The sequence below is a fragment of the Meriones unguiculatus genome, chromosome 7 (assembly GCF_030254825.1).
Source record: "Meriones unguiculatus strain TT.TT164.6M chromosome 7, Bangor_MerUng_6.1, whole genome shotgun sequence".
NCBI lineage: Eukaryota > Metazoa > Chordata > Mammalia > Rodentia > Muridae > Meriones > Meriones unguiculatus.
In genome coordinates this window covers 118,515,787-118,587,875 of record NC_083355.1, presented here as the reverse complement: position 1 = coordinate 118,587,875, position 72,089 = coordinate 118,515,787, and the positions used below count along the sequence as shown (strand labels likewise).

Genomic DNA, 72,089 nt, shown 5'->3' with positions numbered 1-72,089 from the left:
CTTATTCAGAGATCAGCAGTGAACAAAGACCTCACCATGGATTTCCGGCTGATTTTTGGTTTGCTTGTTGCTCTTTTAAAAGGTAATGCATCAAGAAGAAGAGATAGTGAGTCCATCAGTGGACACGGGTGAAATCGATAGTGAGCCTGCATGGCAGTTTCCTGACAGGATTCTCTCTGTTTACAGGTGTCCAGTGCGAGGCCCAGCTTGTGGAGTCTGGGGGAAGCGTGGTGCAGCCTGGGGGCTCCCTGAAACTTTCCTGTGTAGCCTCTGGATTCACTTTTACTAGCTACTGGATGCATTGGGTCCGCCAGGCTCCAGGGAAGGGCTTGGAGTGGGTTGCTCGAATTAATGAAAATGGTGATACAACACACTATGCACTGTCCCTGAAGGACCGATTCACCATCTCCAGAGACAACGCCAAGAACACTGTTTACCTGCAGATGAGCAAACTGAGATCTGAGGACACGGCCACTTATTACTGTGCAAGAGGCACAATGAGGGGACCTCGGTGTGGACCCAGACACAAACCTCATTGTGAGGCCGCTCACGACCGCCAGGGGGCGCACAACACACAGAGACCACAGGTTCAGCTCAGGAGATGATGCAGAGAAGATTAAGCACTCAGGGGCTGGGCTGCCTTTTTTCTTACATTTCTCCAGGACTTCTCTCTGCATGTATGTTCTGGTGGGATCTGAGGGCGGCAGAACATTACATTTTGTTCTTGTGTTTTTAAAATAAATATGATGTACAGTCTCTCTTGAAAGCACATGTCACAGCCCCTGAAGGCACATTATAAGGAAGTTCCTGAGTGTTCATGAGACTTTTTGTTTTTCTCATTTTAGGCAGAGCTTTGGTCATGTTTCTTGATCGCAAAACCATACATGTGTAGGGCCGAGATCATTAGAGATCATCAGACCTTAAACAGCCAGCAGGTCTCAAGCCTCCCCTCTCTGAGGCCTGTGTGTATCATATCCAGATGTCGCCTGGCAGTGCTTTTAGATGACTCAGGGTACTATGACATCACCTTCTTCTCTGTTCGCCATGAAAGTGTGAGTGTACTGTTGCCTTCAAGAAAATGTCAGGGGAAGTGAGGTTAAGAGAGAGCTAGTCACAAAGGAAATCACACACACACACACACACACACACACACACAAACACGCGTGCACACATACTCATAAACACACACAGAAAGACAGGGGCAGAGAAAGACAGAGACAAGTAGACAAACAGACAGAAAAGGGGGAGGGGATTTGCCATAGTTATCTAAATCCATCAGGGGTCACATTGGGTCTATGTGGTGACATCTCATCAGTGACAGAGCATTTTCTTCATCTGTATGAATGTGGATTCCTGTTTTTTCATGACAACATCTATTTTTTTTTATTTGTTTCTTCTTTATGTGCCTCTATTTATGTGGCTATTTCTTTGAGAGTTTTGTTCATTTCCTCTTTATGTGCCTCTAATACCTTGATGGGCATATCTTTAAAATAATTTTCTTGTGTTTCCAGTGAATAAACATATATATCTATTGGGGGGAGGGGCTGCTGGTGAAGCCATGATGTCCTGATTTTTGTTGAATGTGCTCTTAGGCCTGCTTCTAGCCATCTGATGATCAATAGCCTTTGCTGTATGTTCTTGGAGCCTGTGCTGCAGACTGGGTAGTCTGTCTCTGGAGTCTGGAGTATTATTCAGGAAGACGAGAGAGGTTCACCTGTTTGGTGTTTCAGATGCAGCCAAGGAGGAAGGTCACAGGCACAAGTGCTCAAGTGCAGGAGCGTGTGGAGGTTGCCTGCGTGGAAGTGTGTAGTAAAGGGAGAAGCAAGAGCAAGTGCAGAACTTCGTGCAGGCTCCTCTTTCGCAGGTGCAGTGCACATGCCCAGGTGCTCTGAATGGCTCAGAGGCCCACAGGCTTGTCCAGGTATTGTGCTCCAAGGGCTCAGATCTCTCTGGGCGGAGCCATCTTGGTTCCAGCAATTGTTTGGCTGGACTCCCCTGGTAGACCCACAGAGCAGGAGCTTCAATGTTGAGAATGTTTTCCCAGGGATCCCTGTGTTGCCCACAGTGGGAGTGTGGGAGAGTGGGAACCGATGTCTGGCTGCTTTTGCAGAGACACCCCAATCTATGGCTCTTTGTGCACTCTTTTTAGAAGCACTCTCTCACAGATGTGTCTGGAACGTGCAGAGTGCCCTTGAGCACTCACTGGCAGGTGTGTGTGGAAAGTGCTGAGGGCCCATGAGCTGACTTACAGGCAGGTGTGGGAAGTGCAGAAGGCCCACAATCACTCACATGTAGGCAGGTGTGCAAAGCGCAGAGGGCCTGCAAACTCACTCTTAGGCTTATGTGGTAGGCTCAGAGAGCCCACAGTTTACTGCTTTCTGACCTGGGTCCACTGTTTGGATTGTAAAGTCAGGAGGCATCTAACACCTGTGGTTATGGACTCCCCACAGCTGCTGAGCTGCAGGGACAAGCTGAGCAAGAAAGGTGCAGCTGGGAGTGCAGCTGGTCAATAGTTGGCCACTGTCAGACCTCCCAGAGAGGTCCATAGGGAACCTGGATCCAATTTGTCCTGGCTCATGGGTTTTTCCCTCTAGCTCAGGAAGCCTCAAAGTCAAGCCTCTGGCTTCAGTTGGCCATCCACTCACCAGTTTTGGAGTTTGAGATCTTCTGCCCTTCAGAAATGGTGTCTACTGGTCTCTGCCATGTTGGAGCACCTATGGGTATCAATATTCAAAACTTTTTTCGTCTGCATTTTCTTGTATAGGATTTATTTGCAATTCTTTATTCTTTTTGTTTATACATAAATGGAATTTTATTTGGAAAAATACACATTTGACCTGTCATATTTTACATTCAAATAATTTAATAAAGTCTTTTTTTCATGATGACTCTCAGCACTTCCAGAAAACTTAACTATGGTAAACTTGCATTAAATAAATCATCTAGCATCATTTTCCATTTTTCTCCCTTCTCCTCATTGCCAAACAACATTTGGTTAAGTTTAGATTGATGTAATGCATGGTTTTGATAACTTATTCAATAATTCTTTATTATCAGTTTCACTGATTCATTTTTTTTTTGTTTGCAAAGTGAAATTACATAGTTGGATTCTATCTTAACTCTTCTCACACCTTCCAAGTTTGTGTGTAGATAACAGAAGTGTGTAAAATAAGTTTTTCCTCATTTTATTTATTTTTACACAGTACAAAATATAGAACCTGGTTATTGCTATTGTTTTCTCTTTTCTACAGTAGTTATATGTTCAATGTTGTGTTGTGTGTGTGTTTATAAATACATGCCTGTGCAAGGTGTCTCAGTGATAGAACAACATTTCAGTAGTTGGTTCTCTCCTTCCCCTTTGCTGACACAGGGTTTCTGCTGTTTCTGCTGCTGTGCTGTACACACCAGACTTCCCATGAGTTTGAGGGCAAACTTCCTGTCACCCTCTTCCCTCTCTGGGTAGGCATGCTGGGTTTCCATACACATTCTATGACCTGATGCATTTTATTTGGGTTTCAGGACTGAACTTAGGATGCCAGGATTGTGTATCAAGTGCCTTTATTTCTGATCTGTTCCAGGGACCTGGCAGTCGTTAAAGTTTAAGACAATTACAAACACAAAGCCATTAAACCACCTCTATTCTCCATGTTTCTCTGTAGGTTGAGGTTCTGATCAGACTAGCATGCAATGGTTACTTCACTCCACCATGTGCTGAGGAATACAGGTTATAGTTCTAAATCCCTCAATGTCAGAGACTCTGGGAAGTGGTTGTTCAATGATAATGAGCTTTAGCAGACATGCTGTGGATATGCAGTATGCTTCTGTCATCTGTGAATCTGTTTGATTTTCCCGTCATTTATGTGAAAATTCTCCTGTGTTCTCTCTACCCAAGGTCCTACAGAATTGAGATTCTCCTCAATTCGAATGGGACATAGATTACCTTTGTTTAGATTTGTGTGCAACTCTCTCTTTCTCTGTCTCTCTGTCTTCCTCTGTGCAGATGAGAGAGAGAGAGAGAGAAAGAAAGAAAGAGAGAGAGAGACAGATAACAGCTTATGTATGGTCCTCTTAGATTTCTGGGTTTGATTTTATGTGCTTGCCATCAAATTGATTTGTTTTAAAATATTTACACCAGAAATGTTCATATAATCTTGGTTTCTTAATTGATATGTTGGGTTTTGAATGCAGCATCCTTGACCTCCAGTGTTACCTCTCTGCCCTCATAGCTCTTCTCTCCCATTTCTATTTTTGTCTGTTTGTTTGCTGTGGAATTAACTGCTACACCTGTTGTTTGCTGCTTGTCATAACTAATGGCCAGGGCTTACAGAGAGCAAGCTCCCCTGCGTGGGGTAATCTCCCTGGCTCCTTCCTTTGATTCTCTCTCTCAGCAGCTTTGCTTCTCCCAGGTTCAGTCTCTACATGCTCCATAGTTTCTGAAGTGATCCTGAGCACCTGAATCACAATCCCACTGTGCCTCCTAGGCTTCTGTGCTCTAAGTATGATCTGTAGTTTGAGCTGCTTTGTTCCTATTGCTAATGAGTGAGAACAACGTTATTCTGCGTTATTAGCGATACTCAGCTGCTTTATCTTCAGTGCTGGAAACTGAAGCCATTTTAAATTTGAATCAGCAACTTAATAGAAAAACCTATCTGTTCAATTGTTCTGTCACCATATCAGTCACCATTACAGCAGAGAAGGCTGGACACAGAGCAACCTCGTGGAATTCGTGATGAACTGAGTTGAGTGAAGAGTCATCAGCACTCCATCCTGTATGCTCTTCCATGAAAAGGAAGAGCAAACTTAAGGACTCCTGGTAAGACCAGGACAAGTAGTTGCCTAAGTTGTGATGTGAAAGAAGCTGAGCAAGAAAGAAAAGCCAAGGCGAGGTGTGTTGAGAGTGAGAGGATCCTTCCAAAAGGGCTGGAGGGGCAACATGGAGGACATTAGCGGTCAAATGCTGAGCTGTACGCTGAAGCTCATCATATCAGTCTCTCCCTGTTTCTTGTAAGAAATTGGTAAATATGCAGGAATCAGGAGCTGAAACAGACAAAAACACAGCAATTTAATGCCCTTGGGTACACATGTCTGGACAAGGCCTAAACAGGTTCCTGGCTGAACACTGGAATTCAGTCATGTCACATGATCTCAATAAAGAAAGGTGGTTTCCACTCTCAGGGGAGAGCTGTACTTGGGCTGGAGCTGACTCTGGTAATGCTCTGTCCACCAAAGTTAAGCCCAGAGAGTGAAAGAAGAAAGCTCCAGAGCCTGTAACACAACAGTGGCAACTGCCCTCTATAATTCAGGAGTTGGGGAATAAGGTGGAAATTAACAGCAAAATGCATGTTTTGATTGCAAGTATAAAAAGAAGTAAATGAGTCTCAGTTTGAACCAAGGAAAAATAGCTTACTATAGCACAAACATTTGCAGCCATTTTCTTTATTGGCCGACTCCCACAGCACATTGATGAACAACCAGTAAGTGTCTTCTCCTGCCTACATCGACAGAACTTGTTATATGTCAGGAAGACATGCAAATAAGGTCTCTCTCTCCTCATGAAAACCATCCAGCACTGACCCTGAAGCTCAGGCCAAGGAGATCAGCCCGGATTCCCAGGTCTCTTTATTCGGTGGTCAGCACTGAACATAGACCACATAATGGATTTAGGTCTGATTTTGGTTTTCCTTGCTGCTCTTTTAAAAGGTAATTCATCGGGAAGAAGAGATACTGAGTCCATCAGTGGACACAGGTGAGATCGATAGTGAGCTTGTATGGCAGTTTACTGACAGGATTCTCTCTGTTTGCAGGTGTCCAGTGCGAGGCCCTGCTTGTGGAGTCTGGGGGAGGCGTGGTGCAGCCTGGGGGCTCCCTGAAACTTTCCTATGTATCCTCTGGATTCACTTTTACTAGCTACTGGATGCATTGGGTCCGCCAGGCTCCAGGGAAGGGCTTGGAGTGGGTTGCTCGAATTAATGAAAATGGTGATACAACACACTATGCACCGTCCCTGAAGGACCGATTCACCATCTCCAGAGACAACGCCAAGAACACTCTGTACCTGCAGATGAGCAAAGTGAGATCTGAGGACACGGCCACTTATTACTGTGCAAGAGACACAATGAGGGGACCTCGGTGTGGACCCAGACACAAACCTCACTGTGAGGCCGCTCACGACCGCCAGGGGGCGCACAGCACACAGAGAACAGAGGATCAGCTCAGGAGATGAAGCAGAGAGGATTAAGCATTCTCAGGGGCTGGGCTGCAGTTTTTCTTACAGTTCTCTGGGAGGTCTCTCTACATGTATGTTCTGATGGGATCCGATGTCCTCAAAACAGTACAGTCTCACTTGAAAGCACATGTCACCGTACCTGAAGGCACAGTATAAGCAAGTTCCTGGATGTTCCAGACATTCAGACTCACTCTCTCTTTCTCCACATTTTACGCAGACTTTGATCATATTTCTTGATCATAAAACCACATCTGTTTAAGAAAAAAACAAAACAAAAAACAAAACAAAACAAGAGTACGGTGGGGCCGAGATCATCAGACCTTAAACGCCAGCAGGTCTCAAGCCTCCCCTCTCTGAGGCCTGTGTGTATCAGATCCAGATGTCGCCTGGCAGTGCTTTTAGATGACTCAGGTACTATGACATCACCTTCTTCTCTGTTCACCGTGAAAATGTGAGTACACTGATGCCTTCAAGAAAATGTCAGGAGAAGTGAGATTAAGAGAGATCTAGTCACAAAGGAAATCACACACACACACACACACACACACACACACACACGAGAGACAGAGGGATAGAGAGAGAAACAGAGATAGAGAGACTGAGACACAGAGACTGAAGAATTTGCCATTGTTCTCTAAATCCACATGGGTCACACTGGGTCTATGTTATGTCATCTCATCACTAAGAGAGCCAACCCATTTCTCTAAGAGACAGAAAAAGAGCCTCAGGCTCTGGTGAGTTTCCTTCACTGTGTGAGGAACTAAGAACATCTTAGTTACTTTTCTGCTGCTGGGATAAGACACCATGACCATGGCCTGTTTTAAAAGGGACATTTAATTCAGCTTGCAGCTTCAGAGCCTCACCGTGGGTGATGACTAAGCAACAACTTGGTGTCTGGAGCAGCAGCTGAGGGCTCACAGCCTGGTGCACAAGCAGAAAGCAGACAGACACACTGAGATGACCTGCGCCTTTCACAACCTCAGAGCTTTCTCCTATAACATATTTTCCCCATAACCTCTACATATCCTTTCTTTGTCCTCACCCTTCCCATTTGTGCATTTATTTCCAGTAGACAATTTCATTTCCATTTCTTTACAAATTGCATACATGGTTGTTTCTAAGTAGGCAATATGTAAGGACTACAAATGAGAAATTCATGCAAAATCTGTGTTTCTGGGGTCTTAATTTATTTAATGAAATTATCACCAGTTACATCCATTTTCCTAATAGTGGAGTGAGATGAAAAATTTATGCTTCTATCATGTTTTCTTTATTCAATTGTTCAAGTTACAGAAGTGTTGGTTGTTACTGTAATTTAGTGCTTGTAGAATAAGAGGCAAAAATGACCATTTGTGTGCACATATTTCTGCAGTATATGCACTTGTAGTCAGTAGCTTAAGTTTTTAGTATCATCCTGCTGGTAAAATAGGTAAGAAGGTTGTAAATCCTTATAACTTAGGGGTTTTCAAATTTTTCAGTAACCGTTATCCTCATCACAACCACAACCTAAAAATCAATTTTTCACCAAGAGGAACAAAAGTCTCAGGCTGGGATTCTATTTAAAACTGAGCGATTAGGACTGAATGTTACATCCACAGGGTATGCACATGTGTCAAGATGGTTATTTCCTCAGACAGGATTAGAACATGGACCTCAGAATCCTGCTGTCTGACCCAGGAGTCCTCATGTCCTTCTTCTCCAGCTCAACCAGGTTCTTATGTAAGAAAGACCTGCCTTGTGAATATGCAAATCATGGGAGTCTTTGGCAGTAAATAGTGGGATAGCTACGCCAAACAGCAACATATGTTCGCTGTGCTCCCCACAGTCACTGAGTACACAGGACCTCACCATGGGATGGAGCTGGGTCATCCTCTTCCTGGTGGCAGCAGCTACAGGTAAGGGGCTCCCAGTTCCAGACTTGAGGAGGGCCATACACTCTGACAATGCCATCCACTCTGCCTTTCTCTCCACAGGTGTCCACTCCCAGGTCCAGCTGCAGCAGTCTGGGGCTGAGCTGGTGAGGCCTGGGGCCTGAGTGAAGCTGTCCTGCAAGGCTTCTGGCTACACCTTCACCAGCTATTATATAATCTGGGTGAAACAGAGCCCTGGACAGGGGCTGGAGTGGATTGGATGGATTGGTTGTGGAGGTGGTGGTACTAGCTTTAACCAGAAGTTCCAGGGCAAGGCCACACTGACTTTAGACACATCCTCCAGCATAGTCTACATGGAGCTCCGCAGCCTGACAGCTGAAGACTCTGCGGTCTATTACTGTGCAAGAGATTATCACAGTGTTGCAACAGCATCCTGAGTGTGTCAGAAACCTAGAGGAGCAGGAAGCTTCTCTGAAAGTGAGATGACAGAACAGATTATCCTGAACGGTGGCTTAGAAATAGTCATCTATAGCAGAAACTTGATTTTTGGTAAAGGAGTCAAAACCACATAATGGAAAAAGGATAGCATCTCCAAGAATGGTGCTGGTCTACCTGGATGTCTACATTTAAAAAATGCAAATAGATTCATACTTATGACCCTGAACGAAAGTAAAGTCAAAGGTCCCAACAAAACACCAGACACACTAAATATATTCAAAGAAAAATTGGGAAAGAAACTTGATCTCATTGGCAAAGGAGACAACTTCCTGAACAGAACACAAAACGCTCAGGCCCTAAGACCAATAATTAAAAATGGGGCCTCATGAAACTGAGATGCTTCTGTAAAGCAAAGAACCCTATCCATAGAACAAAATGACAGCATACAGACTTGGAGAAATCTTCACCAACCCTACATTTGACAGGGAGCTAACATCCAAATATTCAAAAATTACTCATGAAATTTAGTACCAACAAACCCAATAATCCAATTTTAAAAATGAGGTAGAGCTAAACAGAGAATAATCAACAGAAGAATACTGAATTGCTGAGAAACACTTAAAGAAATGCTCATCCCCCTCAGTCAACAGATAAATGCAAATTAAAATAACTGAGATTCCATCTTATATCCATCAGAATGGCTAAGATAAAAAAAACAAAAAACAAAAAAACAAAAAAAACCTAGAGTAAATATCTTGGCGAGATTATGGAGAAAGGGAAACACTCTTCCGTTGCTGGTGAGGGTACAAACTTGAACACTTTTGAAATGCATCTAGTACTGCTTCAGAAAATTGGGAACAGCATTACTTGAATGCCCAATTACACCACTACTGAGCATATACTCAAAAGATGCTCCACTACACAACAAAGACATTTGCTCAACTATGTTCATAGTGGCTTTATTCCTACTAGCCAGAAACTGGAAACAACCCAGATAACCCTGAACTTAAGAATCACTACACATAAAGATGCTAAGCAAGAAGGAGGACCCTGGGTAAGATGATCAGTCCTCATTTAGAAAGGCAAATGGGAGAGACAGTAGAAAAGAGGAAAAAAAAAAAAACAGGGAGGGAAAAGGACAGGAACCCAGAATAGAGGGCCTCTGAAATATTCTACCCAGCAGGGTATTGAAGCATATGCTGAGACTCATAGCCAAACTTTGGGCAGGTTGTAGGGAATCTTGTGAAAGACTGTTCATAGGTTCTGAGATTATCCATTTTTCTCTGTTCTCTTATTTTCTTCCTTCCCAGTCTCATTGCCCTGACCTACACTCTACTGCCTTACCAGAACATTGACCTACACTGATGCAGCATCATCCCTCCCAGTCTATTGGAGGTAACGTTTTCTATAGAGAATTTGGTTTGTGTAAATGCTGCAGTGCCTGGTAATCTGCACGGTTTGATGGCAGTGAGAAGTCTCTTTACCTCAGGACATTTATTTCGCATGTTCCTCTAGTAGACATCCCCTCCCCATGACCAATACGAATGTTCTGTGCTTAAAATGGATGCAGTCTTATGGGGAATGTGTTATGGCAGGCTTGAATCCTCTAGGAGAATTCTACATTAAAGACAATGCACACCTATGTTGACTACACATATCATTATTGACTATGCAATATCATTGACTTTTAAGAACACCTTCCTGTCTCCTCCAACTTGTAAGCAGAGAATGACCAGAATGCAATGGACCATCCACTTCAGGCCACTTGTTTAATGAGACACTACAATGTACTAGGAATGCATCTGCCTAGTGGCTGGAAGACCTTGCTTCAAGGCCTTTTCTGATACCTGCTACATCACTACAGAGCACATGATACTAAGTACCTACTTCAACAGGTAAAGGTGGAAAGACATTTCTTTTTTAAGTTACACTTTATTCACTTTGAATCCCCCCCTTGTTCCCTCCCTCCTCCCATTCCAATCCCTCCCTTCCTCCACCCTCTGCATGTATGCCCCTCCCAAGTCCACTGATAGGGGAGTACTTCTTTTCCTTCCTTCTGATCCTAGTCAATTAGGTCTCATCAGGAGTGGCTGCATTGTCTTCTTCTGTGGTCTGGTAATAGTGCTTCCCCCTCAGAGGGAGGTAATTAAAGAGCAGGCCAATCAGATCACGTCAGAGACAGTCCCTCTTCCTATCACAATGGAACCCACTTGGATACTGAACTGCCATGGGCTACATCTGTGCAGGGGTCTTAGGTTATCTCCATGCATAGTCCTTGGTTGGAATAGCAGTCTCAGGAAAGACCCCTGTGCTCAGAATTTTTGGTTCTGTTGCTGTCCTTGTGGAGTTCCTGTCCTCTCCAGATCTTAATGTTTCCCATTTCTTTCCTAAGATTCCCTGCACAATGCCCAAAGGTTGCCCATAAGTCTCAGCATCTACATTGATAGTCTGCAAGGCAGAGCTTTTCAGAGGTCCTCTGTGTCAGGCTCCTGACTTGTTCCCTCTTTTCTCCATCTTCTGATGTCCAGCCTCTTTGCCTTTCTGGATGGGAATTGAGCATTTTAGCAAGAGTATTCCCTCTTAATTAGTTTCTTTAGGTGTACAGATTTTAGTAGGTTTATCCTATATTATATGTCTATATGAGTGAATATATACCTTGTGCATCTTTCTGCTCCTGGGATAGCTCACTCAGAATGATCCTTTCCAGATCCCACCATTTACCTGCAAATTTCATGATTTCCTTAGTTAATATTGCTGAGTAATATTCCATTGTGTCGATATACCACAATTTGTGCATCCATTCCTCCACTGAGGGGCATCTGGGCTGTTTCCAGCTTTTGGCTATTACAAATAATGCTGCTACAAACATGGTTGAGCAAATGTCTTTATTGTGTACTTGAGATTATTTTGAATATATGCCTAGGAGTGGTATAGCTGGATCTTGAGGAAGCACTATACCTAGTTGTCTGAAAAAGCTCCAGATTGCTTTCCAGAGTGGTTGTACAAGTTTACATTCCCACCAGCAGTAGAGGAGGGTTCCTCTTTCTCCACAACCTCTCCAGCATGTGTTATCACTTGAGTTTTTCATTTTGGCCATTCTGATGGGTGTAAGGTGAAATCTTAGGGTTGTTTTGATTTGCATTTCCCTGATGGTTAATGAGGTTGAGCATTTCTTTAAGTATTTCTCTGCCATTTGATATTCCTCTGCAGAGAATTTTCTGTTTAGCTCTATACCCCATTTTTAATTGGATTACTGGATTTTTTTGCTGTTTAACTTTTTTAGTTCTTTATAAATACTGAATATTAGCCCTCTGTCAGATATAGGATTGGTGAAGATCTTTCCCCAATATGTAGGCTGTCATTTTGTTTTGAGGACAGTGTTCTTTACTTTGCAGAAGCTTTTCAGTTTCATGAGGTCCCATTTATTGATTATTGCTCTTAGAGCCTGTGCTGCTGGTGTTCTGTTCAGGAAGTTGTCTCCTGTGCCATTGAATTCAAGGGTATTCCCCACTTTCTCTTCTAACCGATTTAGTGTGTCTGGTTTTATGTTGAGGTCTTTGATCCACCTGGACTTCAGTTTTGTGCAGGGTGATAAGTATGGATCTATTTGCATTTTTCTACATGCAGACTTCCAGTTAGACCAGCACCATTTGTTGAAGATGCTGTCTTTTTCCATCGAATCGTTTTGGCATCTTTGTCAAAAATCAGGCATCCATAAGTGTGTGGATTTATGTCAGGGTCTTCTATTTGATTCCATTGATGCACCAGTCTGTTTCTATGCCAGTACCATGCAGTTTTTAGTATTGTTGCTCTATAGTACAGCTTGAGATCAGGGATGAAGATACCTCCTGAAGATCTTTTACTGTAGAGAATTGTTTTAGCAATTCTTTGTTTCTTGTTGTTCCATATGAAGTGAGAATTTTTCTTTCAAAGTCTGTAATGAATAGTGTTGGTAATTTGATGGGAATTGCATTGAATCTGTAGATTGCTTTTTGAAGATGGCCATTTTTACTATATTCATCCTGCCAAGCCATGAACATGGGAGATCTTTCCATCTTCTTGTATCTTCTTCTAATTCTTTCTTCAGAGACTGGATTTTTTTTTTCATACAAGTCTTTGACTTGCTTGGTTAGGTTCACACCAAGATACTTTATGTCCTTTGTGGCTATTGTGAAGGGTATTGTTTTCCTAATTTCTTTCTTGGCCCTTTTGTCCTTTGTATACAGGAAGGCTACTGATTTTTTTTAGTTAATTTTGTATCCAGCCACTTTGCTGAAGGTGTTAATCAGCTGTAGGAGTTCCCTGGTAGAGTTTTTGGGGTCACTCAGGTATACTATCATATCATCTGCAAACAGTGATACTTTGACTTCTTCCTTTTCAATTTGTATCCCCTTGATCTCCTTCAATTGTCTTATTGCTCTAGCTAGGACTTCAAGAACAATGCTGAAAAGATATATAGAGAGTGGACAGCCTTGCCTTGTCCCCAATTTCAGTGGGAATGATTTAGGTTTCTTTCTATTGAGTTTGCTGTTGGCTATAAGCTTGCTGTATATCGCCTTTACTATGTTCAGGTATGTGCCTTGTATCCCTGATCTCTCCAATACTTTAACATGAATGGATGTTGGATTTTGTCAAATGCCTTTTCAGCATCTAAGGAGATGATCGTGTGGTTTTTCTCCTTCAGCTTGTTTATGTGGTGGATCACATTGATGGATTTCCATATATTAAACCACCCCTACATGCTTGGGATGAAGCCTACTTGGTTGTAGTGGATGATGTCTTTGATGTGTTCTTGGATTTGGTTTGCAAGTATTTTGCTGAGTATTTTTGCATTAATGTTCATGATGGAGATTAGCCTGAAATTCTCTTTTTTTGTTGGGTCCTTGTGAGGTTTAGGTACCAAGGTGACTCTGGCTTCATAGAATGAGTTTGGTTGTGGAGAGCTGAGAGAATGCAATCGCCATTACGAGATGGCACTGACATCAGGCCCCTGGCCCTAATGAACAAATAATAGACCGCATGTGCAAGTTGCGAAAGCGCGCCAAGCCACTGCCCAGCCCGGGGCGTCAATGCCCAGCCCGGGGAGTCATATGGGGCAATGGGCAAGCAGCCAACCAGTGGAGTACACGCCGCCATAGGGTGTATTTAAGCGGCATCATTCTGGGGCTTGGGGTCTTCCTCCTTTCATCGCTGGACTATAATAAAGCCTGCTGCAGAAGGATCCTGTTGTCCGTGTGTGTTCTTGCTGGTGAGACGATTACGCGGGTCGCAACATCTGGTGCCGAAACCCCGGGACGCCGGGCAGCCTTTTGTTGCCGGCCCTGAGGAGACCCCCCGCTTGCGGGGAGGATTCAGAACTGCAGCGCTAAGGTAAGTTCTGAGAGGTATGCTTGGTCTAAAAGAGATATGGTGCCATTTAATTGTCCCAGTTGCTCTTGCGTTTGTTTTGGTGGCCTTAGCGATTTTTCTTTTGGTTTCATTTTGTTTCCATAAAGGTTTGTGCTAAAGTGCTTTGTCTCCATGGGACATCATTAGACGGACATAGATAGTGTCCCTTTTTTGGTGTGCCATTGGGTATTGTTAGCCGGAGGTAGATAAGCCGCAGTGACCCTCCCTGTGTCAGTTTCTCTCGTAGATAAGGGAGCAACATGGGAGCTTCACATTCGGTGATCACGGCACTTCAGTCACTTTTAAAACAGCATGAACTAAAGCTTTCAAAAAGAACGTTGGAAGGATTTATTACGGATATTGATCGCATCGCTCCCTGGTTTGTATGTTCAGGGTCGCTGACGCTTGCTTCCTGGGATAAGCTAGAAGGTGATCTACGGAAAGAGGAAGAAAATGGAAAGCTAAAAGTTGGAACTAGATCATTGTGGATTTTAGTAAAATCTTGCTTAGAAGATGAGAAATGCAGCTCATCTGTAGCAGCTGGCCAGGGGGAGTTAGAGGAACTACAAGACAGCATGTCAGAGACAGAATGGGATAAATGGTTAGGGGCCCTTAAAGAAAAAGACGTCTCTAAGAAAAAAGGCCCTTCTGCGGATGTTAAAGCCACAGGAGCGATAGACAAGGGAAAGGACGCCCTGGGAGAGAAAGGTGAAAAGGGAAGGAGAAATTAAAAAAAAAAAAAAAAAGCCTCTTTATCCGATAAAAGAATTGGAGGCTTTGGGGCTTGATAGTTCTGAATCTGAGCAGCTAAATTCCTCTGAGGAGTCAGACTTAGAGGAGGAAGCGGCTCGCTCTGAGGAAGAGAGGCTCCACCCTAATGAGCAGCCATTACCACCAAATCGAGAGAAACAGAGGGGAGGAGCTAAAACTCACGGGGCTTTTTCATTAACCCCTAGTGCCCCTCTGCCTTATGTTGAGAGGCACGGTTTAGATTCCTTCTTTTCGAAAAGGGATAAAAGGAAGCTTTTGCAGGCCTTCCCTGTATTTGAGGCCTCGGAAGGGGACCGTGTTCATGCACCGGTAGAATATCCCCTTGTTAAAGAACTTGCTGAATCGGTTAACAAATACGGGGTAGATACTAATTTTACAATCCTGCAGCTTGAAAGACTTGCTAGCGTGGCCATGACGCCAAATGATTGGCAAAATACCATAAAAGCTGCTCTTCCTAGTATGGGACAGTACTTAGAATGGAAAGCCTTGTGGCATGATGCTTTCCAAACTCAGGCAAGGGCCAATGCCCATGCAGAAGGCAATCAGCGGCAATGGACCTTTGATTTGCTAAGAGATTTGCTAACAAAGGCCAGTTTGTTCATAATCAGACAAATTATGATTTATACATATGGGTCAAAAACAGGAGTGGGAGCTTATGTGGTTAATAATAAAGTTGTTTCTAAGCAATATCATGAGACCTCGCCTCAAATTGTGAAATGTTTAGTAGTGCTAAAAGTTTTGAAAAAATTTCCAGGTCCCTTAAATATTGTTTCTGATTCTAGTTATGTGGTAAATGCAACCAAAATCTTAGAGGCTGCTGGATTAATTAAAGCGTCTAGCAAGCTTGCAAAAATTTTTCAAAGGATTCAGTTTGCCTTAATTACCAGAAGATCCCCTGTTTTTATTACACATATTAGGGCTCATTCCGGTCTACCGGGGCCCATGTCCCGTGGAAACGACCTGGCAGATCGAGCCACAAAGATGATTGCATTTGCCCTCCTTTCAAATTTAGAATTGGCTAAGGAGTTTCATAAAAGATTTCATGTTACAGCTGAGACATTGCGTCATTGATTTGACATAACTAAAAAGGAAGCTAGAGATATTGTTACCCAATGTCAAAATTGCTGTCAGTTTTTACCTGTGCCTCATGTTGGGATTAATCCCAGAGGAATCCGTCCACTACTAGTGTGGCAGATGGATGTTACTCACATTTCATCTTTTGGCAAACTACAATATTTACATGTTTCCATTGCTCTGGAGTTATGTTTGCTTCTCCCCTGACTGGAGAAAAGGCAGCCCATGTTATTCAACATTGCTTGGAGGCATGGAGTGCCTGGGGAAAGCCCAAAATTCTAAAAACTGATAATGGGCCAGCCTATACTTCTCAAAAATTTGGACAGTTTTGTCATCAAATGGGAGTGACCCACCTAACGGGTCTCCCATATAACCCCCAGGGACAGGGCATTATTGAACGTGTTCATTGCACTCTAAAGTCCTATTTAATAAAACAAAAAGGGGGAGTCGAGGAGGCTCTGCCCTCACTGCCACGAGTGACTGTTTCCTTGGCACTCTTTACTCTCAATTTTTTAAATTTGGACAGTCAGGGCCACTCGGCGGCTGCTCACCACTGCTTAGAGCCTGATAGGCATAAGGAAATGGTCAAATGGAAGGATGTCTTGACTGGTCAGTGGAAAGGCCCGGATCCTATTTTAATAAGATCCAGGGGAGCTGTCTGTGTTTTCCCACAGGAGGAAAACAATCCATTCTGGGTACCGGAGCGCCTCACTCGAAAGCTCGCGGCAGCTAAAGATGATCCTCCAACGAATATACCTGCAACTAATTCCAGTTCTTGCTTGGATCCTTCTAAATTGGGTTCCTAGTATTGTGGGGGTACAACGTTGGGCCATTTTGTCTGCATTCCCGAAGCCTATGCCGGCCCGACACTCCTCCCTGGTTTTTCCAAAATTTTTTACTACCCATAAAGATCTAGGATTGCCGTATATTCCTTTAGATCAGATGGTGGTGCCCCTGGGAGAAGATTACAGCTATCCAAAAATTGGGTCTCTTTGCTTTCAATTTAAAGGGTCCAGAGTTGACACTTCAGATGGGGATTGTATTACCCTTCGAAAAAGGGCCCTTGGATCCTTTGATCATAAGGTTCGCGGGTGGGGAAAGCAAGAGAATAAAAATCCTGGTAATGATGAAAACATTACCAATTTCCGTTATCCCTTTTGGTAACAGGTAACTTGAATTAATGGCTCCTTTTTAAAACCAGATTGGTCTAATACTAATAGACCGCGTCAACCTAGGGTGGCTCCCTCTTGTTTGTGGGAAGATGATAATGTGATGCCACCTTGGTCTGACTGTCAGTCACCTATTACTCGTTGGGCTGAAAAAAATAAAACCTTTACCTTCTCTCCCAATATGCTGATGGATCCTACCGAGGGCTGGGTTATGAAGCAAGGATTGTTTATACAGGACAGGAGAATGGATCCTTTCCATAAGTGGGTGCTTTGTGGAGTAAATGGAAGCTGTACTGATCTTAATCCGCTTGGATTCCTAAAGGGAGCAGTGATGGAAAAATCTATTGTCAATGGGGTCATCAATGGCACCTTTATTGGGGCACCTGGAGAGAGCAAGACTTACATAAATGAATCAGAAGAGATTATAGAATTTAATTCCACCATCATTAATCAAACAGTGATCCCATCTAGTCCTGTGTGTGTCTATCCTCCATTTTTGTTTGTCCTGTCTAATTCCTCCTTTAAGGAGTGCACCAATGAGACATGCTAGATGTCGCAATGTTGGGATGCCAGACATTATGCTCGTGCCTTGGTTGTTAGAGTCCCGCAGTGGATCCCAATCCCCGTGGAGACTCCATCCACCCTTTCCCTGTTTAGACAGAAGAGAGATTTTGGCATCACCGCAGCCGTTGTTACTGCCATCGCTGTCAGCACAGCTGCTGCCACTGCAGCCGGCTTGGCAATGGCAAATTCAGTCCAAACAAGCACAACAATAAATCAATTGTCAACAGGTGTGGCTGAAGCCATGAACCTTCATGTATCTGCTAGCGCACAATTAAAAGGTGGATTGATGATTCTTAACCAGTGTCTGGATCTTGTGGAAGAAAAAAATAGATATTTTATTTCAATTGGCTCAATTAGGATGTGAAAAAAAAATAGGAGCACTCTGTATTACCAGTATACAATATGAAAATCTTACCCAAGCCGCTAATTTTTTCAGGAAATTGTCCCTATATCTTGCAGGAAACTGGTCAGAAGGATTTGAAGAAACGCTTAAAGAGCTAAGGGCGGCGGTGGTGACCATTAATTCTACTTGAGTGGATTTATCGCTCAAAGATGGCTTATTATCCTGGGTTTCTCCCGCCTTTTCTTATTCTAAGGACTGGGTGGGCGTTGGAATGTTTGGTGCAGCATTATGTTGTGGCTTAGTGTTCTTACTTTGGTTGGTCTGCAAGCTCAAAGCCCAACAACAACGTGACAAGGTCGTGATCGCGCAAGCACTTGTGGCCTTGGAGCAAGGATCATCTCCCAAAATTTGGTTATCCATGTTAAAAAATTAAAACAGACTGTGACACTCAGTCGATGCACCTCAGGGGTTTTACCCATTGCACTGAGTCGATGAGTGATCCAGGTCACAATGTTGCCTTTGCCTAAGCGGCTATGGTGCCTAAATAGGAGAATGACAGCCCTTGCACTCCCTGGAATTTTATTCCATTGCAGGGGAATGAGTGTCACCTCCTTTTTAAATCTTCTCCCCTAGCCCCTGCACCCCGAGGACTTGTCTCCATTGCACCTGGTGGGGTAAGGGAGTAATCTAAAGCTCTTGATCACTTACTCCCCAAAGAAGGAGTTCGCTTGATCGAGCTTAGGGCTTTCTTGTGCCGCGCTTACAAGGCTTTGAGGCAGTTTTCATTTATTAAAACAAAAAGGGGGAAATGTGGAGAGCCGAGAGAATGCAATCGCCATTACGAGATGGCACCGACATCTGGCCCCGGCCCTAATGAACAAATAATAGACCGCATGTGCAAGTTGCGAAAGCGCGCCAAGCCACTGCCCAGCCCAGGGCGTCACTGCCCAGCCCGGGGAGTCATACGGGGCAATGGGCAAGCAGCCAACCAGCGGAGTACACGCCGCCATAGGGTGTATTTAAGCGGCATCATTCTGGGGCTTGGGGTCTTCCTCCTTTCATTGCTTGACTGTAATAAAGCCTGCTGCAAAAGGATCCTGTTGTCCGTGTGCATTCTTGCTGGGGAGACGATTATGCAAGTCGCAACATTTAGTAGTGTTCCTTCTGTTTCTATCTTGTGGAATAGTTTGAAGAGTATTGGTGTTAGCTCTTCTTTGAAGGTCTGGTAGAATTCAGAGCTGAAACCATCTGGCCTTGAGCTTTTTGCATGGTAGACTCTTGGTGACAGCTTCTATTTCCTTGGGGGATATAGGACTATTTAATTGGTTTACCTGGTGTTGATTCAGCTTTGGCATGTAGAATTGGTCAAGAAAATTGTCCATTTCATTTAGATTTTCAAGTTTTGTGGCATATAGACTTTGGAAGTAAGACCTAATTATTGTTTGGATTTCTTCAGTGTCTGTGGTTATGTCCCCATTTTCATTTCTGATTTTGTTGATTCGGATAGTTCCTCTCTGCCTTTTAGTTAGTTTGGCTAAGGGTTTATCTATCTCGTTGATTTTCTCAAAGAACCAGCTCTTGGTTTTATTGATTCTTTGAATTGTTTTATTTGTTTCTAATTGATTGATTTCAGCCCTGAGTTTGATTATTTCCAGCTGTCTATTCCTCTTTGGTGTGTCTGCTTCTTTTTTTTCTAGGTCTTTTAAGTGAGCCATTAAGTTGCTTGCATGAGATGTTTCAAATTTCTTTTTGAAGGCACTTAGTGCTATGTACTTTCCTCTTAGCACTACCTTCATTGTGTCCCATAAGTTTGGGTATGTTGTGCCTTCATTTTCATTGAATTCTAGGAAGTCTTTAATTTCTTTCTTTCTTTCTTGTCTGAACCAGCTGTCATTTAGAAGCAAGTTCTTCAGTTTCCATGTGTGTGGACGCCTTTTGCTATTTTTGTCATTGAGGTCCTGTTTTAGACTGTGGTGATCAGACAGGATATAAGGAATTATTACAATCTTCTTTTATCTGTTTAGGCTTACTTTGTGACCAACTATATGGTCTATTTTGGAAAAGATTCCTTGAGGTGCTGAGAAGAAGGTAAATTCTTTTGAGTTTGGGTGAAGGGTTCTGTAGATGTCTGTGGGGTCAATTTGATTCATGACCTCGGTCAGAGTTATTGTTTCTTTGTTTAATTTCTGTTTTGTTGACCTTTCTTTTGTTGAGAGTGGGGTGTTGAAGTCTCCCACTATTAATGTGTGGAGGTCTATGTGTGGTTTAAGTTTTATTAAAGTTTCTTTTACAAATGTGGGTGCCCTTGTAGTTGGGGCATAGATGTTCAGGATTGTGATATCTTCCTGGTGGATTTTTCCCTTGATGAGTATGAAGTGTCCTTCTCTATCTCTTTTGATTGATTTTGGTTGAAAATCTACTTTATTAGATATTAGAATGGCTACTCCTGCTTGCTTCTTGAGTCCATTTGCTTGGAAAACTGTCTCACAGCCCTTTACTCTCAGGTAATGTCTATCTTTGTTATTTAAGTGTGTTTCTTGTATGCAACAAGAATGTTGGGTCTTGTTTATGCATCCATTCTGTTAGTCTGTGCCTTTTTATTGGAGAATTCAGTCCATTGATGTTGATGGAGATTAATGACCAGTGGCTGTTAGATCCTTTGATATTGATGTTGGCCATGTTAGTGTGTTTGTGTGTTTGGCTCCTTTTTGTTTTGCTGTAGTGAGGTTATCTATTTCCTGTGATTTCTTGAAAGTACTTAGTTTTCTTGGGTTGTATTTTTCCTTCTAGTATCTTCTGTAACGCTGGATTTGTGTGTAGGTATTGTTGAAATTTTTTGTCGTTGAATATCTTGTTTTCTCTGTCTATGAAGACTGAGAGTTTTGCTGGATACAGTAGCCTAGGCTGACATCTATGTTCTCTTAGGGTCTGCATGATATCTGTCCAGGCTCTTCTGGCTTTCATTGTTTGTGTTGAGAATTCAGGTGTGATTCTGATGGGTTTGCCATTATATGTTGCTTGACCTTTTTCCCTTGCAGCTTTTAGTATTTTTTCTTTCTTCTGTATACTTACTGTTCTGATTATTATGTGATGCGAGGTTTTTCTTTCTGGTTTAATTTATTAGGTGTTCTGTAGGCCTCTTGTATTCTTATAGGCCTCCCCTTTAAGATGGGAAATTTTCTTCAATGATTTTGTTGAAAATATTTTCTGGTCCTTGGAGGAGGAAATCTTCTTTTTCCTCTATTCCTATTATTCTTAGGTTTTGTCTTTTTATGTTGTCTTGGATTTCTAGGATGGTTTGTGTCAGGAATTTTTTAGATTTATTATTTTCTTTGATGGATACATTGATTTCTTCCATTGTATCTTCCACTCCTGAGATTCTTTCTTCCATCTCTTGTAGTCTGTTGGTTATGCTTACCTCTGTAGTTCCTGTTTTCTTTCCTAGGTTCTCCCTCTCCGTGATTTCCTCCATTTGTGTTTTCTTTAATTCTTTCAATTCTAGCTTTAGATCTTGAAGCATTTTGTTGATTTTCTTCACCTATCTGACGGAGGCTGGGCAAGATGGCAGCACTTCAACGACTCTTGTTCTGACCAGCAGCACAGCAGGATCGGCACAGTGACCAGCAGTCAGAACTTACAGCCATAAAACATAAGTGATTGTGTTTCTCAGGTGAGAGAATACCCCACGGTGGGGGATTCAATCAGCTTTAACTCTCCTGGCTAAACCTCAGAAGAGATCCTGGTTCAGCCAGGTGCTTGGTAGCCAGCCCAGAGCCACAAGCCAGTGTGCTCTCGTCACTGTCCCAGTCTGAACTGTGGGCCCCACAACATCAGAGACTGCAATTTCCAGTCGAGAGATAACCCCACGGTGCAGGAAATGATTGGGACTGACCTTAGGTCACTCAGACATCCCCAGGCTCCCAGGAGCCAGCCCGGATCCAGAGCTGGGAACCCAGGCCCCAGCACAGAGATCTGCCTGTGCGCCTGATTCCTTGTCCCAGATAGAACTGTAGGCCCCAGGACACCAGAGACTGAGTTTCTCTGTCGGGTACAAACCCACAGGGAGGGGAACGGCTCGTCTGATCTCAGAGCACTCAGCTGATACCACCACCCCGAAAAGGTCTCCAGAAAAGTTAGCCAGTTTCAGCAGACACCCAGGCACTCAATCGCCAGAAAGGCAGAGCCACATAAGTCTGTGACTGCAGGTTCTACTTGCTATCACAGACAGAAAAGCTTCCCCAAAGCAAAGACTGGGTGTCCCTGTCAGGAAGAAACCCCACAGCAGGGGGATCATCAGGTCTAACACTCAGGAAATCCAGTACCAAAAGACTTTGGGATTCACGCAGGCTCTAGACTCTTGCCTTCTGCTGCAGGCAGGAGTGCTGTGCTCACCCTCCATTATTGAGTATCGACAGGACACTGGGGCACACAGCTGCATCCTCAGACCTACGAAAGCCAGAGAGCCATTACAGCAGCCCTCAGATACTGCACCAAGGATCAATCAGTTATCCCTAGCTAGACTAACAAAACCAGGGAATCCCTGGTTCTTCAAGAGGGCTGCACCCAAAAACTACACCTTAAGAGCAACAGCTGCTGCTCACTAAATTCAGAGCAAGAAACCCAGCAGCAAGGCAGCCATCACCAGGACCTCTCCTGATGAGAGGAGAGCCTTCCTGAATACCACAGTTACCATACAGGTCCATACACCTGAAGTGAACTGTAACAATTCCTGAGAAGCACCACTATTAAGCTGACCATACCCAAAATCAGAGGAGAACTTCAGAACCCCGCCAAGTGGATTCTCCCTGCCCCAGGACTCAGAAGGCACCAGAAATTAACAGACAACACCTGAGACAGAGAGATGGGTAGACACCAGCAAAAAAGCACAAACAACAAAAGGCAAAACAATATAGCATCCCCAGAACCCAGTTATCCAGGGGCAAGTAGCCCTGGACACCCTAACATAAGTGAAATTCCAATAGATGACCTTACATCTATGCTTATGAAGAGGCTAATGGAGGAAGTAAAAAAATGTGTAAAGAATTAGGGGAAGATATAATAAAACATAATATGGTCATCCGTAAAGAAATACAGGAAGATGCAGCCAAACAGTTTGTGTCACTGAAAGAAAGAAAAGAAACAGAGGAACGTTCAAACAAACATCTGAAGGAATTGAAGAAAAAACAGGAAAATACAGAGAGACATTTCTTATGCTCCAAGGCTCACTGCTCTTCTGAAGTCCTCTGTAATGCAGAGGATATCAACACCACTGTGGATAGTCTTTTGCAAATATATTCAACACAGTCAGGATAAAATGGAAGGAAGGGTTCTCTTACCAGTGACTTAGTGGGGGTCGGGGGAGGGCACATCAACACAAAGACTAAGACAGGTATGAATGCTGTGTTGTAGTTTTGAGCAGACTCAGCCCATGCAAGTTTCATAGGGCTGACATCAGGTGGGACAGGCTGTGTTTCTCAAAGAGAGCCAAAGCTTCAGTTCTCCACCAAATTTCACCTTACATCTACCATGATGTATCCCAATAACACAAGATTTCTAGGACAATCTTCCAGCCATATATGGGCCTGCTGAGAGACTTTATTACTGTCAATAAACATTTCATAGCAAGTCCTACATGGGAGTGATACTAATAAAATAGAGACCATGTTCCATCAATGTAAACACAGAGGAACAATTCTGGCATTCTGTATTATCATTTTCAAATTGAATCAACTTAATATAATCAATAGCATTGTTAAATATTTGTTGCCATGTTGCAGCAACAGGGAATCCTTAAAATAAATTAAATGTGGAGAACCCAAGAAACAGGTGAAGAGAGAGGCCAGCAAAGGTGTCTTCAGACTCTACACAGCAGTTTTCCCCTCAGTTAACCACATACAAGCCTCAGCATAGCATCTCTCATGTCAGCTGGAGTCTTTGCCTTGAAGGACACAAGATATGACAGAGATCACTGCAGTTGATCCCAAAATCTATGTTACTATCCTGGAAGCTACAGAAACAGAAACTCCACAGTTCAAAGGCATTCCCAGTCCACTGAAGACAGTTTAATCTCACAGTAGAATGAATTCCCCCCTGGAAAACTAAGGCTTGACACTATTTTCTCATGGAGACAAAATTCCAAGGCTCATCTTTCAGAGACTTACCCACAATCAGTAGAAGTGTAGTTTTCTTGTGGGGTTTGTAAAAGACATCCATTTCCATTGCATGACATTAAACTTCAATGATTCTCTGGTTAGTTTTTGTCTAGAGGAGCAGTGTATCAGAGAGAAGAGGGTATTGAATTCACCTCTTTTTAAACACCTTTTTATGATTATGCTGTTGTCTTGATGTTGTATATTCATTTCTCTTTGAGTTTTGTGAACATAAATATAACCCTTCTTTGAAGTATTTTACATGTGAAATCATCCATGACATTATCACTGGATTTAACTGCTATGGAATTATTAACACAGGAATGGAGAGGATATATTTTCTTGGCTTTTTATGCTACCTTTGTTTGTGCACTAAGATTTCTATTCTTTTTTGTATCTCCAGATCAGGTTTCTTTACTTTAGTTAAGCTCTGTAGGATGTGCAGTCATGAGGCTCATAGTGTCAGCAGGCACAGTGCATGTAAGAGTCTGAGGGTGGGTGGACAGTTGTCTTATACTAAGGTGCACGTAGAGTTGGAGACACGGGGATGGAAGATTTTGGAGAAGCCAAGTCTGGCAGCAGTTGGAGGCAAGAACTTGAGGAGTTGAGTTGGGGTGGTGCTACAGGGTAAGCAAGAAAATGTCTGCCCTGCAGTTCAGAAAAACAGAACCGTGGAGATTACTGCATACAGAGTTGGAAGGAGAAAAGACAACAGGATATGAAAAGGAGACAGGTCACAGGGGGAGAGCAGGCTGTGGAACTTGAAGGAACTGGACTACCTGGTGTTGCAGGAAAGGCAAGAGTCTAAAGGGCCACGTTGGTCATTTTCTGAGACAGATCTTGTTCTTGGTTTAAAGGAAGGCAGGTCGTTGAGTATCTGTGGGACAGAAGGACACAGAATGGATAGAAACAGGTTTACCTGGGGTCTTACAGAAGTCACAGAAGAGCTGGGAGTGCATGTGGAATGGGAAGCGATGGCTTGTATGGTGTGTGTGTGGGCATGGAGGGCAGCCCTGGATGAAGTAGATGGTAAACACAGGTCTTCAGCGTGTTTTTATTATAGACCATAGAATAATCTCAGTAATATTTATTTAACGAAAATCTTTTATTGTTTTTAGAAGTAAAATTTTAAGCTTTTTGGAAGGTTGAGCTAAGCCCTCATCTACATTTGGTTGATTCGTTTTAGTGTATGTACTCATGATTCATTGAACCTTGTACAATGTGTATTTTAGTAATGAATCTTGTCTTTGTTTCCTATGAATGGATATGATAATTTCTGCTAAGAGAGCAGAGGAGTTTACACACACAAACAACAATAAAGTAGGGCTGGAAGATAATATTACTATTTAAAACTAAAATTCATAAAAAATAGTGGTTCTTTGTTTTTACTTTTTTTTGTCCTTTTTACTTTTGAGACACTAGAACTATTGTTGGGTAGCTATGAATAAAATAAACTACAGAATGTTACACCCAAACAAAAAGAATTTACCTTCTTCTCAGCACCTCATGGAACCTTAATAGACCATAGACTTGATCAGAAAGCGAGCCTCAACAGATACAAGAAGATCAAAATAATCCCTTGTATCCTGTCTGATCACCATGGAATAAAGCTGGACCTCAACACAACAGAAATAGCAAAAGGCTTACACACACATGTGGAAACTGAACATCTTGCTACTAAATGACAGCTGGGTCAGGGAAGAAATAAAGAAAGAAATTAAAGTATTCCTAGAATCCAATGAAAATGAAGGCACAACATACCCAAAGTTATGGGACACAATGAAAGCAATGCTAAGAGGAAAGTTCATAACACTAAGTGCCTTCAAGAAGAAATTTGAAACATCCCATAAAAGCAACTTAATGAATCACCAGAAGCCCTGGGGTGGGGGGAAGCAGCAGACACACTAAAAAGAAGTAGACGACTGGAAATAATCAAACTCAGGGCTGAAATCAATAAATTAGAAACAAATAAAACTATTCAAAGAATCGATGAAACCAAGAGTTGGTTCTTTGAGAAAAACAACAAGATAGAAAAACATTTAGCCAAACTAAGTAAAAGGGAGAGAGACACTTTCCGAATCAACAAATTCAGAAATGAAAAGGGAGACCTAACCACAGATACTGAGGAAATCCAAACAACCATTAGGTCTTGTTTCAAAAGCCTATATTCCACAAAATTTGAAAAACTAAATGAAATGGACAATTTTCTTGATAGATTCCATTTACCAAAATTAAATCAAAATCAGGTAAATAGATTGAATAGTCCTATATCTCATAAGAAAATAGTGGCAGTCTTCAAAATTTTCCCTTCCAAAAAAGCCCAGGGCTAGATGGCATCAGCACAGAATTCTAGCAGACCTTCAGAGAAGAGCTGACTCCAATTCTCTTCAAACTATTCCACAAAATAGTAACAGAAGCAAAATTACCAAACTCATTCTAGGAAGCCACAGTCACCTTGGTACTTACACCACACAATGGCCCAACAAAAAAGGAGAATTTCAGACCTATCTCTCTTATGAACATTGATGCAAAAATACTCAACAAAATACTTGCAAACCAAATTCAAGAACACGTAAAAGAAATCATCCAACATGACCAAGTAGGCTTCATCCCAGGCATACAAGGCTGGTTCAATATTCAGAAATCCATCAATGTAATTCACCATAAAAGAAATTGAAGGAGAAAAAAAAAAAAAACATGTTCCTTTCCTTACATGCTGAAAAAACATTTGACAAAATCCAACAACCATTCATGTTTAAAGTCTTGTAGAGATCACAGATACAAGGCACATACCTAATCATAGTAAAGGCAATATACAGCAAGCCTATAACCAACATCAAAGTAAATGGAGAGAAACAGAAATCAATCCCACTGAAATCAAGGACAAGGCAAGGCTTCTCACTCTCTCCATATCTCTTTAACATAGACCTTGAATCCTAGCTAGAGCAATAAGATAACTAAAGGAGATTCCAAACAAAGAAGTCAAAGTATCACTATTCACAGATAATGTTATAGTATGCATGAGTGACTCCAAAAATTCAATAGAGAATTCTTTCAGCAAAGTGATTGGATACAAAATTAAGAACAACAACAACAAAAAATCAGAAGCCCTCTTGTATATCAAAGACAAAAGGGCTGAGAAAGAAATTAGGGAATCAACACCCTTCACAATAGCCATTAATAACATAAAGTACCTTGGTGTGACCCTAACCAAGTAAGTCAAAGACTTGTATGAAAAAAAAAAATTCCAGTCTCTGAAGAAAGAATCAGAAGAAGATATCAGAATTCGGAAAGATCTCTCATGCACATGGCTCCACGGGATTAACTAGTAAAAATGGACATAGTACCAAAAGCAATCTACAGATTCAATGCAATTCCCATCAAATTACCAACACAATTCTTTACAGACCTTGAAAGAAAAGTCCTCACCTTCATATGGAATAACAAGAAACCCAGAATTGCTAAAACAATCCTCTATAATAAAAGACCTTCAGGAGGTATCTCCATCCCTGATCTCAAGCTGTACTACAGAGCAACAATACTAAAAATGTTGCATGTTACTGGAATAGAAACTGACTGGTACATCAATGGAATGTAATAGAAGACCCTAAAATAAATCCAAAAACTTATGGAGAATAATTTTTAACAAAGATAATAAAACCATTCAATGTAAAAAACAAACAAACAAAACAAAACAAACAAACAAACAACAACAACAACAAAAACAAACGATAGCATCTTCACCAAAAGTTCTAGCTGAATATGTACATGTAGAAACATACAAATAGATCCATACTTATCACCCTGCACAAACTAATGTCAAAGTGGATTAAAGAACTCAAAATAAAATCAGACACACTAAACCACTTAGAAGAAAAAGTGGGGAAAAGCCTTGAACTCATTGGCACAGGAGACAACTTCCTGAACAGAACACCAACAGCACAGGCTCTAAGAGCAAAAATCAATAAATGGGACCTCATGAAATTGAATAGTTTCTGTAAAGCAAAAGACACTGTTCTCATACCAAAAAAGAGTGCCTACAGATTGGGAAAGGATACTCACAAATCCTATATCTGACAGAGGGCTAATATCCAGAATATATAAAGTACTCAAGAAGTTAAACAAAAACAAATCAAGCAATCCAATTTAAAAAATGGGGTATAGATCTAAACAGAGAATTATCAATAGAGGAATATCGAATGGCCGAGAAAACCTTAAAGAAAAGTTCAACATCCTTAGTCATCAGGGAAATGCAAATCAAAACGACCCTGAGAGTTCACCTTACACCTATCAGAATGGGTAAGATGAATAACTCAAGTGACAACACATGCTGAGGATGTGGAGAAAGGAGAACCCTTCTCTACTCCTGTTGGAAATTCAACTTGTACTACCACTCGGGTAATCAATCTGGCACTTTCTCAGACAATCAGGGATGTTGCTTCTTCAAGATCCAGCTATACCACTTCTAGGTATATATTCAAAATATTGTCAAGTATACAACAAAGACATTTGTTCAACCATCTTTGTAGCAGCTTTATTTGTAATAGCCAGAAGCTGGAAACAGCTCAGATATCCCTCAGTTGAGGAAAGACACAGAATTTTAGTACATCTAAGCAATGGAATATTACTCAGAAAAATAAACAAACAAACAAAAATCCCAAACAACAACAAAAGGAAATAATGAAATTTACAGGCAAATGGTGGGAACTAGAAAAGATTATTCTAAGTGTGGTATCACAGAAGCAGAAAAACACACAGGATATGCACTCATAAGTGGATATTAGACACATAATATAAGATAAACATACTATAATCTGTACACCTGATGAAGCTAATCACAAAGGAGGACCCTGGGTAAGATGCTCAATCCACATTCAGAAAGGCAAAGAGGATGGACATCAGAAGAGGGAGAAAACAGGGAATAGGACAGGAGCCTACCACAGAGAGACTCTGAAAGGCTCTAACCTGCAGGGTATTGAGGCAGATGCTGAGATTCATAGCCAAACTTTGAGCAGAGTGCAGGGAAACTTATGAAAGAAGTGTTAGACAGTAAGACCTGGAAAGGACAGGAGCTTCACAAGGAGAGCAACAGAACCAAAAAATCTGGGCACAGGGGTCTTTTCTGATACTGATATCCCAACCAAGGCTCATTCATGGAGATTACCTAGAACCCCTGCACAGATGTAGCCCATGGCAGTTCAGTGTCCATATTGGTTACCTAGTAATGGGAATAGGGACTGTCTCTGACATGAATGGATTGGCCTATTCTTTGATCACCTCCCCCTGAGGGGGGAGGAGCCTTATCAGACCACAGACAATGCAGCCACTTGTGATGAACCATGATAGACTAGGATTAGAAGAAAGGAGAGGAGGACCCCCCCCATCAGTAGACTTGGGGTGGGACATGGGTGGAGAAGTGGGAGGGAAGGTGAGATTGGGAGGGGGGATGGAGGGAGCTTCAGGGGAGATACAAAGTGAATAAACTGTAATTAATAAAAATAAAAAATACAGGATGAAAATAATTAAATTATTTCCTTTTTATTCATTTAAAAATTAGTATTCCTTTATAGAAATAAAGACTCCATGAATACCACCATCATCATTAATTGGTTTATTAATTAAAAGTTTTTGGTGTCTCAATCTTTTCAATATATGCCTTCAGGTATTCTACAGTGATAAATTGGTTTCCATTTTCCAATCTGGATGCATTTTCTTTGGCATTTGTGACTAGCGCTAAGGCTAGGATATCAATAATATGTGGTTACCATGGGTTCAGTGGGCGCATTTATGTTGTTCTGATGGATAAAGTGGTTCCTTACTATTTATGATGTTGTTTTCCAGCATGTGCTCATTTCTGTTGACAATCTGTAATTCCATCTGTTTGCCTATTGCATCATTTTTATTGCTGTGAAATCTCATGTGTATGTGTGTGTTTATCACTAAATTTAATGTTAGATTTTTGTCTCTATAATGAATTCCTGACACAGAAAAGTGGAGCTTAAACTCTCTCAGCTCAGAGTATCTGGGTTTCAGTTCATCACAGGAGGGAGGGAGCAGCTCAAATACAGGTGTGTGAAACACAAGCTAAGACAATTTTCAGGCTCACCACATTTAAAACTTTTATATTTTCTCAACATTTTAGATGGCTGTAAACTATCATAGTTACAGTGAGATGAACAGAACTGTCTATGACAGGGCAGGGTGAAGGAAAGCAGAGAGCAGGCATGACCAAAAATCCAAAGACATTGTCGTGATGAAGCAGTGGCTGTGTCCATGGCTTCCTAGCAGCCGAGGTTCACACAAGATTCCACGTCTGTCCAGCTCTGTGGCACCGAGAAGACAGCCTGTGAAGCAGGTGCAGAGAGAAGCTGAGGACCAGCTTCCCGTGTGTGAAATTGTCCCTTCCTGCAATGTTTCTTATTTCTACAGTTATGTTTTATATTACATCTGTGGTTAAAACACATGAGTCCTAGGCTTGCCTCAGCCTTGCCAAAAAGTGAAGGATTATCTTAGGCTTTGGATCTTCCTGCACCATCCCCACATTTCTTGGATATAAGGACTCTATCTGCCATCTTCTACTATAAAGAGTTCTTTAATTCTTTTCCAGATCCTTATCAGAAATACTTTTTTTGTGGAACATTTTATTTTCATCTCAAACTAAAGTTCTACAAGAGGCTTACTTTGAGTACTTTTGTTCTTGCAGATGTCTAAGACAAATACTTCTGTCACAAAAAATCTCCAACTTTCCCTTCTGTTTCCATCTCAAGAAATGCTTATGGAGCATGCTATGTATTTCAGATTACTGTAACTATTTTCATATTAGGCAGGTGTTATAGAAAGTTAACCACAGCTCTCTGCACAGACATTGGGCTCACTGCCTCAGTGTTCCACTGCAATAGTTGAGATTCCTGCCCAGATCAAGCCACCTATTTCATGGCCATATTTCAATCAATGGCCTCCTGAGAGATCTCTGCCAAACTCCCCATTATCTGTGCACCCTGCAGTGTGGATCCCTCCAGCTAGCACAGTAGTGGGACTGTTTCCTGTGTTGGGAACATTGCAAGAAGTTTCATTCTGTGGGTCGCAGATTTCAGAACTTTAGGAGGAATCTCTGTCGGTTGATAATGGTTCACCCTGATGATGGCAACTTAGGGAAAATCAGCATGGACATTAAAAACTGGTTTTGGTCTGCATTTGTCCCTGACTAAGATTTTTTTAATACTTTAATGTTCCTGTTTATGCTTAAAAGGAATTTTATTTGGAAAAATACACACTTGACCTGTCATATTTCTCATCAGTTTAATTTGATAAACTCCTTTTTCCTGATGGCTCTCAGCATTTCTAGAGACTTTAACTGTGGTAAACTTGCATTAAATAAACCATCTACCATATTTTTTTCCATTTTGCTCATTTTTCCTTTCTTTCCTAAAAATGCTTGGTTTAGTTTAGGTTGATATAATGCATGGTTTTTATGACTTATTCAATTATTCCTTGTTATCAGTTTCTTTGATTCATTTAATGTTTTTTTTATTTTTCAATTTTAATTTTATTTTTAGTAATTACAGTTTATTCACGTTGTATCACAATTGTAGCCCCCTTTCCCATCCCTTCCGTATCTCACCCTTCCTTCCTTTTCTTTTCCTGTGCCCCTCCCCTAGTCCAATGATAGGGGACATCCTCCACCCTTTCCATCTGACTCTTGTCTATCAGATCTCATCAGGCCTCCATTGTTTTCTTCTGTGGACTGGTAAGGATTCTCCCCCTTCAGGTGGAGGTGCTCAAAGAGTCATCCCATGAGTTCATGTCAGAGACAGTCCTTGCTCCTATTAATGGGGAACCCTCTTGGACACTGATCTACCATGGGCTACTTCTGTGCAGGGGTTCTAGGTTATCTCTATGCATGGTCTTTTTTGGAGTATCAGTCACACAAATGACCCCTGTGCCCAAATTTTTCATTCTGTTGCTCTCTTTATTGTTTACAAAATGAAATTGCACTGTCTGATTCTATCTTAACCCCTCTCACAATCTTCTTGTGTGTAGATTACAGAAGTGTGTAAAATACCTTAATTCTCATTTTATAACTTTTGCACAGTACAAAATATAGGACCTGTTTCTTGCTACTGTTTCTGTTTTCTACAGTTGTTACACTTTCAATGTTGTGTGTGTGAGTGTGTGTGTGTGTGTGTGTGTGTGTGTGTGTGTTTATAAAAGTATGCTTGTGCAAGGTGTATCCGTGAGAGAACAACATTTCAGGATTTGGTCCTCTCCTTCCCCTTTGCTGATGTAGGATTTCTGTTGTTTCTGCTGCTGTGTTGTACACACCAGACTTCCCATGAGTTTAAGGGCAAAGTTCATGTTACACTCTCCCCTCTCTGGGTAGGCATGTTAGGTTTACATGTACTTGCTACCAAACAATGCATTTTATGTGGGTTTCAGGATTGAACATAGGGTGCCAGAATTGTGTAGCATAGGCATTTAATTATGATCAGTTTCAGTGACATGGCAGTAGTTATTCTTTAAGACAATTAGAAACACAAACACAGTAAACCACATTTTGCCATGTTTCTCTGTAGGCTGAGTTTCTGATCAGATCTATCGCGAATGGTCACCTTGTTCCACCATGTGCTGAGGAATGGAGGTTTTGGTTCTAAATCCCTCAATCTCAGAGACTCTGGGAAGAGATTGTTTAAAGATAATGAGCTTCATCTCCATGCTGAGGATATGCAGTCTGCTACTGTCACCTGTTCATCTGATTGATTTCATGGGCCAGTATGTGAAAATTCTCCTGCCTCCTCTCTACACTGATTCCTACAGAATTGAGTTTCTCCTCAATTTGAATGGGACATAGATTACCTTTGTTTAGATGTGTGTATGTGTGTTTCTCTGTGTTTCTCTCTCTCTCTCTCTCTCTCTCTGTGTTTGTGTGTGTGTGTGTGTGTGAGAGAGAGAGGGGGGGGGACAGAGAGAGAGAGAAAGAGAAAGACAGAGAGAGAGAAAGAGAGAGAGAGAGAGAGAGAGAGAGAGAGAGAGAGAGAGAGAGAGAGAGAGAAAGCAGCTTGTGGTCTTCTTAGATTTCTGAGTTTGTATTTAGGTGCTTTTCATCAAATTGATTTGTTTTGAAATATTTACACCAGAAATGTTCATATACTCTTGTTTTGCTACCTGACATTTTGGTTTCTAAAGCAGCATCTTTGACCTCCAATGTTGCTTCTCTGTCCTCATAGCTCTTCTCTACTGTTTCCAATTTTGTCTGTCTGTTTGCTGTAGAATTAACTGTTAAACAACCTTGTGTGCTTATCATCACTAATGACCTCTATGGAGAGCAATCTGCCCTGTGTGGATGTAATCTTCCTGACACCTTTTATGAATCTCTCTCCCAGCAGGCTTTGCTTCTGCCAGGTTCAGTCTCTCCATGCTCCACAGTTTCTGAAGTGATCCTGGGCATCTGACTCCCAACCCTGTCTACACCTGTGTTAGATGTGTGTGTGTGTGCATGTCTGCCTCATGTACAAACATTGGTCCCTCTTCAGTTTCTGTCCTGTGAAGATTAGGATGTGACCTGTAATTTGATAACACTATTCTGCAATGACATCCAAAAGCTCAATTGGTTTATCTTCAGTGCTGGACACCGCAGCCAATTTAAATTTGAATCAGTAATTTAATAGAAAAACCTTCTGTTCAATTGTTCTGTGGGCATATCAGTCACCATTAAAGCAAATGATGGCTGGACACAGAGCAGCCTTATGAAATTGGTGTTGAATTGAGTTGAGTGAGGAGTCAAACAGAAATCCATCCTGTATATCTTTTTCCATGAAAAGGAAGAGCAAACTTAAAGACTACTGATAAAATCAGTACAGGTAGATGCCTAGGATAGAGCATGAAAGAAGGTGAGCAAGAATGAAAAGTCAAGAGGAGGTGTGTTGGGAGTGATGGCATCTTTCTGAAAGGCCTATATGGGCAACATGGAGGATATTAGAAGTCAAATGCTGAGCTATACAGTGAAGTTCATGTTTTTAGACTCTTCCTGTTTCAAGAAATTGGTAAATGTGCAGGAATCAGGAACCGAAACAGTCAATATCATAACAATTTAATGCCCTTGGGAACACACAAGTCTGGATGAAGCCTATCAGGTTCCTGGCTGAACTCTGGAATTCAGTCATGTCACATGCTTTAAAAAATAAAGGGGGTTTCCACTCTCATGGGACAACTGTGCATGTGCTAGAGCTGACTCAGATGATGCTATTGAAGAGTTTAAGGTAGCCTGGGTGACTCCATTTTGAAATTATGAGCCATCTTGACTGGGAGCTGAACTCAGATACCAGGGAATTATCAGAGAAGGTGCACTGGGCAGAAAACAAAGTTAACTCTCCTAGCAACAGCTTCCAGGAAATATCAGAAAATAAATACTTGATAGAAAATAGAGACAATCTCCCTGGCAATAATCAATGAGTATCAGTTGGGAAACTTCTCTCCAACTTTGCAGATGTAGTTTAGAAGAATGGCAATTGTGATTATGTAGAAGGTCACCTCACCCCTATTTACCCAATCCTGTAATGTCAAGGCATGAACCCCCCTGTTTGCTGTCCTGGAAACACCCTGCTTGCGGTTTTTCCCTTTAAAACTCCTGCTCAGTCAGGGGTCTGCGTCCCACTGGTCTACTGCTGTGTCAGTGAGTCTTGGCTCTCAAGTTCGATTGCTCTCATAATAAAGCTCTCTTGCTCTTTCATCGAGTTATCTCTGGTGGTCTGTGAGGGTCTTGTGATCCTGGCACATATATAACTATAACCATCAGGGTTGAGCCCACAGAGTAAAAGAAGAAAGCTCCAGAGCCTGAAACCAAACAATGCCCACTCCCCTCTATTATTCAGGACTCAGGAAATAAGGTTGAAATTAACACTAATACACATCTTTTCTTTACAAGTATAAAAGGAAGTAAAAGAGTCTTATGAAGAAAGGAAAAAAAATAGCTTACTATGACAGAAATATTTGCAACCTTTTTTTTGTTGTTGTTGTTGTTGTTGGCTGACTCCATCAATAATACATCAACAAACATCCAGTAAGTGTCTTCTCCTGCCTACATCTACAGAACATTTATATATCCGGAAGACATGCAAATAAGGTCTCTCTCTCCTCATGAAAATCAGTCAGCACTGACCCTGAAGTTCAGGCCAAGGAGATCAGCCCTGATTCCCTGGTCTCCTTATTCAGAGATCAGCAGTGAACAAAGACCATACCATGGATTTCCGTCTGATTTTTGATTTGCTTGTTGCTCTTTTAAAAGATAATGCATCAGGAAGAAGAGATACTGAGTCCATCAGTGGACACGGGTGAGATCGATCGTGAGCCTGCATGGCAGTTTCCTGACAGGATTCTCTCTGTTTGCAGGTGTCCAGTGCGAGGCCCTGCTTGTGGAGTCTGGGGGAGGCGTGGTGCAGCCTGGGAGCTCCCTGAAACTTTCCTGTGTAGCCTCTGGATTCACTTTTACTAGCTACTGGATGCATTGGGTCCGCCAGGCTCCAGGGAAGGGCTTGGAGTGGGTTGCTCGAATTAATGAAAATGGTGATACAACACACTATGCACCGTCCCTGAAGGACCGATTCACCATCTCCAGAGACAACGCCAAGAACACTCTGTACCTGCAGATGAGCAAAGTGAGATCTGACGACACGGCCACTTATTACTGTGCAAGAGACACAATGAGGGGACCTCGGTGTGGACCCAGACACAAACCTCATTGTGAGGCCGCTCACGACCACCAGGGGGCGCACAACACACAGAGAACACAGGTTCAGCTCAGGAGATGATGCAGAGAAGATTAAGCATTCTCAGGGGCTGGGCTGCCAGTTTTCTTACAGTTCTCTGGGAGGTCTCTCTACATGTATGTTCTGATGGGATCCGATGACGACAAAACTGTACAGTCTCACTTGAAAGCACATGTCACCGTACCTGAAGGCACAGTATAAGCAAGTTCCCGGACATCCTAGAGTGTCTCTCTCTCTCCCTTCCTCTTCTCTCTCTTCACATTCAGGCAGAGCTTTGGTCATAGTTCTTGATCATAAAGCCACACAAGTTTAAGGAATGACCAACAGGGAGGTGGGGCCGAGATCATCAGACCTTAAACGCCAGCAGGTCTCAAGCCTCCCCTCTCTGAGGCCTGTGTGTATCAGATCCAGATGTCACCTGGCAGTGCTTTTAGATGACTCAGGGTATTATGACATCACCTTCTTCTCTGTTCACCGTGAAAATGTGAGTGCACTGATGCCTTCAAGAAAATGTCAGGAGAAGTGAGGTTAAGAGAGATCTAGTCAAAAAGGAAATCACACACACAAACACATGTGCACACATACTCATAAACACACACAGAAAGACAGGGGCAGAGAAAGACAGAGACAAGTAGACAAACAGACAGAAAAGGGGGAGGGGATTTGCCATAGTTATCTAAATCCATCAGGGGTCACATTGGGTCTATGTGGTGACATCTCATCAGTGACAGAGCATTTTCTTCATCTGTATGAATGTGGATTCCTGTTTTTTCATGACAACATCAATTTTTTTTATTTGTTTCTTCTTTATGTGCCTCTATTTATGTGGCTATTTCTTTGAGAGTTTTGTTCATTTCCTCTTTATGTGCCTCTAATACCTTGATGGGCATATCTTTAAAATAATTTTCTTGTGTTTCCAGTGAATAAACATATATATCTATTGGGGGGAGGGGCTGCTGGTGAAGCCATGATGTCCTGATTTTTGTTGAATGTGCTCTTAGGCCTGCTTCTAGCCATCTGATGATCAATAGCCTTTGCTGTATGTTCTTGGAGCCTGTGCTGCAGACTGGGTAGTCTGTCTCTGGAGTCTGGAGTATTATTCAGGAAGACGAGAGAGGTTCACCTGTTTGGTGTTTCAGATGCAGCCAAGGAGGAAGGTCACAGGCACAAGTGCTCAAGTGCAGGAGCGTGTGGAGGTTGCCTGCGTGGAAGTGTGTAGTAAAGGGAGAAGCAAGAGCAAGTGCAGAACTTCGTGCAGGCTCCTCTTTCGCAGGTGCAGTGCACATGCCCAGGTGCTCTGAATGGCTCAGAGGCCCACAGGCTTGTCCAGGTATTGTGCTCCAAGGGCTCAGATCTCTCTGGGCGGAGCCATCTTGGTTCCAGCAATTGTTTGGCTGGACTCCCCTGGTAGACCCACAGAGCAGGAGCTTCAATGTTGAGAATGTTTTCCCAGGGATCCCTGTGTTGCCCACAGTGGGAGTGTGGGAGAGTGGGAACCGATGTCTGGCTGCTTTTGCAGAGACACCCCAATCTATGGCTCTTTGTGCACTCTTTTTAGAAGCACTCTCTCACAGATGTGTCTGGAACGTGCAGAGTGCCCTTGAGCACTCACTGGCAGGTGTGTGTGGAAAGTGCTGAAGGCCCATGAGCTGACTTACAGGCAGGTGTGGGAAGTGCAGAAGGCCCACAATCACTCACATGTAGGCAGGTGTGCAAAGCGCAGAGGGCCTGCAAACTCACTCTTAGGCTTATGTGGTAGGCTCAGAGAGCCCACAGTTTACTGCTTTCTGACCTGGGTCCACTGTTTGGATTGTAAAGTCAGGAGGCATCTAACACCTGTGGTTATGGACTCCCCACAGCTGCTGAGCTGCAGGGACAAGCTGAGCAAGAAAGGTGCAGCTGGGAGTGCAGCTGGTCAATAGTTGGCCACTGTCAGACCTCCCAGAGAGGTCCATAGGGAACCTGGATCCAATTTGTCCTGGCTCATGGGTTTTTCCCTCTAGCTCAGGAAGCCTCAAAGTCAAGCCTCTGGCTTCAGTTGGCCATCCACTCACCAGTTTTGGAGTTTGAGATCTTCTGCCCTTCAGAAATGGTGTCTACTGGTCTCTGCCATGTTGGAGCACCTATGGGTATTAATATTCAAAATTTTTTTCGTCTGCATTTTCTTGTGTAGGATTTCTTTGCAATTCTTTATTCTTTTTGTTTATACATAAATGGAATTTTATTTGGAAAAATACACATTTGACCTGTCATATTTCACATTCAAATAATTTAATAAAGTCTTTTTTCATGATGGATCTCAGCATTTCCAGAAAACATAACTATGGTAAACTTGCATTAAATAAATCATCTAGCATCATTTTCCATTTTTCTCCCTTCTCCTCATTGCCAAAAAACATTTGGTTAAGTTTAGATTGATGTAATGCATGGTTTTGATAACTTATTCAATAATTCTTTATTATCAGTTTCACTGATTCATTTTTTTTTGTTTGCAAAGTGAAATTACATAGTTGGATTCTATCTTAACTCTTCTCACACCTTCCAAGTTTGTGTGTAGATAACAGAAGTATGTAAAATACGTTCTTTCTCATTTTATTTATTTTTACACAGTACAAAATATAGAACCTGGTTATTGCTACTGTTTTCTCTTTTCTACAGTAGTTATATGTTCAATGTTGTGTTGTGTGTGTGTTTATAAATACATGCCTGTGCAAGGTGTCTCAGTGATAGAACAACATTTCAGTAGTTGGTTCTCTCCTTCCCCTTTGCTGACACAGGGTTTCTGCTGTTTCTGCTGCTGTGCTGTACACACCAGACTTCCCATGAGTTTGAGGGCAAATTTCTTGTCACCCTCTTCCCTCTCTGGGTAGGCATGCTGGGTTTCCATACACGTTCTATGACCTGATGCATTTTATTTGGGTTTCAGGACTGAACTTAGGATGCCAGGATTGTGTATCAAGTGCCTTTATTTCTCATCTGTTCCAGGGACCTGGCAGTAGTTAAAGTTTAAGACAATTACAAACTCCCCAGTGTTCCACTGCAATAGTTGAGAGTCCTGCCCAGAACAAGCCACTGATTTCATGGCCATATTCTAATCAATGGCCTCCTGAGAGATCTCTGCCAGACTCCCCATTACCTGTGCACCCTCTAGTGTGGATCCCTCCAGCTAGCACAGTAGTGGGACTGTTTCCTGTGTTGGGAACATTGCAAGAAGTTTCATTTTGTGGGTAGCAGATTTCAGAACCTTAGGAGGAATCTCTGTCGGTTGATAATGGTTCACCCTGATGATGGCAACTTAGGGAAAATCAGCATGGACATTAAAACTGGTTTTGACCTGCATTTTTCCCTTACTAAGATTTTTTTTTTAAATATTTTAATGTTCCTGTCTATGTTTAATGGGATTTTTTTTTTTTTTGGAAAATACATAGTTGACCTGTTACATTCTCATCAGTTTTATTTGATAAACTCCTTTTATTCTGATGGCTCTCAGCATTTCCATTAACTGTGCCAAATTGCATTGAATAAAGCATCTAGCACTTCTCTTTCATTTTTTCTCCTTTCTCCTTTCTTTCCAACAACACTTGGTTTAGTTTAGGTTGATATAATGAAAAGTTTTGATGACTTATTCAGTTATTCATTGTTATCAATTTCTTTGATTCATTTAAAGTTTTTTTTAATTTTAATTTTTTATTAATTACAGTTTTTTCATGTTGTATCCCAATTGTAGCCCCCTTCCCCATCCCCTCTGTATCTCACCCTCCCTCCCTCTTCTCCTGTGCCCCTCTCCCATTCTAATGATAAGGAAGGTCTTCCACTCTTTCCATTTGACCCTAGTCTATCAAGTGTCATCAGTCCTGACTTCATTGTCTTCCTCTGTGGACTGATGAGTATTCTCCCCCTTCAGGTGGAGGTGATCAAAGAGCCAACCTATGACTTCATGCAATAATCACTGATATATAAATACATCTGAAGTATATTTGCTTTTGGTTATTTGATTGAGTTCTTCAGTATATAACCGGTTGGAAAAGAAATTACTAATTGTATATAACTGAAGGATGGGAAGGGGTGTGGGATGAACTTCCTCAGACAGGGTTAGGACTTGGACCTCAGCATCCTGCTGCCTGACCCCTGTGTTCCCTACTTCCTTTTTCTCCAGCTGCACTAGGTCCTTATCTAAGAAAGAGCCTGCTCATGAGTATGCAAATCATGGGAGTCTAGGGTAGTAAATAGAAGGATGTCCATGCCCCCAAACATCAAATGATCAGTGTCCTCTGCAGAGTCACTGGCTGCACTGTCCTTTAGGATGGAATGGAGCTGGGTCATCCTCTTCCTCCTGTCAGCAACTACAGGTAAGGGAATCACCAGTTCCAAATCTGAAGAGGAGACAGGGACTGAGATGACAATACCATTCACTCTGCCTTTCTCTCCACAGGTGTCCACTCTCAGGTTCAGCTGCAGCAGTCTGGGGCTGAGGTGGGGAGACCTGGGGCGTCAGTGAAGCTGTCCTGCAAGGCTTCTGGATACACCTTCACTGATCATGCTGTGCACTGGGTGAAGCACAGGCTTGGACAGAGGCTGGAGTGGATTGCATACATTTATCCTGGAAGTGGTAGTACTACCTTCAACGAGAAATTCAAGGGCAAGGCCACACTGACTGCAGACTCATCCTCCAGCACAGCCTACATGGAGCTCCGCAGCCTGACATCTGAGGACTCTGCGGTCTATTACTGTGCCAGACACAGTGGTGTAACCACATCCTGAATGTGTCACAAAACCTGGAGGAAGAGGTGCTTTCTTGAGACTAAGAGAACAGAGAAGATTAGTTTGAAGACTTGTTTAGAATGATAATTTTTAGCATACATTTTTCTCTCTGCTCCTCACAGTTCTTTTGTTCCTTTGTCAGTTTGGTACAAGGACATCTACAAATTCAGTGATGTAGATTTACGATGCCTTTACACCATACCTTGTAATTTTCTTCACCAGTGACCACCTCCACTGACATGCTTCTTCTTTAATAAAATAATAAAAAGTGAAAACTGTGATGATGCATGATAAAAATATCTCTGGGTTATGAGAGACCAGAACATTTGTTGGAATAGCTTGGAATAATAATACATATTTGACCTGCAAAAGCCAAATCACCAACATTTGGGCAAACAAAAATTGCTTTCATAGTCTCAAGTCTTAAGAGAAAGAGACCTCAAGGTGTGATGTTCACTCTGTGTGTTTCAGCAGCCTCTTACACTGTAAGAGATATTTACATCAGAATGACTTGGCACATAACTATAAATCTTACATGTTGCTCAAAAGTATTACCAAACCTTTTCATAGAACTCAGTTATCCACTCAATGTATGTACATGTTAATTGAGATAACTTCTAAAATAAAACACATCGTTGGTCACCTATTTCCTTCCTTCTGAGCTGCAGTAATCTGCCCTACATTCTCAAGCCTTTACAGAACACCAACCTACACTCAAGCAGCATCAACTTCCACAGTCCATTGCACACTCTGTGTGTCCCTTTTTCTACAAAGCACTCGTTTCAGATAATGGATGAATAACAACGAGCAGGGACACAATCTCAGGGGTTTGATCCAGTCAGAAGTCTTTTTACCTCAGGACATTAACATTGCATGTTCCTACAGCAGAATTCCCTCCCTGCGAATATCTTCAGGTCATGTGCTTAATTGCATCCCATGGGGAATGTGCAGGTATCAATCTCCTAGTCCAATTCTTTATTAGAGATTTTGCAAATCTATTTTGTTGAATTTATAATGTTGTACAAAATACCAGTGAGTTTATAATGAACACTCCAATCTTCTCTCCAGGAAAGCAGAGTTTGACCAGAACACAGGGGAATCCTCCAGTTTTGACCTCATAATTGAATGCAATTCTCCTCTGTAAATGGAAGGCATCTGTTAAGTTGCTGTGAGACCTTGACTCAAACTTGTCTGATATCTGCTGCAGAAGTCATTTTCAAGTACCCAGATACTTCACAGTGAATGAAGAAGATGCCTGTACGGAGTGTTCTGAATGTCTAAACAACCCAACAGAGAATCCATGGAGAAGCTGTACTGCTGATTTTTTTCTTTAAAATCACAGATTGTTTGTTTCCCCATGCCAAGAAAAATCAAATAGTTCAGTCCTCTCTAACACCAAGCCTTTGAGAGCTACCATTGCATATCACTACCCATAGGTGTTATAAATCATAATGTTTCCTGAAAGTATAGGTGAGATAATTCATATTCTGCTTTCAAGGGTAACATCATGCTTTTCGTTTGTTGTTGCTTTTAGGCAAAAACAGTCTCTGTTGTCTTGGAATGTGGAAGGATCATGTGCCTTATGCCCTCACCGAGGAACTAGTGAATTCTGCTAAATTCTGGATAAACGGTATTATCATCAAGTGTATACTCATTGGTTAGCCCCATCATCCAATACACTTACTCTCATTAGATACTTCATGGTATAATCTACTTATGTAGATGTCCAAGGTTAAACTCAATGAGTCACAAAAGAATGTGGTAAACACACAAAAGACTCTTATGTATCAAACGAAAGCTTGACAGGAGTAGGAAGTATATATGACAGGTTAGAGTCATTAGAGTGTATTATATACATGTGTGAAAGTGTCAAAACCAAATTCAATTAATAAAACAACAAATAAATGTACACCTAAATATTCTTCTCTTTTCATAGAGAATTCTGAGATATTTTCTTCCTTTTTTTTTTTAAACAAATTCTGAGGATGATGCTCTGGGGTATTTGCCTCCCTCCCTGGTATTGTGTTTAAAACTCTGGACAGTTAGAGCTGTTTCTTGGCCCCTGTGAGCAGAATCTGAACAAACTGCATATAGTCTCAGAATGCCTGTAGTTCTGCTGGGTGGTGGTGGCTCCTGACTGTTGGGAGGTTGGAGTCTCCTCCAAGCCACACACTCTGAGAGAGAGTCTCCATGCCCTGAGAGAAAAGAGGATTCAGTTCTGCAGAAGGTGTGGCACGATCACTGAGGAGTCCATCAGTATGTGAGTGCACACATTCAAGATCCAGGTCACCCTGAGGCTGAGCTTTGTTATCACTGCAGACACAGCCTTGCAGGAGACACAGTGACCAAGTTTCCTATGTGCTCAGGAGCAACTGCATGTGAAGATGCTATGGACCAGCAGAGGGTGCTGGTGAGCACACTTTGGCCAGGGAAGAAAAAGTAGGTGCAGAGACACATCTGGAGAGTGAGGCAGTCCTAGGAGACTATAAGGTTTCCTCTGCTGACCTCATTAGAACTCAGAGACCATATAATCCCTGTGATGTAGGTACTGTGACAAGACTACAAAGTGAGCTCAGCAAGAACTGTTTGTTAAGAAATACTGAACATGTGTGTTTTGTTAACTACATATGAAACTTATTGGAAGGACAAACATCACTGGCATATACATACAAAACAGAGCTGCACATTTTCAGACATCCCGTCATCACCACCATCAGCAGCATCTGTAACTCTAACTTTTTATCACTGACAGAAGGGTTTTCCTCAGCTGGAATACATGAGTGTGACCTGGGAGCCCAGTCCTTGATGTTCTGTCCACAGTGTTGAGCCCATGCAGCTCTGCTAGGCAAGTGTAGGAGACCTGGACCCAAGGTGTCTTCCACTGCCATGTGACGCTGTCAGCTCAGGGAAAGGAGAGCAGCAGAAGCTGGGCATATTTGTATAGTCTGGCTTTCAGTAAAATTTGGTTTTCATCATTAAATTTTTTGCATATGTTTAAGGTTTTTATCAAATATCAAGCTATTATATAATTTTGTGACTCATGAAAACAGATTAGAAGACTTCATGAATTACAGACTGTCCCTGTGGAGACCCAGATCATGAAATTAAAGAAATGACATCCCACACCTATGCCACACTACTGCCCTTACACATGAATTTAGACAATGTTCCCTGCACCATCATGGATGCCTTAACCCCTTTACCTGTCTACAACACTCTGCACCTCACCTAGGCTCAGCTTCATCACTGTCCTGTCCTGGGATGAGAGTCCTTCAGTGAGGTAGGAAGTCCAAGGGCACCACATCATCTAGTGTTTACATTGACCCCAGGACATTGTCTGGTGAAGAACCAGCTCCAGTGTTGGGGTTTAGAATTTCAGCTCTCTGTGGAGATTCCTGAAATTAATGGTGATTTCATATTCTCTTTATTTCCTCAAACCTTTAACCCTTGTGAGATTCCATCCTGACTCTGGGAGCAGAGTCAGGGAGACGTAAAGTTTACATGACAGGCAAGTGTTTATCTGGGTGTTACTCTGCTCCGTGCATATCTTGAATCCCATTACTCACAGCATCAATATATAACATCCTCACGTAAATGGAACATAGTACCATCATTTGCATCCAAGTGCTTGAGAATGACTGAACTTAGAGTTGATAATTCCATTTTACCCCATGACTGTTTCCACTGCCGAGCTTCTCACTTCAAATGTCACTGTGATAAACAGGAAAACCCAGTCATGCCTACTGCCCTGATTGGAAACATGTTAAATAAACTCTCACCTTGAGTATATCTGAGGTCTGCAATTTTGGACAGTATAAAACCATTCAGTGAAAATTTCTGAATAAAGAAGTTATTTTCTTCCAAATTTGCAGAATATTTTCTAATTTTTGAGATCTCATTGGCACAGTGTTTAACAAAATATTTATGTAACATTGTTTAGTTGAACTTATGCAATTTAATTTTTGTACCCCATTGGCCACACTTACACTTACATGCACATGTTTAGGCTCAGACTCATAAGTACACATCTGGAAACTGTAGGAAAAGTGTCTACTTCAACTGTACCTCAATCACAGATTTAAGAGGACATCACACTTTATTCCCTCCATGGAGAAAGACTCTAAAATGGCACATGGATGTTCCTGCTCAAATATGATGTTCTCTCTTCTGAAGAACCTGTTGCCTGAATTTCTAATATTCAAGAACCAGCAGTCTTTTTTCTCTGGCCCTTGCTCCCTCTACCAAACCTGGCAGCTTAGCCAGATTCCAAGATCATTTCCTGATGCTTTGCTTCTTGTGGATCCTTCCTCCTGCCTGTCTTTGAGGAGGACATTTGTGATGTTATTTGAATTTCATGGAGAGGATTTTAGAAATTCTCTTATTTTAGGACACATTATTAAATCCTAGATGGAAAGGCATTGCACTGTGGACACCCCTGGAAAATTAACCCAAGTGTTTATGCAGTTCTTGTTGCCCATCTCACCCTACATGTTCAGGGCTCACCTGGCACTCAGCATTCTGGGTTTGGTGTCTTTTTATAGTGTTTCTACATCTTTGTGGCAAAATTCTATTTCATAGTTTAGACACATCTTGATAGGTTTATCTTTCAAAGATTTTAAATATGTAGACATTTTTTTTTCTGAAAAAAATGCATTGACTGTTTTTGGTGTAGCTTTCTTTGTTTAAATCAGTATTTCATGCAAATTTGTTTGCAAAAATTCAATCATATTCATACCAAAAACTGACTGTGAAAGTAGGCTAAAGTTCAGCAAGTTACATTTTTTTCTAATTTCTAAAACATAAGCTTTCACATGAATAAAGTAGAGTATATTGTAATTTAGCATCTCTGAAGCAGTGAAGAAAAACCCAGGCCCAGTGTGTGACTTCCAGCATCTTCTGCCCACTCTGTCCTTCTCCAGGATGCTCAGTGTCTGAGAGAACTCAGCAAAGAAATCATGTGTCTCTGCACACAGTTTCTTCTCTGATGCTGTTTTTAAAGCTGACACAAAAATAGCAGAACAAAAAGGAAGGCTTCCTGACTGTTGATTGTTCAGAAATCAGAAAAATGTGAGGCAGGAAATTGACAGAAAAGTAAGGTCAATGAAACCTCACTCTGATCCATGAGATTACAGAGTTCATAACTGCCAGGCTGCACATGGCACATTCTCTTACACTATACAAGAAGTGTGCAATCTCCAGACCTATTTTTGTGAAAGAAAATATGTACTGAAAAGACTCACACAGGAGCCAGCTCTGGCCCAAAGATAGAGCGTCATGAAGGGAGGAGAAAAGCAATTTTCTGAGCTCTTCATGATTCCTCCATGCGAAATCACGGGTTGATGATCCCTGGATGAGTGAACAGGACAGGATAGGACCCTTCCTGTTCTGGTGAGGGTCTCTCTCAGTCTTGCTCCTACTCATCACTCCCCACGAGTGTTTATTCTGAGGACTCTGGTCTCCATTAGCCACTCTCTATGGGAGCAGAGGTGAGCTCCCTGAGGGCTCCTGTGCTTCCCATCACAGACAGGCTCCTCCTGGTCCTGAAACTTAAGTCCACCCTCAGGGCCAGCACCTGCTGAGGAATGCAAATCTCCCCTGGCTCCACCCATCCCTGGGTTGAAAAGCCAAAGCTGGGCCTGGGTGCTCACTGGTGTGCAGCCATGGACAGGCTTGCTTCCTCCTTGCTGCTGCTGCTTGTCCCTGCATGTGAGTGCCAAGGCCACCCACGGGATGAACCTTCCTATCCTCACCTGTTCCAACTTCACCTTCTGTTTCTTTCTTCACAGATGTCCTGTCCCAGATCACCTTGAAGGAGTCTGGCCCTGGGCTCTTGCAGCCCTCTGAGACCCTCAGTCTGACCTGCACTTTCTCTGGGTTTTCACTGAGCACTACTAATATAGGTGTGGGCTGGATCCGTCAGCCTCCAGGGAAGGGTCTGGAGTGGCTGGCACACATTTGGTGGGATGATGATAAGCGCTACAACCCGTCCCTGAAGAGCCGGCTCACCATCTCCAAGGACAGCTCCAACAACCGGGTGTTCCTCAAGCTCGCCAGTGTGGACACTGCGGACTCTGCCACATACTACTGTGTTCGGAGAACACACTGACACAGCCTCCGTTTGCAGCTGTGCAGTATCTCAGGCTGGTCCTCAGCTCTGTGTTTCCTCCTACAAAGCAGGAGTTGTGGAGGGGGCACAGGTTTCCTGCCAGCCTCTGGGATTTCCTCTTCACTCTGAGCTTCAGAGCCTTGGCTTCCTGCTTAAAACAGAGGTCCTAGTAAGCTTTTCACAAATAAGGACTGTCTGTGTTTATTTTTATAAAGATGAAGGGTGTCTGTTACCTAAACCAGGGGGTTCAGTGCTACATTTCTCTCAGTCCTTTGTCTCAAATTCTTACACCAGCAGATTCCAAATTATATAATGACCATCTATAGTAAACAACTGAATGAGGAGAATGGTGTTACTGGATGAGCATTCTCACACTGAGTCAGTGGACAAAGGGAGCCAGGAAACTCCCACATATCTCAGGAGATTTCCAAGGCCACTGGCTGATCTCCCCAAATTGTCCGTTGCTTCAGCAGATGAACAATGAACATGTAGTACATATATATGATGGTCAACTGTAAAGAACAGTGAAATCACAGCACTTGAAACTGGATGTGTGGAACCACAGCACACTCCCCTGATGTGGAACCTAGGACAAAAGGGCTGGGAGGAACTGGATAATAACTAGGCTGCATTCAGTCTCCGGGGTTATGACGCCTCCTGGTGTTAAAGGGTTAACTGAGTGGCCCCAGTCTACGCAAGGTTCAGAATATCTCCCATGATGTGAAAGACTGCTTTACAGTCCAGTCCTTTTCAGGTCACACTCATGCCTGCATACAAGTCCAATAAAGCATGGGTCAACAAGTAAGATCTGAACGCAGCTGACTCTTTGTTCTGAGATTGGAGTTCTATCTGAGATGAGTAGACTTTTTATGAACCTCCAGGGAAACCAACAAAATAATTAGTAATAATAATCAATAATAAATTAATAATTAATTAGTAAATAATATTAAAAATTTATAATTATAAATAATTAGTAATTAATATTGATAAAGTTAATTGGAATTAATCTATGACCTTTCAGTCTTATTTCTTGGGGTCTATCCAAAATACTTAAACTATCATATACAAGGAACTTGCTTCTATTTAATACAATGCTGCCTATATGCTTATTGAATAACGAATTCAGCAGTTTAAAGTTCTCTATTCGTAATATCATTTCCACACAGCCTTAGGAATGGCAGTGCAGAAATGTTCTTATGATCATCAGGGATGACAAATGAGGTAAGCTCATGTAGCTCAGTAACACTGTATTTAACTAGCACATTTTGGGGCCTGGGTTCAATACAAGATTACAAGAAAGGAAAGAAAGAAAGAAAGAAAGAAAGAAAGAAAGAAAGAAAGAAAGGAAGGAAGGAAGGAAGGAAGGAAGGAAGGAAGGAAGGAAGGAAGGAAGGAAGGGAGAGAGAGAGAGAGAGAGAGAGAGAGAGAAAGAAAGAAAGAAAGTGAGAGAGAAAGAAAGAAAGAAAGAAAGAAAGAAAGAAAGAAAGATAGAAGGAAGGAAGGAAGGAAAAAAGGGAAAGAAAGAAAAAGAAAAAAGGAAAGAAAAAAGAAAAAAGGAAAGAAAAGAAAGAATGAAAGAGAAAGAAAGAAAAGAAAGAAAGAAAAAGAAAGTAAGAATGAAAGAAAAGAAAGAAAGAGAAAGAAAGAGAGAAAGGAAGGAAGAAAAGAAAAGAAAATTATTGAAGACAACTCAATAGGTAAAATGTTTATTACACAAGCAAGAGACACTGATTTTGGAGCCTAGATTTCATGGAGCAAGCTTGGAATGGCTGTGGATATACATAATTCCTGCACCAGTTGACATACATATGGATCATTGAAGCTTTTTGGCATGATGGTTAGGCCTCATGGAAGAACTTCTTGTTCAGTTAGAAACCCTGTATCAAAGACATGTTATCAGGTGGTGGGTGAACAACAGGCAAGGTCTACCGCTAGTTCCTATATGTGACTATACACACAAGCATACTCACTTGTGTGCACACGTGCACACAGCCACAATACTAAAACAACACACACACACACACACACAGAACGTGCTTGCAGAAATGTTGTCAATACTCAATGCAGAGTTAGTGTGTGATCCATAAGTTAGGCTTATTGTCATGTACCATAAATATGAAAGTTCAAACTCTTACAAGAATTTTCAGACAGACAGTCAGTGCCTGATAATCTATGATACTCTAACACAGAAATCATTCAATGTTGAATGACTGAACATGCCAACTATTTCCAAAAAGTGCCATGTTGTGATCGCAGTATTTGTCATTCATGCAATGCCTTCTATGCAACAATGTGGATTAATCTGGAGATTAAAAGTGAAAAAAAAATCTCAGCCAGGGGTCTTTTCTGAGTCTGATACCCCTACCCAGGTCCAATCATGGAGAAAACCTAGAATCCCCGCACAGATGTAGCCCATGGCAGCTACATATCCAAGTGTAATTCCCTAGTAAGGGGAACAGGAACTGTCTCTGACATAAGCTCATTGGCTGGCTCTTTGACCACCCATTAAGGGCAAGCAACCTTGCCAGGCCACAGAGGAGGACAATGCAGCCAGTCCTGGTGAGACCTGATAAGCTATGGTCAGATGAAAGGGGAAGAGGACCTCCCCTATCAGTGGACTTGGAGTGGGGCATGGGAGGAGATGAGGAGGGGAGGTTGGGATTGGGAGGGAACTAGGGAGGTGGCTACAGCTGGGATACAAAGAGAATTAACTGTAATTGATATAAAAAAATAAGGGTTTTAAAACAGTGGGGAAAAAAAAGGATAGAATGTTACTTCATATGTCATGTTTCATCCCCATAAAATTTAAGGCAAGATAAGTCTATGGAAATGGCCAGAAAAGGAGGACTTGGGAACATGGAATGTGAATATGGGATGTGTTATATTCTATTAGTTTGAGACAATGATAGAACACAGAAAGAGCTGAGCTATACATTTCCAACATTGTGAATGCTGTAAATTTCAGGGTACTGTCTAACTAAATTGTTACTCATATGGATTTCACACAAAAATTGAGCATGAAGAACAGATAGAATTAAATGACAAATAATGCCTTCAGTGGAGACAAATGAACCTAAGGATGGTACAGTGAATATATCCGCACACTCCCATGAAGAAAACATACATGTAATTCTAAGTGAGGCTCTGGGATGCTGCCCAGTGAAACAGGTAGAATTCACAGAGGACAACAGAGACACAAAAACCATCTCATGTCCTGTGTGAGGCATGGGGAGACGAACCTAAGGCCATCACCCTAAACTATGTCACTGCATGTGACACATCTGTGCCCACTCAGGAAATGTTCAATCACAGGGAAATTGTAGCATCTGCCACAGGAGAGGGTTCTGCTCACCCACAACCATGCCTGCCCCATTGCAGCAATAGCTGACGAGGACATCTAAATGCTCCTGGTAGATCAGCTGCTTCACTTGCCACAGAAAGTCATTTAACTTGTGGGATCCGCAGGCCAGTAGAAGAGGAAATCAAGATGACGTGATTTTCAGGCATACTCTGAAATCATCAGAAAATTGTAAATTCTACAATCACAACTTTCCCAAGTCCATATCAGGAGTGGCTTTGAGATGGGGACTTTATAACTGACAAAGCATGCACAGGAAGCCATCATGACACTCATACAATCGGGGTGGAATATTGTCATACTGCAGGGAGTCAGGGACACATCAGGGGGCGCCAAATCTCCATGGTTTCACTTGTATCTCTGAGGCAGGCACACAGAAGGCCAGAACACATTTCCTGTCAGTCCTGAGCTTCCTTCCTCTCTCTGCCCAGTGTGCAGAAGAAACTGCAGGACAATGAAAGTGGCAATTTCTGACAAATAACACCTGTGCTAGCAGAACATGAATGGTGCAGCACAAAAGCCTTGTCTGCATGCACAGCACTCTTGTGCTCATTTCTTGTATTTCCTGCCTCACTTCTAATGTTTATGTTTTGCACCCTATTGTAAATAGCTTTCCTTAGTTCACAGTATCAGTACAAAACACAGTACACATTCAAATAACACTGTTTAACCCTGAGCCAAATGTAAGACATCCCTACTTTCACCCCCTGTTCATAAGGAAGGTTCTGCTTTCTCCTTGAACTGTAGCGTTCTGTTGCTCTTTGTGGCTCATCATGTGCACTGATGGAAAAGTGTCAAATATGGAAATAAGTAGAATCACATTTCTCTAATGATGAGCCCAGTCTCATAAAGTTTGGAGTATAAAAGATCAGAAATAAGATTAAAATGAGAAAGGCTTTTCATGGGATTTCAGATTATCAAGAATCTGAGCACAGAGGGCTTCCCTGAGACTGACACTCCAACCAAGAAGCATGCATGGAGATAACTTAGAACATCATGTACAGATGTAGCCCATGGCAGTTCAGTCTCCAAGTGGGTTCCACAGTAATGGGAACAGGGACTGTCTCTGACATGAACTGATTGCCCTGCTCTTTGATCACCTCCCCCTGAGAGAAGAGCAGCCTTACCAGGCCACAGAGGAAGACAATGCAGCCACTCCTGATGAGACCTAATAGATTAGGATCAGAAGGAAGTAAAAGTAGACTTCCTCTATCAGGGGGATACAAAGTGAATAATGTGTAACTAATAAAAAAAATAAAAATAAAAAATAAAAGAATGGATGAACTGTGCTGAAATTTTTTCATCTTTGAGCATGGAGATTGTCAGTTACAGTACTCTAAGAAATCTACATTTTATATCATAGTGTTCTATTTTTCACATATGTTGACTTACTATCAAACTATTCTTTCTTTTCAAATTTGTACTATTTTAATTACCTGTCTGAGTCTTTGTGTAAGCATGTGCACATTGGTGTAGATGTTCAAAGAAGCTGAAGCATTTGTCTCCCTGAGGAGTTGGAGTTATAGGTAGTTTTGAGCTACCTGATTTGGTTGCTAGGAATCACACTGAGGTCCTTTGGAAAGCAGTGCATGCTTTAACCACTGATCTATTTCACCAGCTCTCTAAACTATTCTTGTTATAACATTTGCTTCACCATTTTTACTGATATTTTAATTTCATTTTAATATAAGTACTTTATTCCCTGTAAGCCTCCTCATTTACCTACCATACCCCCTTGCACTATTTCATAGTTACAACATTTAATACTTGACTTATAGAAATGGGGAACACAGATTTTAAATAGAAATGTATTTTAATTTTACAAATTTCACCAAGAAAGTTCAGACACTGATATGGAAGTGCAGAGGACCCTAAGAGTTGAGGACCAGCTCCAATTTAGAGGCAATAGGCCAGGAAGTACTGGTACAGAGGGAAGTCTCCACTATAAAGATGGAGTCATTGATTCTGAGCTCAGAGCAGGACAGCCACCTTATGAGTGGGATACAAAGAGAATTAACTGTACCTATAACTCCAACTCCTCAGGGAGACAAATGCTTATGAGCAGTCTCCACTATAAAGATGGAGTCATTGATTCTGAGCACGGAGCAGGACAGCCACCTTATGAGTGGTCAGCATAGGCCACTGTTGCCCTGTTACACATATAAAGTTCAAGGTAGATCACTGAAACTGTGAGGTGCATGGTTGAGAAAATCACTCTGCAGACCAAGCTCAAGCATAGACATTGGGAAATAACAACCAGCAAGAAGACATGAATACCAGATACTAGAAGGCATAGGCTCAGCCCTCTATGGTCAGAAATCCTCATATGTCAATTTGTATATGCGGTTTAGCTCACTACGAGTTAGTGAGCACAGCCTTATGCAAATCTGTAGAAGATTTGGAGTAGAAAAGTGAGGGTCTGCTCATATACCAGCAAGGAGGGCCTGGTCAGTGTCAAGGATCACAGACTCCACACATCATCCATCATGTATTGGGTGTGGAAATCCCTCTTCTTGATGGCAGCTGTCCAAAGTAAGACACCAGAGCCACGAGCTTCAAAAGAAACTGAGGTAATTCCAAGAAATCTCACCTTCCTTTGTTCTCTCCCCAGGTGTCCAAGCACAGGTCCAGTTGGTGCAGACTGGGTCTGAGCTGAAGAAGCCTGGAGAGTCAGTGAAGATCTCCTGCAAGGCTTCTGGCTACACTTTCACAGACTATGCCATGAACTGGGTGAAGCAGGCACCAGGAAAGGGCCTGCAGTGGATGGGTTGGATCAACACTAATACTGGAAACCCAACATATGCTGAAGACTTCAAAGGACGGTTTGTCTTCTCTTTGGACACCTCTGTCAGCACTGCATTTCTGCAGATCAACAGCCTCAAGAATGAGGACACGGCTATGTATTACTGTGCAAGACACAGTGTGAAAACCACATCCTGAGTGTGTCAGAAACCCTGAGAGGAAGGTGGTTCTACTGTGGCAGACAGCAACAGGGCAAATACTATTCTCTTGATCTTTGATTAGGATTTTGAGGTAGCGTAACAGAGAGAAAACTGGCCTCTACTCACCCACAGAATATTCTAACTGGTGTCTTCAGAGACCACCTCCAAAAAAAAAAAAAAAAGGGTAACTGACCAATGTGTGGAAAGTTTTGCATTGTATAAAACAGTGTTATTTTAAGAGATATCAACATACAGTCACAACTGACTACAAACAATTCTGAAAACAGTGTTTAGAAAGAGCAATGTAAATTATTTTTCCCTTTTTTTTTTAAATTTTTCATCAATTACACTTTATTCATTCTGCATCCCCCCATAAGCCCCTCCCTCCTCCCCTCCCAGTCTCACCCTCCCTCCTCCCTCTGCTTGCATGCCATTCCCCAAGTCCACTAATAGGGGAGGTTCTCCACTCCTTCTGATCTTAGTCTGTCAGTTCACATCAAAAGTGGCTGCATTGTCCTCTACTATGGCCTGGTAAGGCTGCTCCCCCCCAGAGGGAGGTGCTCAAAGAGCAGGCCCATCAGATTATGTCAGAGGCAGTCCCTCTTCACATTACTATGTAACCCAATTGGACTCTGAACTGCCCTGGGCTACATCTGTGCAGGGGTTCTGGGTTATCTCCATGAATAGTCCTTGGTTGGAGTATGAGTCTCTGGGAAGTTTCCTGTGTTCAAATTTTCTTGTTCTGTTGCTCTCCTTGTGGAGACCCTGTCCTCTCCAGCTCTTACTATTTCCCAGTTCTTACCTAAAATCCCGTTCACTTGCCCAACAGTTGCCCATCAGGCTCAGCATCTGCTTTGATAGTCTGAAGGGCAGAGGCTTTCAGAGGCCCTCTGTGGTAGGTTCCTAGGTTGTTTCCTGTTTTCTTCTTCTTCTGATGTCCATCCTCTTTGCCTTTCCGGATGGGGATTGGACATTTTAGTTAGGGTCCTCTCTCTTGTTAGTTTCTTTAGATGCACAGGTTTTAGTGGGTTTGTCCTATGTTGTATGTCTATATGAGTGAGTATATACCATGTGTGTCTTTTTGCTTCTGGGACAACTCACTCAGGATGATCCTTTCCAGATCCCACCATTTACCTGCAAATTTCATGATTTCCTTATTTTTCATTGCTGAGTAATATTCCATTGTGTAGATGTACCACAATTTCTGCATCCATTCTTCAGTTGAGGGGCATCTGGGTTGTTTCCAGCTTCTGGCTATTACAAATAAAGCTGCTAAAAACATGGTTGAGCAAATGTCCTTTTTGTGTACTTGAGCCTCTTTTGGATATATGCCCATTAGTGGTATGGCTGGATCTTGAGGAAGCGTATCTGCATTGCCCACGTGGCACGCCTGGGTTGGCTACCCAGAGGCTATTTAAGCTGTGGGCTGGCTTTCCCCAGGGTCAGATGATTGTTCAAGGTTCCTGAATAAACTGCATTGAAAAAAAAAGAAAGAAAGAGCAATGTAAGACTCTACCATGCTCTCAGAGAAAATGAAAAATCCAGATATCTACAGTCTTACAAGAGAGGTGGGGAGAGGAGAAAGAACACAACTGTAATGGGAAAAGTTAGCCTTCAAGGAGCCAGGGTAGACAACAGATGATCATAGACACCCACTCCTGCAGTAGGTTTCTTTACATGACTCACAAAAATGCAATTGCATATAAATACCATACATATTTCAAGAAGTGAGTAATTGAAGATTCTCACTGGTATGTTACAGTTAAATGTAAAACAAACCAACTAACAAATGGGTCTCAGTTTAATCCAGTCATTGGTTTAACATTCCCTCAATCTCTTCTCTCATTCTCATTCTTGTAGACAGACAAATTTTGGGTTGACGGTTTCATAGGTGGTTTGGTTTGTTTCATGGGTCTTCCTCCAACCCCTGAAGATCCCACCTGACTAACGGAGATGACAACTTCAGCCTCCATACCCTCTACTCTTAGAAGTCTCTGTTAGGGTCACCCCTCTAGAGTCCTGGGAGCCTCCCCTACACTGTGCGACACTTCAGCACCAATTTCTGTTCACTCTCAAGCCCTCCTCCACAGGCCCTAACCCTACTCTCTCCTTACCTTATCCCCATCCTTGTTACCCTCCACACCCTTCTCCTACCAACTTCCTCCTTCATCTACTTCAGATGTCTATTTTATACCCTTTCTGAGTGAGATTCAAGCATCCTCCCTTGGCCTTACCTGGCTCATTTGGCTCTGTGGATTGGAGAATGCTTACCTGAACTTTATGGTTAATATCCACATATAAGTGAGTACATAAAATGCTCATGTTTTGCGTCTGGGTTACCTCACTCAGGATAATCTTTTTTAGTTCCGTCCACTTGCCTGAAAATTTCACAATATCGTTTTTTATTAAAAGCTGAGGACTATTCCATTGTGTAAATGGCCCAACTTGAGACCCACCCCATGGGGGAGAGCCAAACCTTGACTCTATTAATGATACTCTGCTCTGGTTGCAGACAGAAATCTAGCATGATTGTTTTCTTTTATATTTCATCCAGCAGTTTATGGAAAGAAATGCAGAGACCCACAGCCAAAGGATAGGCAGAGCTCAGGGAGACTTTAGAAGACTCCTGTGCCTAATGGGGCTTAAAGAGAGTGAACCAACAATCTAAGAGCTTCCATGGACTCAACCTAGACCCCTACACTTATGCAGAGATGTGCAGCTTGTTCTTCATGTGGGAACCCTAGCAATTGGAGTGGGATTGCCTCTGACTTTGTTGCCTGCCTTTTTATCTTGTTCCCCTAGCTAGACTGCCTTGCCTGGCCTCAGGGGCAGAGGATGTACAAGTCCTGCTGTGACTGGATGTGCCAGGGTGAGTTGTTTCCCACTGGGGCCTTCCCTTTCTCTGAGGAAAAGGGGAAGAGGGAATAGTGTGGGAGGGTGTGAGCTTGGGACTGGGAGAGGAATGGGGGCATTCCATCAGACTGTGTAGTGACTGAATAAATTAATTCATGGAAAAAATGAATATTTGCAGAAATCATCATGGAAAATGCAAGAAATTTTCAAGAAAAAGAATAAAACCTAAAAGAAAATCTTGTAGTGGCAAAGGCTAAATTTGAGTCTTGAATCTGAATTTTCAGATCTTGCAGGTGATGCAGATTATCATGATCCAAGCTCTCCTGCCTCAAGCCAGGGTTTCCTATATATTCATGGTAGATTTTAGGTTGCAATCTCAATGGTTATTAAACCTTTCTAGCTTTTATGTCCAGGTGAGTTTAGGAAATTTGAAAAATCCAACTTGATATATTTTCAATTGTGATTTTCTTTTAGGTTCGTATGTTTAAGTTACAAGTTTAGTATTTGCCTCCAACGAAGCCTGATCCTGCTGTGAAAATTCACAAATTCCACACTCATAAATTCTTTGTCTATTTTAATTTATTTAAATATTCTCTATATTGTCTTATTTTCTAATAGGAAAGATTTGGGATATTGATACAGAAACATAGCATTCCAGTTTCAAATACCCCATAAATTACATTGTGATTTGTGGAAATGTTGTGACTGATAACTCTTCCTGAACATGTGAGATAGCTGGACAGTTATTAGAGGGAGATCACTTTTCCAAAGCAAAAATTGTGCTAAAAGTAATGTCTGACTTTTTTGTTCTGTTGCTCTCCTTGTGGAGCTCCTGTCCTCTCCAGGTCTTTTTTTTTATTTTATTATTATTATTATTTTATCAGTTACATTTTATTAACTCTGTATCCCAGCCATGTCCCGATCCCTCATTCCCTCCCTGTCCCTCCCTCCCTCCTTCATCTCCACCGTGCCCCTTTCCAAGTCCACTGATGGGGGGACCTCATCCCCATTCATCTGATCCTGTTTTATCAGGTATCTTCAGGACTCCTGTACAACAACAGATCATCTGGAGGTATCTCCATCCCTAATCTCAAGCTGTATTACAGGGCAACAGTAATAAAAACTGCATGGTATTGGCATAGAAACAGAAAGGAGGATCAATGGAACTGCATAGAAGACCCAGAAATAAACCCACACACCTATGAATACTCGATATTTGACAAAGAAGCCAAATCCATTCAATGGAAAAAAAGATAGCATCTTCAACAAATGGTGCTGGACCAACTGGATGTCTACATGCAGAAAAATGAAAATAGATCCATATTTATCACCCTGCACAAAACTAAAGTCAAAGTGGATCAAGGACCTCAACATAAAACCAGATACCCTAAATCAATTGGAAAAAAAGTGGGGAACAGCCTAGAACTCATTGGCACAGGAGACAACTTCCTGAACAGAACACCAACAGCACAGGCTCTAAGAGCGACAATCAATAAATGGGACCTCATGAAACTGAAAAGCTTCTTTAAAGCAAAGGATACCGTCATCAAAACAAAACGACTGCCTACAGATTGGGAAAGAATCTTCACTAACCCTTTATCTGACAGAGGACTCATATCCAGTATATACAAAGAACTAAAGAAGCTGAAAAGCAGCAAACCAAGTAATCCACTTAAAAAATGGGAAACAGAGCTAAACAGAGAATTCTCGACAGAGGAATATCAAATGGCAGAAAAAACACTTAAAGAAATGCTCAACCTCATTAGCCATCAGGAAAATGCAAATCAAAACGACTCTCCAGGTCTTTCTGGGCATGGGGATCTTTTCTGTGATTGATACTGCAAGCAAGGACTATTTATGGAGGTAACCTAGAACCCCTGCTCAGATATAGCCCATGGCAGTTCAGTGTCCATGTGGGTTCCAGAGAAATGGGAACAGGGTCTGTCTCTGACATGAACTGATTGGCCTGCTCTTTGATCACCTCCCGCTGTAGGGGGAGCAACCTTACCAGGTCACAGAGGAAGACAATTCAGCCACTCCTGATGAGAACTGATAGACTAGGACCAGTAGGAAGGAGAGGAAGACCTCCTCTATCAGTGGACTGGGTGAGAGGACTGGGTGGAGAAAGGTGAGGGCAGCAAGGATTGGGAGGGGAGGAATGGAAAGAGCTACAGGGTGGATACAAAGTGAATAAACTGTAATTAATAAAAATATAAATTAAAAAAGAAAAAGTAATATCAGTGCTGTTACAACACAGTAAATGTATAACTTGTTTGCCATGGATCATTAGAGTTCAACTTTCATTTTAATGACATTTTTATATAAATACATGGCTTTTAAAATTAATTTTCAGATTAATTAATGTTTATTCAGTTTGTATCTCATCAGTAGCCCTCTCTGTCGTTCCTCCCAATCCCACCCTCCTTCCCTTATCTTTTCTCATGTCCCTTTACAAGTCCACTGATAGAAGAGTTCCTCCTCCCCGTCCATCTGAACCTAGCCCATCAGGTCTCATCAGGACTGGCTGGATTGTCCTCCTCTGTGTCCTGCAAGGCTGCTTCCCCCTTTTTTTTTTTTGGGGGGGTGAAGGTGGCAAAGAGCCAGCCACTGAGTTCATGTCAGAGACAGTCCCTGTTCCCCTTACTAGACAACCCACTTGGATACTGAGCTGCCATGGGCTACATCTGAAAAAGGGTTCCAGGTTATATTCATGAGTGGCACTTGTTTGGAGTATCAGTCTCAGAAAACACCCCTGTGCCCAGATATTTTGGTTCTTATGCTCTCCTTGTGGAGCTCCTGTCCTCTCCAGGTCTTACTATTTCCCCCTTCTTTCATAAGATTCCCTGCAATCTGCCGGAAGTTTCATTAGGAGTCACAACATCTCCTTTGATATACTTCTGGGTAGTCTTTCAGAGGCCCTCTGTGGTAGGCTCCTGTCCTGTTTCCTCTTTTCTCCTTCTTCCCAAGTCCATACTGTGTGTGTCTTTCTGCTTGTGGGACAGCTCACTCAGGATGATGCTTTCTAGTTCCCACCATCTACCTGCAAATTTCATGATTTCCTTATTTTTCATTGCTAAGTAATATTCCATTGTGTAGATGTACCACAATTTTTGTATTCATTCTTCAGTTGAGGGACATCTGGATTGTTTCCAGCTTCTGGTTATTACAAATAAAGCTGCTACAAACACGGTTGTGCAAATATACTTATTGTGTACTTGAGCCTCTTTTGGGTATATGCCTTGGAGTGGTATGGCTGGATATTGAGGAAGCGCTATCCCTATTTGTCTGAGAAAGTGCCCTATTGATTTCCAGAGTGGTTGTACAAGTTTACATTTCCACCAGCAGTGGAGGAGCATTGCACTTTCTCCACAATCTCTCCAGCATGTGTTGTCTCTTGAGTTTTTGCTCTTGGCCAAATCCAATTAAGAAATGGGGAACAGAGCTAAACAGAGAATTCTAGATAGAGGAATATCAAATGGCAGAGAAACACTTAAAGAAGTGCTCAACCTCATTAGCCATCAAGGAAATGCAAATCAAAAGGACCCTGAGATTTCACCTTACACCCATCAGAAAGCTGTCTTTCTTAAGCAAGGCTTTGCAGGTGAACCCAGAGCTCAGTTTCACCTAGTCTAGCATGCTGGCTCCCTCCAGTGATCTCGTGTTTACTATAGTGTTTAGATTGCTGGTGGTAGCCTGACTAGCACTGATGTGTATTGTGAGGCTCTTAACCCTGGTCCTCCTGCTCATGTTGTAAGCACACTATCCAGAGTTATCCACAGTTCCTCAGCCCTTCCTGGAGTTTCTTGTGTTTATTGATTGCTGTACTTTAAACAGCATAATACATTAACTTTTACTGCTTCATGGTTATACTTTTGAGGTGATTTTCTAATTAACTTATATTTCATGATTATATGAATTTACAATGTAGAAATAGAAAATTATTTTGTTCTGAAAAAAAAGAGAGATAATCCACAAAAAATGTATACCTGCAAATGAACTGCCTGTGATGTTAACACACACTGTCCTTTTTCTGTACAATGAGTGACAGGGCATGATTCTAAGTCTGAATGCAAATTTCCTGGAAAAATCCTCAGAAACTTTACCTAGTCTCTCAGTACACACGGAGTTCTTGGTAAACCCAAAATACTTATAAGGAAATCAACATGTTTCTTGCTTCTCTGGGTTGCCCCTCCCTCTGAAGGTTTCTTTGGGATCATTTCTACATTTAAGGTTGTAAGAATATGTGTAATCATGAACGTGAATACTCTGGGATGTAATTTTGTTTGTAATATGATGCGAATAATAAGAACAAAAAGAATAATGTTTCTAGTGAATGCAGACAATTCTGTTCATATATATATGTATTATATATGAAATATATATGTATATATATATATTATTCAGAGAATTTGATCATCCATTCTTCGGTTTGTCTTTCCTCAAAGAGGAAATGCAACCTCTGACCTTGTGCTCAGACATTCACATGTTGCTCACTTATTGCTCAGCTGTCTCTCTGGCATGGGCTTGGCAAATTCTCAAGGTATCTATACAGGTGCACTACCTAGGATTCTTCTGTTGTTCTTTATACATGGATTTCCTAGAGAAATGAAGTGGAAACGATTAATCTAGAGAAAAGAATTCCATGTTGTCCCGTGGATGTGGAACAGCGTCTGCTCTGTCACGTGAGGACTACAGTCACCTTGATGATGTGCAATGTTGCAGAGAACTACACATGGTGCATTCTGTTGTCTGTTAGCTCTGGTGGACAATGCCTTCTCTCCCACTATTCATGTCTGTGTGACTATTCATGACTGTGGTCAACATGGACCTGAATACTGCTGCATTGAGGAAGCTCTTTTCATAAAGATCCCTCCACTTCCTGTAAAGTAAAAACTATATTCTTTTTTCCTCACTTATTTTTGTTAAATAATGACTAATGTTAGAACCACATTCCTACTCAAAATTCATACACAGCTGTGTGTTTCTTCATGGTTATTCTTGAGGAGGTAAACTACCCATTTGCTCCGCATACATTCCTTCTTCGGTGCCTGCCTGATTGATATGGTCACACAATAGTGTCTGCATTTAGAGCACTAATGTCAGCCATGTGTAGGGCTCTACCCCATTCTTTGAATTCTCTCAGAGCTTTGTTTCAGAGCCACATGATTGTGGGTTGTTCTCACTGACGTTTGGGAACAGGAAGGATAACTACATAGCAGGAAGGTCCCCTGCTCCTTCAGGGATTTCTGCTATTTGTGGTTGTATGTTACAAACAGCTACAGAATGGAAGTTCCTGTGGGGCTTATACAACAAAGACATGACTGAAGTACATGTGACCTCCACAGGGAGGACAGTTAAAATCCACTCAGAAACCCAGAGTACAAACAACAGAGACTGTCAGTGCACAGATCACAGGAGCAGATGCAGACATATTTAGGACCAGCCATTATGTGGTCTCTGCACTTCTCCTTTTCTTGGATTCTCAGAGATCCTTTTTTTTTACATTTACTATATCTAGTAATGTGTGATGTCTCTGAAGAGTTTTGGGTTCAGGTAATTTCCTTTTAAATATTTGAGACAAGGTCTCACATAAACAAACTAAGTGATTTCATCTGTGGGGGCAAACATCCCTGCCTTGGTCACAGATTCTCAAGGTAATGAAGTTCATAGAAACTGGTGATCCTGATCCCCTTAGACTCAGGACAAAGACTTGCCTTGACTCCCTGATTAGGACAGGGTTTTAGGCTCAATGGAACCTTGATGGAGCTGAGGCCAGCAGGCTCAGTTGCCTGCATCCACTATGAGTTCTGAAATCTCCACTTCTCCAAAGGACTGTGCACATGAGTCTCAGATCTGACTCAGTGTTATATTTATCTAATTCATTTTTTCACTCTACTGTCTTCATCATCAAAGAGAATATGTACTTTTTAAACCTCAAATTCTAATTCCAGGGTTCAAACACTGTGTAGAACCCAGGGATGGCTGCATCTGTGGTCTCTGCAATGGCCATGGAAGAGGGTGTAAAGGGTGAGTAAAGTTCCCTTGAAGAAACTTCACAGTCCACTGCATCCTGCAGAACTGGCTCACTGGTGAGAACTTCAGTGATCATGGACACATTCGAATACTTCAGGTCCAGAGCCTATTTAACAATTTATCTTAGATCATCTTTTCCCCATTCATAGACATTCCTTGCCAAGCTCTGTGTCTAATCTAAACTTCTGTGACTAACAGGTAATATTCCTTTTGGAATGCATTAACTTAGATGATCCTTAGTTTCAGGTTGGGATTTTGTTTTAAATTGAGAGATTAAGGCTGAATCTTAAATCCACGGGGTCTACACAGGTCACAGGAAGGTTATTTCCTCAGACAGATTTAGGACATGGGCCTCAGTATCCTGCAGGCTGACCTAAGTATCTTCACCTCTTCTGATGTACAAGGTCCTTAACTAAGAAAGGCCTGCCTCATGAATATGCAAATCACGGAAGTCCAGAGTAGTAAATACAGGGATGGCCATAGCAAAGAGCAACATATCATCACTGTCTTTTCCACAGTCACTGAGCCCACTAGGTCATCAACCTGAAATGGAGCTGGGTCATCCTCTTCCTTGTTGCAGCAGCTACAGGTAAAGGGGTCCCAAATTACAGGACTGAAGGGGAGTGGGACACACACTCTGCCTTTCTCTCCACAGGTGTCCACTCCCAGGTCCAGCTGCAGCAGTCTGGGTCTGAGGTGGGGAGATCCGGGGTCTCAGTGAAGCTGTCCTGCAAGGCTTCTGGATGCACCTTTACCGGCTACTATATGAACTGGATGAAGCAGAGGCCTGGACAGGGGCTGGAGTGGATTGGGTGGATTGGTCGTGGAAGTGGCAGCCCTAGCTATGTCCAGAAGTTCCAGGGCAAGGCCACACTGACTGCAGACACATCCTCCAGCACAGCCTACATGGAGCTCCGCAGCCTGATACCTGAGGACTCTGTGGTCTATTACTCTGTAAGAGCTAAACACAGTGTTGTAAGCACATCCTTAGTGTCTCAGAAACCATGAAGGAGCAGGAAGCTGCCCTGGAACTGAGGGACAGAGAAGATATGCCTGAATGTTTTCTTAGAAATAATCATTCTGTGTACCCATGTGTTTCAATTCATAGTCTTGTTGGGTCATTGTTAGGTTTTCTGAAGGAACACTGGGAATAAAGTGATACTGAACCCCTAGAGCACACCATATCTTGACTAGCTCTTTACCAGTGGACACCTCCATTGGCATGCTTATTTCTTAATAAAACAGAAAGGACATACTGTGGTAATACGCTTGATATAAATATCTTTTAAATATAAGAGACTATTAACTGTTGCTGGACTAGCTGTGAATAAACTATAATATAAATGTCACAATAAAAGCCAAATCAACAGCATGTGAGCAAACAAAAGCCCCTTTTTAAAGCCCAAGATGATTTGTCTAAGACTTGATCATGGTGGATGTTTTTAAAATGTTCCTTGATTTGGCTTTGCAAGGAATTTATTGAGCATTTTTACAATAATGTTCATAAGGGAGATTGGTCTGAAATTCCCTTTCTTTGTTGGGTCTTTTTCTGGTTTAGGTATCAGGGTGACTGTGGCCTTATAGAATGATTTTGGCATTGTTCCTTCTGTTTCTATTTTTTTGGAAAAGTTTGAGGAATATTGGTATTAGCTCTGCTTTAAAAGTCTGATAGAATTCTGTGCTAAAACTATCTGGCCCATTGCTCTTTTTGTTTGGGAGGCTTTTGATGACTGCTTCTGTTTCATTGGGGGTTTACAGGATCATTTAAATTGTTAACCTGATCTTGCTTTAACTTTGGTAAGTGGTCTCTATCAAGAAAATCATCCATTTCATATAGTTTTCCAATATTGTGGAGTACAGGTTTTTTAAGTATAACCCAATGATTCTTTGGATTTCCTCAGTGTCTGTTGTTATACACCCCCCTTCCTTTCTGATTTTATTAATTTGGATAGACTCCTTCTGTCTCTTAGTTATTTTGGCTAAGGGTTTTGTTTGGCCCAGAATGAGCCTAATTTCCAGAAGGGATGAAGAGAACTCAGGAGACCAGGTCTAATAGATGCAAAATCAATTGCAAGAGGTTTATTTAAACCATTGCACAATGGGGTCACCCCTGCTGGTAAGCAAAGTGTGGCACTGGGAGACAAAGGCCTTGGGTTTTTAAAGTATAAGTTGTGGGAATTGTTAGGGATTGCAGTATTGGCAATTTAGGATTGGATGAGGAAGCTATAAAGTAAGATAATTGGTTAGTCTTAGGTGCTCAAGCTTGGCCATTCCTGCCAAGTGTGGTTGCAGCTGCAATTAAAGGTGGGGGTGGGGATGATTAGCTCATCTCTGAAGATTGGGACTGTGGGCTTTTGGCCAGAGATCAGGGGCTACTCAGAGGAAGGACTGAGGCCTTCAGGGTTGGTTGCTAAGAAACACAATCTTGAAGACAAGGGTCTGGTCATTCTTTTTGCTGAGTGAAGGTCATTACTTGCTCGCTATTTTATATCTGTCCTCACAGATGGCCAGGATCACATTCCTCCATTCTCTGGAAAGGTGCTATGAGGTTTTAGCTTAACCTGATCCTAAAACTCAAAACTATAGGCTTTAGAATACATATAGGTTACAAAGTTAGTCTGATCCTTTCAGTTTGTCTATCTTGCAGATTTTCTTTAAAAGCTAACACTTGGTTTGGTTGATTCTCTCTCTATTGTTTCTTTGTTTCTAGGTTATTTATTTCAACCATGTTTTTTTAATTTTATTTTATCCTTTATCTAAAGGTATAAATACATCTGAACATAAATTGCATTTGGTAGTATAAATCAAATTCCTCATGGCTTTATGGTTAGAAATGGAGTCTCCAGGGTGTTTAGTCTACTGCTTTTCCAACATGCTGTGCTCCTGCTCAGAGAGCATAGGACCTAGTAGAGCAGAATTCCAAGCTGAAAATGTAAGAGGCCTAATCCTTTCATCAGCTCATTCCCCTGTTTCCTGAAATTGATTTGTTTTTGTGACCACTACTAGATTGACATTGACATTGATCGGTGAATAGCACTTCCTCAAGATCCAGCTTTACCACTCCTAGGCATATATCCAAAAGATGCTCAAGTACGCAACAAGGACATTTGTTCAACCATGTTTGTAGCAGCTTTATTTATAATAATCAGAACCTGGTAACAGCCCAGATGTCCATCAATAGAGGAATGGATACAGAAATTGAGGTACTTTTACACAATGGAATACTACTCAGCAATTGAAAACTAGGAAATCATGAAATTTGCAGAGAAATTGTCAGATCTAGAAAAGATCATTCTCAGTGAGGTATCCCAGAAGGAGAATGACACACATGGTATATGCTCACTTATAAGTGGGTACTAGAGCTATAAGATAGGATAAACACAATGAAATCTGTACACCTAAAGATGATAAACAAGAAAGAGGTCCCTGGGTAAGATGATAAACCCTCACTTAGAAAGACAAATGGGATGGACATTGGTTGTAGGAGAAAACAAGTAAAAGAACAGGAGCCTACCACTGAGGGCCTCTGAAAGACTCTACCTAGCAGTGTATCAAAGCAGATACTGAGATTCATAACCAAATCTTTGGCAGAGTACAGAGGGAAAGAAGTACTGGGTATGAAAGAAGGGGGAGTTAGTATGACATGGAGAGGACAGGAGCTCAACAAGGACCAAATATATCTGGGAACAGGGTTCTTTTGTTAGACTGTATCTCCAACGAAGGACCATGTATGGATATAACCTAGAACCTCTGCTTGGATGTAGCCCATGGTAGCTCAGTATCCAAGTGGGTAACCTAGTAAGGTGAAGAGGGGACTATTTCTGACATGAACTCAATGGCTGGCTCTTTGACACTCCCCCACCCGAGGGAGGAGCAGCCCTGCTAGGCCACAGAGGAGGACTTTGCAACCAGTCCTGAAGATACCTGATAAAACAGGGTCAGATGAAAGGGGAGGTGGTCCTCCTCCATCAGTGAAATTGGAAAAGGTCAGGGACAAGATGAGGTAGTGAGGGAGGGTTTGAAAGGGAATGAGGGAGTGGGATACAGCTGGAATACAAAGTTAATAAACTGTAACTGATATTAAAAAATAATCAAAAAATCAAACTGGACTAGACACATAAGAAGAAAAATAGAAAAGAAAAATATGGGCACTATCAGGACATAGACCAACCTACTAGTAGAGCACCTCCTGATTTCATTGGCTTGAAAAGTCCAACTTTTCCTTCACTTTAAGAACTACCCACTATCCAAGCACTCAAGGAAGGAGCTTTTGGTAAATGCCCAGAATACTCTTGCTTTTGATGATAAAGAGTCCAAAATTCACCTCTTCAACAATGTATTTTACTATCATGCGTTAAGGCTATCCTCACACTAAGTGCTTCACAATGCTTCACTGACACATTGAATATTTTCAGCTCAGGGCACCGAGACGGGTCGATATGATGTATTAGAAATTCTTCACACAAAACAACAAAATGTGTTGGTTTGAGCACCTTAACTATAAACAAACAATTTTTAATGCTTCCACATGACATCAATGAAAGAAATCAAAGTGTCTCTTTGTTGTCATTTAACAAACAGTAAGATCATATTTGAATTCTCTGTCCTCTATTTTATACTTCCTGAGTCTTTTTCTGTTCTTGATCTCTGTCTCTGTCTCCCTCTGTCTGTCTGTCTGTCTTTGTCTCTGTCATGTGTGTGTGTTGCGGTATTCTTAATATAAAACTTCTTAATATATAAAGAAGTTCTTAATATAAAACTTAATTCTGTGTTCATTGAACAGCATAAATTCATCCTTTGGGAAATGAATATGGGATACTTTATACATATTTTTGGGACATTTTTACAAGGGTGATCACTTGCTCCTGATGCTACTTGACCAAATAATAAAGTGCACCTAAAAGACCATTATTTATCAACTAATATCTGTATGATTTATATCAACAATACTTGATGTTCATTTTACAAGACTTATTCAAAACTATATTTTGTATTTTCATCAAATCATTATCATAACACACATGCAAAAATAGGTGCATTATTTTTGAGTCAGGATAATGAAGGAGCACATAGATTCTCAACAAGCTGCACATTTTCTTCAGGTATAAAAGTTGGTTATATTGGGATCCAAGACAAGTAATTTGAGTGTTACATTCTTCTCTTAAAGACCAGCTAAGAAACAGGCTGAGTACACAACACAATGATAGCCTTAAGTCTTCAGTGACCTTAAAGTGTGATATTTACTCTTTCTGCTAAGTCCCACAAATGTTTCAGTCTCTTAAAATGTAAGAGTTATTTTTACCCTAATGTGTACCATGTAAGTATAATTATTGTAAATAGGTTGAAAATGTTGTTAAGCTGGGTGCAGGTTTACATGCCTGTAATCCCAGCACTCAGGGTAGCAGAGGATACTGTTCCTGTCTGTCACCCATGGGTTCCTGATAAGTTTCAGTCTGGTAAATGTTAGGGGCAACAGGCACTGGACCCGACTCTCATAGAGTTTGTTCTCACCTTCGCTATCTCTGTTATTTTATCACCAGCTGATACCTCTTTGGCATTGGATTTTCAAAGTATCAGGAAAACAAAATGGATACACTGTTGGGAAGTGAAGTTATTGTGGAGTCATAAAACAAAACCTGTCCTCACTTGGCGTCATCTCAGCCTTCAGAAGCACAGCTAAGATCAAGTTCTCTTGGAGATTTATATATTCTATGACACAGGTGACAGTTTAATGTTACAATGATAGAGGCAGTAAGGAGGCATCAGTGTATGGCAGAGGACAAACACACACAATTTCTTTATTCTTAGAGGCAGCAACAGCCAATTAGAACCTCATACCATTTAGCTATTTTGAAACTTTGAAATGTCTGAATAAACTAATTTCCATCTATGTAAGCCTTTTCATGTCTTTCAATTTTACTTTTGTTTTAATTTTTAATTAGGAGAATATCTACTCAGGCTCTCAAAAGGCAGAATGCCACATTCAGGATCAAACATGATTTAGACATTCATATCGTGGTCACATTCTGATAATTTTAATTTTTAAAAAAGAAAATAGGAAAAAAGAAAGGAAGGAAGAGAGGGAGAAAGAAGGAAAGAGATAAGAAGAAAAAGAAGAGGAGAAAGACAAAGAAGAAGGGAAGTAAAGGAAGGAACGAAGGAAGGAAAGAAAGAAGAACTCATATTGGGATTCCCTGGTTTAAACAGTGCTTTTGACTGAGCACAGAGTCAGAAAGTTGTGGACCCAGTGACTAGAAAACCCAGTTTATTTCCCATCTCACCCGGAGTCTTTCACAGGTGTTATCCATTCATGTTAAGAGCTGTTTGGGAGTCAAGAGGGCAGAGCCAAGATGGCAACTATCATGCACAGTTTCTGAGCTGTGGAAGAGCTGAACTCCTGAGTGGGTGAGTGGAAGGACTTTTGAAGCCAGGGAAATGATGGAGAGGCTTTCTAAATGACAGGGAATATCGGACGAGGTGAGAACTTTGGTCTTGGGTCACCCGTGGACTTGTTTGGGGAAAGAGAGAAATGGTCCTTTGATTTCCTGGCACTCCACTTTCTCGGACCTCCCTCCTCCACAGCACAGCTGATGTGGAGATTCTGAGCTCAGAGCTCACTGCCTGGGGTCTGTAGCAACTAAGAAGGCGCCCCTCAGTGGCAACTTCAGCGGTACTGGTCTTGGAGTCCCAGACCCGCGGCACCATCCTCCCAGGGTCCCAGGTCTGCTAGCTGCCATACTGGTTCCACAGGGTCTCTCAGCCACTAACTGAATAACCTGCCCAAACCCTCAGACAGATAATATGCTATATACCCACCAAAGCCAAGCAGACCCGAAATACAAGCTAGGCATACCAAGCGATGGGCCTCCCAGGCTTGGAGAGCACAGTGGAGGGTCCCCAGGACTTCCCAGAAGGCATCTGGACCGGCATCCCAATGCTGGACTTCACATCAGTTGTCCTGCATGAGAACAAGCAGGACCAAACCAGAGAGCAGAGAGTCCGGATACCCTGATCCCTGCCAAAGTGACCTGCTTGAGAGTGAGTGCGCCCTTGAGTGTCTGCAGAACCCCAGATCCTGGGTCCTTCTAAAATAAAAGCCAGGCATCGGACCCCTCTCACCCACATAACCCATTGTGGGAAACAGAGGATCACTTGGGACATTGAAGCCCCTGCTCTGCAGATCCAACTGATGAGTTAAGGCAGTTAATGCTGAAAATTGTGCAGCGACCATCACTAGTGCCTGCTAAATATACAGTGCATGCACAAATAACCACCTAGAAGCTTGCAAGACAGAGCTCCTCCCACACACTCAAGGGTTCAACATTCTCTATCACTCAGTCCTTCAAGACACACTTTCACGCACACTTACACACACACACACACACACACACACACACACACACCTGCACATGCACACACACGTCTGCATTTTCCCTTCTGCGCCCACATACTTTCCTCCCACAGATACAGATAGTGCACCAACTCACATGCTGAGGCCACGGGACCTCTCTCAGCTTCCTGAAGAACTCTCCAGAAGCCAGAAAGAGATAGTACCAGTCTGAACTGTAGAATCCAGAAACAAACAGGGAAGGTTTCAGATAAGCCAATGGCCAGGGGTAGGGAAAAGAACACATCCAACATAAATCAGGACATCATGACTTCACCAGCAACCTTCAAAATTGATAGATACTCCAATTCATCAGGACAGGAAAATGACTTTAAAGATATGCTTACCCAATTATTTGAGGCTCATAAAAAGGAAACAAACAATTCTCTCAGAGCAATAGCCATGCAAATTCAGATAGTTAAAGATGAAATGAACAAATCTATCAAAGATTTGGCCAGTCAATTAGAGGTAAAGAAAGAGGAAATGGACAAAATTCTTAAAGAAACACAGGCAAATTTGGCCAAAGAAATAGAGGCACAAGTAGAGATACAATTAGTGACATATAGAGAAAAAAAATGAACTGAAAAAAAAATAGAGACCATTGTAGAGAGACAGGAATCCACATTTAAACAAATAAAGGAAATGGCGTAAGGCATGAAAACAGAATTAAAATCAATAAAGAAAACACAAATCGAGAAAACCCTGGAGCTGGAGAACTTTGAGAAAAGATCAGGAATCACAAAGGTAATCATCACCAACAGAATACAAGAGATGGATGAGAGAATCTCTGGAGCTGAAGATACCCTCGCAGAAATTCATACTTCTCTCAAAGTAAAGTAAAATCAGAGAAGTCCCAAATGCAAAATATCCAAGAAATCAAGGATACCATGAAAAGATGAAATGTAAGAATAATAGGAATTGATGAAAAAGAAGAATCCAGGCTCCAAGGTCCAGAAAATATTTTCAAGAAAATCATAGAACAAAAATTTCCCAACTTAAAGAAAGAGATGTCAATAAATATACAAGTGGCCTACAGAACACCACATAGACTAGACCAGATCATAGTCAAAGCACTAAATCTACAGAACAAAGAAATGATATTAAAAGCAGCAAGGGAAAAAGGCCAAGTAACATATGAAGGTATACCTATCAGAATCACAATGGACTTCTCATCAGAAACAATGAAAGACAGAAGGTCCTGGGCAGGTGTCATGCAGATTCTAAGAGAGCACAGATGCCAACCCAGACTACTTTACCCTGCAAGGTTTTCAATCAACGTAGATGGAGAAAACAAAACATTCGATGACAAAACTAAATTTATGCAATATCTACACAGCAAACCAGCCCTACAGAAGATACTAGAAGGAAAACTCCAATCCATTGAAAACAACTTCACCTAAGAAAACATAGCATACAGATAAAATCCCGACAAAATTTAAAAGAAAACAAGCAATGGAACACAGTAAGATCACTGACTCCAATATAAAAGGAACTAACAGTCATTGGTCACTATTATCTATCAATGTCAATGGACTCAACTCTCCAATAAAAAGACACAGACTAACAGAATGGGTAGAAAACAGGATCCAACATTCTGCTGCATCCAAGAAACGTACCTCTGCAACAAAGACAAACACTACCTCAGAGTAAACAGCTAGAAAAATGTCTTTCAAGCAAACGGACCCAGAAAACAACCTGTGGTATCTAGCCTAATATCAAGTAAAATGGACTTTCAACCAAAATTAATCAAAAAAGATGCAGAGGGGCATTACATTCTCATCAAAGGGAAAATCCACCAAGAGGATATCACAATTCTGAACATCTTTTCTCCAAATAAAAGAGTACCTACATTTGTAAATGAAACATTATTCAAACTCAAATCACACATCAATCCCAAAAAATTAATAGAGGGAGATTTCAAAACCCCACTTTCACCAAGGGACAAATCATCTAGATAGAAGCCTAATAAAGAAAAAAAAAGGCAATTATATGGGTCCTAAATCAAATAGACCTAATAGATGTCTACAGAAAATTCCAACCAAACACAAAAGAATATACCTTCTTTTCAGCACATCATGGAACTATCTCCAAAATAGACCATATAGTTGGTCACAAAGCAAGCCTCAACAGATACAAGAGGATTGAAATAATCCCATGTATTCTATCAGACCACCATGGTCTATAGCTGCACCTCAACAACAATGGGATTAGAAAAAAGCCTCCAAGCACATGGAAACTGAACAACTTGTTGCTCAATGACAGGTGGGTTAAGGATGAAATAAAGAAAGAAATTAAAGACTTTCTAGAATTCAATGAAAATGAAGGTACAACATACCCTGATTTATGGGACACATTTAAAGCACTGCTCAGAGGAAAATTCATAGCACCAATTGCCTTCAAGAAGAAATTTGTGACATCTCATACAAGCAAATTAATGGCCTAACTGAAAGCCCTAGATAAAAATGAAGCAAATACACCCAAGAGGAGCAGACTGCTGGAAATAATCAAACTCAGGGCTGAAATTAATCAATTAGAAACAAATAAAACTATTCAAAGAATCAATGAAACCAAAAGCTGGGTCTTTGAAAAAATCAACAAGATAGACAAAACCTTAGCGAAACTAACTAAAAGACAGAGAGAAACTTTCCAAATTAGGAAAATCAGAAATGAAATGGGGGACATAACTACAGACAGTAAACAAATCCAAACAATCATTAGATAGTACTACAAAAGCCACAAAATTCGAAAACCGAAAAGAAATGGACAACTTTCTAGATAGAGTCCATCTACCAAAATTAAGTCAAGATCAGGTAGAAAGATTGAATAGTCCTATATCCCCCAAGGAAATAGAAGCAACCATCAACAGTCTCCCTTCCAAACAAAAGCCCTGGGCC

General features: G+C 41.7%; 1 pseudogene and 7 gene segments (V, D, J or C); all 8 read left to right on the top strand.

Annotated features, from left to right (window-relative positions):
* LOC132646033 (immunoglobulin heavy variable 3-74-like) overlaps window positions 1-605 on the top strand; it is a 627-nt gene extending 22 nt beyond the window's left edge. Inside the window, 2 exon segments of the V gene segment in view lie at window positions 1-82; window positions 187-605. The exon segment at window positions 1-82 is cut by the window's left edge and continues 22 nt beyond it. Coding sequence covers window positions 37-82; window positions 187-605 — 465 coding nt within the window.
* Window positions 606-5,626: 5,021 nt separating this feature from the next.
* Window positions 5,627-6,223, top strand: LOC110541085 (immunoglobulin heavy variable 3-74-like). The segment is given in 2 exon segments: window positions 5,627-5,700; window positions 5,805-6,223. Coding segments are annotated over 2 exon segments (465 nt in total).
* Window positions 6,224-8,075: 1,852 nt separating this feature from the next.
* Window positions 8,076-8,534, top strand: LOC110541086 (Ig heavy chain V region 186-1-like; annotated as a pseudogene).
* A 26,694-nt stretch (window positions 8,535-35,228) lies between these two features.
* On the top strand, window positions 35,229-35,797 carry LOC110541084 (immunoglobulin heavy variable 3-74-like). The segment is given in 2 exon segments: window positions 35,229-35,272; window positions 35,377-35,797. Coding segments are annotated over 2 exon segments (465 nt in total).
* Window positions 35,798-40,016: 4,219 nt separating this feature from the next.
* On the top strand, window positions 40,017-40,536 carry LOC110543404 (Ig heavy chain V region 108A-like). The segment is given in 2 exon segments: window positions 40,017-40,104; window positions 40,188-40,536. Coding segments are annotated over 2 exon segments (375 nt in total).
* Window positions 40,537-46,174: 5,638 nt separating this feature from the next.
* On the top strand, window positions 46,175-46,644 carry LOC110543403 (immunoglobulin heavy variable 2-5-like). The segment is given in 2 exon segments: window positions 46,175-46,222; window positions 46,303-46,644. Coding segments are annotated over 2 exon segments (366 nt in total).
* Window positions 46,645-52,422: 5,778 nt separating this feature from the next.
* On the top strand, window positions 52,423-52,920 carry LOC110539431 (immunoglobulin heavy variable 7-4-1-like). The segment is given in 2 exon segments: window positions 52,423-52,512; window positions 52,592-52,920. Coding segments are annotated over 2 exon segments (375 nt in total).
* An 8,375-nt stretch (window positions 52,921-61,295) lies between these two features.
* LOC110539433 (immunoglobulin heavy variable 1-3-like) lies at window positions 61,296-71,139 on the top strand (the record flags this gene model as incomplete). The annotated part of the segment is given in 4 exon segments: window positions 61,296-61,328; window positions 62,343-62,397; window positions 62,464-62,762; window positions 71,104-71,139. Coding segments are annotated over 4 exon segments (423 nt in total), but the record flags the coding sequence as incomplete, so codon positions are not given.
* Window positions 71,140-72,089: the final 950 nt, after the last annotated feature.